This window comes from Halichoeres trimaculatus, unplaced genomic scaffold, assembly GCF_033239565.1.
Source record: "Halichoeres trimaculatus isolate MK-OKI-2021-1 unplaced genomic scaffold, fHalTri1.1 fHalTri1_scaffold_17, whole genome shotgun sequence".
Lineage (NCBI taxonomy): Eukaryota > Metazoa > Chordata > Actinopteri > Labriformes > Labridae > Halichoeres > Halichoeres trimaculatus.
In genome coordinates this window covers 5,890,187-5,960,804 of record NW_027437195.1, presented here as the reverse complement: position 1 = coordinate 5,960,804, position 70,618 = coordinate 5,890,187, and the positions used below count along the sequence as shown (strand labels likewise).

At 41.1% G+C, this 70,618-nt stretch overlaps 4 protein-coding genes across 4 annotated transcripts; 3 read left to right on the top strand and 1 right to left on the bottom strand.

The window, feature by feature from the left end:
- Positions 1-14,495: 14,495 nt before the first annotated feature.
- On the top strand, positions 14,496-31,287 carry fbxo33 (F-box protein 33). The gene is made up of 6 exons (XM_074691544.1): positions 14,496-15,301; positions 18,864-18,974; positions 20,709-20,869; positions 20,965-21,173; positions 21,374-21,671; positions 22,687-31,287. Exons 1-6 carry the CDS (start codon positions 14,859-14,861, stop codon positions 22,950-22,952), a joined length of 1,488 nt encoding a protein of 495 aa, XP_074547645.1. The 5' UTR covers positions 14,496-14,858; the 3' UTR covers positions 22,953-31,287.
- A 7,932-nt stretch (positions 31,288-39,219) lies between these two features.
- pnn (pinin, desmosome associated protein) lies at positions 39,220-45,360 on the top strand. The gene is made up of 9 exons (XM_074692689.1): positions 39,220-39,385; positions 39,819-39,896; positions 40,957-41,028; positions 41,457-41,532; positions 41,900-41,994; positions 42,086-42,161; positions 42,493-42,648; positions 43,260-43,398; positions 43,488-45,360. The coding sequence occupies exons 1-9, from the start codon at positions 39,273-39,275 to the stop codon at positions 44,720-44,722; spliced, it is 2,040 nt and encodes a 679-aa protein (XP_074548790.1). The 5' UTR covers positions 39,220-39,272; the 3' UTR covers positions 44,723-45,360.
- Positions 45,361-47,054: 1,694 nt separating this feature from the next.
- gemin2 (gem (nuclear organelle) associated protein 2) lies at positions 47,055-51,067 on the bottom strand. Its single transcript, XM_074692119.1, has 10 exons — positions 50,747-51,067; positions 50,313-50,397; positions 49,988-50,077; positions 48,886-48,945; positions 48,583-48,699; positions 48,329-48,373; positions 48,188-48,256; positions 47,947-48,057; positions 47,602-47,660; positions 47,055-47,498 (listed from the first exon to the last, which is right to left on the bottom strand). Exons 1-10 carry the CDS (start codon positions 50,866-50,868, stop codon positions 47,459-47,461), a joined length of 798 nt encoding a protein of 265 aa, XP_074548220.1. The 5' UTR covers positions 50,869-51,067; the 3' UTR covers positions 47,055-47,458.
- Positions 51,068-51,446: 379 nt separating this feature from the next.
- On the top strand, positions 51,447-70,292 carry mia2 (MIA SH3 domain ER export factor 2). The gene is made up of 28 exons (XM_074692403.1): positions 51,447-51,567; positions 51,670-51,803; positions 52,856-52,942; positions 53,090-56,945; positions 57,071-57,301; positions 57,489-57,589; positions 59,797-59,928; positions 60,144-60,165; positions 60,284-60,372; positions 60,564-60,635; positions 61,790-61,900; positions 62,013-62,084; positions 62,211-62,315; positions 62,450-62,572; positions 62,772-62,957; positions 63,114-63,204; positions 63,359-63,426; positions 63,510-63,580; positions 63,673-63,774; positions 63,881-63,977; positions 64,134-64,201; positions 66,694-66,779; positions 66,901-67,014; positions 67,559-67,717; positions 68,336-68,488; positions 68,615-68,667; positions 68,764-68,941; positions 69,043-70,292. Exons 1-28 carry the CDS (start codon positions 51,447-51,449, stop codon positions 69,264-69,266), a joined length of 6,906 nt encoding a protein of 2,301 aa, XP_074548504.1. The 3' UTR covers positions 69,267-70,292.
- Positions 70,293-70,618: the final 326 nt, after the last annotated feature.

Genomic DNA, 70,618 nt, shown 5'->3' with positions numbered 1-70,618 from the left:
ATCTATCTATCTATCTATCTATCTATCTATCTATCTATCTATCTATCTATCTATCTATCTATCTATCTATCTATCTATCTATGGTCTGGCTGCAGCAGCTCTCTGGCGAGCAGAATGAGTCATGGAGCTATAGCACCACCCTGTGGCCATCAGTGATACTACAGCAGACTCTCCGGTTAAACAGCACAGAGAATGGAGATATTTGCCTACAGGGCCTAGCTTCATAAAATCTGTTTTTAAAAACACTGAGAGCTTTCCCAGTGGCTTAAACACATCACATTCATTTTCTAAGACAGAAGCTGATCTAAGAATCATAACAGTCTCATGTCTGATTCATCTCATTGTCTTTGGAAGTGGCAGGTTCTTGACTTAACGGTACGGCAGCCTAAAAATAGTTTCAGTCAGCACAGTGACAGGGAGTGCAGAAGAACAGCCCAGAAGCTGATGAGTATTCAGAGGACACCATCACATCTGAAAGCAATCAGAGCACCCAGATAGAGTTTGAAAGGAAGTCATTGATTAGCAGACTGCAACAAAAGAGGCAGACTAGTAAAGGCTTTCATTAAAGGAAACCACAACTGAAATGTTTACACCGGAAAAGCCTGATAAACAGTTCTTGCTTTGTCTCTGCAGCCTCTCAATTTTCACCACTTACACTTGGCTGCAACCGACTGTCCTTTGTTCCTTTTCACAGACAGGAATTCATCATCACACTTATCTGTACCGCAGCGAAATGTGTGAAGCATCATTAAGGTATCAACATGAGAGCTGTAGCAGCTGCAATCAGGCTCTGCAGGTGAAAATAAAACAGATTAGCTCACAATTGGGGAGAAGATTTTGAGAGTTTTGGCACGTCGCTCCAGCACATTAGTATTCAACAACATCACGCCTTATTTGATGTGATGTACTTTAATTTCTGAAGAGGGAGAGTGTGTTTTGCCCTCTGGTGAGGGTGCAGGATCAGCTAGCAAGTGGGATTAAGTATCTTGTTCAAGGACCCTTCAGTAGGGAGCCAAAACTTCTGCTAAACAGATGATCTGATAACCAGGAGGAAAATCTGCAGCCTGATTAAAAAGACACATGTAGTTAATACATGGACTGACCACAAGAAGACCAATTTTTCTCTTCATCCAGTTATTTTCCTCCCTCTCACACTTCCCCATATTCACAGAGTAATGATTTTTTTCCCTCTAGAATAAATTAAGGAATTTTAGGAGAATGATTAATGATATTAAGCTGCATGTCATGGTTCAACCACTCGACCAGAGCAACGTGTAACCGGCCCAAACACCATGGACATAAAAGGGGCTGTGAGGAGTTTCAAAGTGATCTTGAAAAAGTCTCCCTCCTAGATACATGCCTGATCATAGACCACACTTTAAAATGAGATTATCAGTACTAATATAGGTCATTTTGAAATGCTTCTTCTTAGCGTCCCAGCAAGACCAATATGATTTATGGCACCTAGAGGTATCTATGACAACTCCACGCTGACTGACAAAGTTGAGAAGTGAGAAGATAGATCTGAGTTTTTTCAGCTGAAAACCATTTCTGTGATTAATTTTGTAGTGATGGTGGACACTGGAGCCTAACTATCAGACAGAAAAAGGACAGAAGAGCAGAAGAAAGAGGGGCTTATCTGTTTGTGCTAATGTTGATTCCAACCCACAGTCAGCAGTTATTCTGCAGTGGTCTGTTCAAACTTGAGAGTTAATCAATAAAATCCAATCCAATCCACTTTATATATATAGCACATTTTTAAAAACATTTAAGTTCACCAAAGTGCTGCACAGTTAAAATAACATAAAAGAAATAAAATCAATTTACATAACACATAAAAACAAATAAGAGTCCTAAAAAAAAATAAAAATAAAAATGAAAAGTGAGGTTACGTTAGCTCTGATTGGTAGAACATAACCAGGATTTATTAACGTTACACATTACAGACATGTCTCATAGCACCAAGCTAGCCAAATGACAGTTAGCTTGTTGTCATATTAGCCTACAGATACGTTGTAGCACCAAGCTGCTTGTAGTGCTACGAGGGAGGGCTGAAAAGTTCATAGCCTGACAAGGAAGAAGTTATGCCATAGTGATGAAACTTGGCATACATTAAATTCAACATTTTCTGACACTTCCGTCATTTAGCCGGCTACCAATGTACCGTAAAACTTACGTATGCTTGTTTTTACATTTCAAACAACAGCGCTACGTAACTGTACTGATATATACCTTAGCCCATGGCATTGTATCCAGTAAAAAAAAGTTGACTTAAAGGAGATTTGTTCCGAACAAACACATGCCTGGTTAAAAGCGACATCTTCACAACAGTGTGCATGAGACTCTGGGCCAGAAGGTGACGAGGCAGTCTAATTAAAACCGATCCTCCTCGGTAACATCTTTAAACTGTCAGCCACACTCAGACGCTAATATGACATTGTTTGCCAGCAGTGTTAAGCTGTGTGAAAAAGACAGGGGCCTCATTTAAATGCTTTCTAAATGCTTTCTTAACTTCAGATCAGTAAATCAGTCAGACTTGAAAATACGAGAACACTGACACTTGGGATCATTGGTTTCAATGCAGTAGCTGTAGAGACTTAAATCAATCACTCATTACTGCTTTCTATATCCTGGTGTAGGGTGGTCTTTTTTGTTAACACACAGACCAGAGCATTGGTATATTTCCATGTATAAGTGTTAGGTCTGCTTCCCTCTCATTTCCCCACCTACATTGAACAGAAAACACAGAAACTCATAATCTTTGTTCCTAAGATCTTCTGTTACTGTCGGTCATGACTGAACTTCGGAAAAAAGCTTTGAAGTTTGCTGTTCCCTTGAGCTGGAACGATTTACAAAAAGACTTGAATTTTTGTTAACTGTGCTCGTTGGATGATTTTAAACAGGACCTGAACAATTTGGAGGCAGATGCATCTGTCTGCAGATGTTTTGTCTAATGTATGATTTGAAGGCCTTATTATTATACAATCAAAATAAATGAATAAGGGCTGTCATTTTAACGTGTTAATCAGATTAATTAATTACACTGCAAATTAACGCATTGTAAAAAAATAACGCAGATTAATCTGGATCCAAAACCCGCGGGGCATTCAAAGACGCACTTATTTTCAAATGTCTGGCATTTACAAACCGTTTGTCCTACTTGGAAAAGTGGTGTTCTCGTCAGATTTTCAAATATCCAACAGTCCCTGAATGTATCACACCTGACTTCAGCACATGCTTTAGACCGTGGGGAAGCGAGAGTGGGTCCACATCTCGTTTATTCACACATCCTTTTCGAAAATCTGCAGAAAATCAACCGTTTGCTCTAGCTCAATTCTGTAAAAGACAGATAATTCAACACTCTTTACTGCATTAAACAATCCCTGAATGATCGATATATGTTCTGTATTTAAATCAAAAGAATTCTTTGAAAATTTCCTTCCATCTTCCTGGTGTCTTGTTTCAGCTTGGGGCTGCTCTGCACCAATGAGCAACAGTTTGTGTGTTCAGAGCATGTAAAACTGAAAATACTTCACTTTTCTTTGAAAAACTTTTTACATGGGTTCCTTATGCATCAGGGTACCTAAAAATGTGTTGTATATATTCCCACCTTAATTTTAAATGTTTTTTTAATGTCTTTTAATGTAATTTTAATGTCCTGGAATTCAAATTCTTTATTTTGGGACCTTAAGCAGATATGAAATTAAAATGCGATTAATTAGATTAATTAATTACAAATCCTGTAATTAATTAGATTAATTTTTTAATCGCCTGACAGCACTAAAATGAATACATTCTAGTATTATGTATTTTGATGTGATAGCAACAACCCAGATGCTTTATTCTGTATATTTAAGAATACAGATACAACACTGACTAACACTAAAAGGTGACAATAGTGTTTTGTTGCTGTTGTTGGTGGTGGTCTTTTCCTTTTGTTTGAGGCATGATGTCAAAAAAAAACCAGCGACCACCCCCACTCCAAAAACATGAAGCTCATACAGAAGTGTTACAAACTGCAGTTGTCCAAGATTACACTTGAGGCTGGCTGCAGAAACACTGGAAACCAGATCTACATCAAGATAAAAAGCTGATTCTTGCAGCAGAAATAAATCAAGTCTACAGCCTGGTTCAACAAACGGTTTTGGTCTGAGTACCTCATTTCTCTATCAGCACATACACATGTACAGGGGATGATTTTTTTTTTTTATTGCACTTTATTCTTAAAGTTAATCAGTTTTGCCAGCATGGTTGAAGTAACTGTAGGTATCTGCAAAGAAGGTAAATAAAGAAAGGTGTTTTTCTTCTTTAACACAACCTGAAGACTGAAAGATGGAGGCCAGCTGGAAGCTTGATTCAAGTGATCTGGCTGAGGTGGTCGGGTACGGCTGAAGGAGAAGAAACTCCAAACAGGCAGCTGAGGGCTGAAGCGAGGTAGGATGAAGCTTGAATGGTGGTGAAGCAGGTGTGGAGGACAGAGAAAAATGGTAAAGTGATGTCCAAGTAAAGCACCAAAAACACAAGGGTAGAAAAAGCCAAAGTATTTCGGAGGAAGAAGGCCTAGATGTCTAGCAGAGCCTAGGGCCATGTCCATGTGTACCCAGGTGTTTTCAAAAACTAATATCCCCCCCTTTGGTTTTTAAACATACTTTCTTCCACACGGTCCGGGCATGCCAAACCCATATTTGGTTGTGCTTTTTAGACATAAAACCCGTGTCATCCAATGACAGTAAAACTCAAATGTTTTTTTAGGTACAGAGTTTGAGACTAGAATACAAAAAATAAATAAAAGTTCTCCCAACAAAGAATTCTTATAAAAATTTCAAACTTCTTTTTTTAAGTAAAATTGTTTATTGAAACAAAACAAAAATCAAGGAATAGTTTTCTCCTCTTGTGCACCTCTGTTTTTCTTAGATAAACTAAGTGAAATAATATCACTTGAGAAGAAATACAAAAAAATAGTTTTTGAGGTAGAGAGTTAAGAAACTAAAATACAAAAAACAAAAAAGAAACCTCGGTCAGTGCATCCATGAGAAAAAATTTAACTAGAGGATCTTTTTACACTGGTATCATTCGATATCAATACCAACGTTGGTATCAATATTATTGATATTTGGCTCCATCCTCCCACCTCTACACGAAACCGTGAAACTGGAGTTTTCCAAAATCTTCACTTTGGCCGGAGTTTTCAGAAAATCTCATTTTTAGTGATGTAAAACTGCGGTTTTGCGTGGACGACAGGTCTAAATGTAAAAAAAATATATAATGGTTTCCCAAATGCCCAGCTACATGTGGGCATGGCCTGAGACAAAGGTGACACTCTGGGAAGGGAAAACAGGAAACACAAGGAAAGAGAGAGGCTAAGCCTAAACCCTAGCAGTAAATGAGCATGATGAGTGTTCAATCATGAACACTTCTTTCATAATGGCTTATTTATTTAATACTTAACCCCTCAGGGTTCCATAAATAACATCAACCACAGGCTGAATATGTAAATAAAAAAGATGGACTATCATCACTTCATTTGTAATTACCTCTAATTATCTCCCAACAGATCAGTTCAAAACACAGACACCACTGGGACAGAGGTAATCAATCCTTCATGTAGCCCACTGTACATCACGGAAAGAGAGGGTAAAGGGTCAGCAGCGTGATTGGAGCTGTGCTCAGAGTCTCTCCCTGAGCAGCTGATGGCAGCATGTTTCCAGTAACACTGATAAAATGGAGGTTACTTTGGACTCGGTGTATGTGTAAAAGCCCACTTTGAACATGGGAAGCCAATTCCACCAAATGTAAGGACTGCTGAGGTATGAGGATCCCTGAGAAAGACCTGTCACTCACTTAAAGCTGAGACTGTGCTGTTAATTGGTTTGGAGAACAGACTTGGACCTTCAATGTGTAGGAAATCCTGAGCGGAAACAAGCTACATAAGTTTTATCATGGGATTTGACAGCCAGTAAAATTCCCCTTTATCTGAGCCGCGTGCTGTCTGGGACGTTAATTCTGACACTTTCAAGGACATGTGCAGCACGTGACCACGTAAACTTCATACTTTCTTTCTCACACTTTGAAACAAGCTAATATTATCTAAAGCCTTTAGCCTTTTGATGTATTCATATGCTGCACAATCTGTGAGCCATTCATCTCTGCCCCAAGAAAGGTAAAATATCACATTTTATAGTGAGTGAGGGTGTGTGGATCTGTGTGTAGAGGGAGGGCTCTCCTGCTTTTATGGTCATGGAGAAGGTCATCCTTGAGTAAAACAATAAAAATACTAATGATAGTATTCTAATGGGTTTTTAATCTCAAACTGTGGAGCAGTAGTGTTTAAATATAGCATTTGATCTCTGATCTCAGACTTAATGAGGCTGTTTCAAAGTGTAACTTGGAGATTTATCGTGATTTTTGTGTGTTAAGGAATCTAGGTTTTGTGTTTAAGGTCTGTTCTTTATTTTTTGTTCTTTTTTTTATTTCTTGCTAGGCACTGCCCAAGTAGCTGCCTGTTGCAGCAGCTCTCTCGTCTTTGTCCGTTTTTTGTAATTTTTTACGTCTTTTCTTCGTCATCTTTGTATTTGGAGTGGATCATCACTTTGTATGGTTCATTGTCGGTCACGGACACCAAACTTTTTGTAGCTTCGGCGATATTTTTAACTACTTTTCTCCTGTGTTTGTCTGGAGATCCTACATGTAACCATGGCTGCATTGTTTACATGTGAAATTAGCTGTTAGCAGCCTGCAGCATGTCAATGCTAACTAGTGTAGGGCTTGATGATTTCCCTCGAGCTGAGGAGGAGGAGGTGAGGACGACGTGCTGGTTCTTGGGTGTGAGCTGGGAGGTGACGACGTGGACCTGTCCTTCCATCCATCGTTGTTTGGAACGTGGGATCTAGCTCCGGGGGATGGACGAGCTAGCCGTGCTGACCCAGTGGCATCGTGCTGTTCACGGACGTGGCTGACAGAGCTGACATCGGATGCCGCGACACATTGGAGGAGCTTCGCCTGCTGTGAGCAGACAGGATCCAGGAGACAGAGACTGAACAGACTGCTGGGGAGGCTCAGTCCTGGACCCTGTGGAGGTGGAGGCTGGCTGGGCTGGAGAGTGGTGGACGAGTGGTGGACGGGATGTTGTCATCTAATTTCTTCTGGACCTTTTTGCACTTTCTATACTCTTTCTTCTTTTGTTTTCTTAAATGCTGCGGTGACTCCTGAATTTCCCCTCGGGGATGAATAAAGTATTTTCTATTTGTGTTTCTATTTCTATTTAATACTTATCATTCTACGTATAGACAGTTGTCATTTGGGGAGTAAATCCACGAACCAAGGCCTTAGATTTGAGACCGTAAGCATTATGAATATTTGTCAGATTTTATATTTCATTACTGGGTGCAACATTATGTTTGTCATAATATAAGATAGAAGACTTTACTATTATCAAGACCAAAAAAATACATTTTAACCTATTATCCAATCAGGCAAAATATTCTCAACACAGGCAAACTAACAAAGAATAAGAGACTGTAACTGAAAAGGACCTTTTTTTTCTTCATCTGTCATCTCTTCCGATGTGAGCGTTTTCTACAACAGAAGTCACACACAGCTGTAGAGGCTAGCTAGCAAGCTAATGACTTGATCTTCTCCTGCTCCTCGTGCTTCCTCTTTTTTCCCTTCATTTTATGGTTGGTGGCACCAGAGTAAAGAGCTACAACTTCCCCTAACTATGAACAAATGAGTTACACAGAATCACCATATTCCTAATTTAAGCAAACTACCAACATTTCATTAAAAAGAAAAAATACTCTTATGATCAGTACACACATTTCAACTTCCCTAATAAGCCCATTGTATGGATATCAAAGCTACCATGAGGAACATTCATTCTGTGTTGACAGCAACTCTTTCTATCATTTAATTACCAGCCATATTCTATATATGCATCAGCTGTTCTGGCATACATTCATTAATCATTCATTCACATATTTACTAAACCGTTTATCCTGTTCAGGGTCGCCGGTGGCTGGTGCCTATCCCAGTTGTCATTGGGTGAGAGGCGGGGTTCACCCTGGACTGGTCTCCAGTCAATCACGGGGCTGACACAGAGACAGACAACCACATCTAGGGACAATTTACACGACAACATTTAGGTTAAAAAGCAAAGTGAAAAAAATCTGAGTTTACACGGAAACACTGGACTGAAAACTCTGTAGTAAGCATGCCAGGCCTGTGGGTGGTGCTATTACTGCCTTGTCCAGAAGCAGCTTCTGGGAGATTTCCACCGAAGTAGAGTTGAGCCGGTCATCTGGGCTGTTTCCCAAAGCCAAGGTACCTTGCCTTGCCTTGCCTTGGAAGGCAGTGCCTCCGAAGCCACTTCCTTCCAATCCAAGGCAAGTGTCCTGCCTCTGCTCAAAAGGAGATGCTAATGGAACAGCCTACAAAGACATATTTTGGGAGGAGCTCAGACGGCTTCAAATATTGTCATAACTTGCCACTTTTTTTTACACTTTCTGCTTTTTGTCACATCATTGACACTCTGCAGGTGCAGCTTCTCAGTAATTATAGTTACATGAGTGACACACATAAGAGTTAAGTGGTGGACATGGTATAAGTTGTTATTTTCAGAGGTGTATTTTGTTACTTACATTTAATTTGGAATTTACCACGCGCCTCCGCTGGTGCGTCTTTTCCTTCCATTTTTTTCCTTTTTTGTAGATTCACGCGTTGCATGTTGGGTATTTATAGCCATGGCAAGGCAGCGAAGGATACACCCGTGTATCCTTGGTCAATTAGCCACATGCTAACCAAACGGAGGACATATGCCTCCGGAGGACATGAACATTGGAACAGCACTTGGGCAGCGACTGATGATGTGGATGCCTGCCCACGCCCACCCCATGCCCACATCAGACCAAGGCAAGGCAAGGTACCTTGGCTTTGGGAAACAGCCATAGTATATTGGTGAATACTAAGTTAAAAAGTGGAGCAACAGATGCTCATTTTGTTGAAAGACAGTCAGCAGAAACAGCAGATTGAGCAGCACAAGCACAACACGGTAGTTCACAACAATCGTAAGAACTGTACTATTGTACTGTTGTAAGCGGTCCCGCGAGGCAGAGTGTGACGTCAGCGTTTCCACTGAAAACGCAGACTTACTGTTTACACAGCAACTGTGTCGGCAGCGTTTCAGAAAAATCCCACTCTGGATTTTCGTTTTCGTTTTCAAAAGTATGGGTTTTAGGTCGGCTTAAATGCTGTTTCTGTGTAAATGCGAGGCTGAAACGCAACAAAACCTTTTGCGTTTTACCCTAAAACCGTTGCCGTGTAAACAGCCCCTTAGAGTGCTCAATTAACCTGGTGAGCATGTTTTTGGACTGTGGGAGGAAGCTGGCCGGGAGAGAACATGCAAACTCCGCACAGAAAGGCCCAGGGGCCAAGCTGGGAATCAAACCCGTGACCTTCTTAATCATAACGACTGGGGAAGAAAGTATGAGAAAGTTAGCATCTGGGAAAGTAAGTTATGACAGAGCCTAGCAATGTTCCTGAGGCAGTAGAAGAAAGATTTTTTTATGTGGATCTAAAAGGTCAGATGAGGGCCAACCTCAGTGTCCAGGCTGGTGAATATTGGCCAGAAAAAATAAGTGTTAATCATGTTTTGTGACTGAACTTGATGAGGAAGGCAAGCTTGTTAAAACAGCTTTAGTTTTGGACCTCTTGAATTGCAGCAAGTTTTGTTTCATACACACCTTACCCCTTTCAGGCAGTTGGAGACAATGTCAGCAGTGATGTGTCAGTTTTCAGGTATGGTTGAGTGTCAACAATGGAGTCCGTGCTGTAAGAGAGCCTGAGAGTGAAGAGAACTGGGTCGAGGACGGATCTTTGAGGGACCCCTCAGGGGACAGGGTGTGTCATGAAAGTTAAATCTCCTAAAGCAAAATACTCTGACCTTCTTTAAGATGAGATTGAAACCAGCTCAAGGCAGAGTCCAAGAGTCTGGTGGTGCACTGCAGGCGACACAGTAAGATGACCTGCTTGACAGTATCACATGGAGCAATAAGGTCAAGGAGGATGGGTCGAGATAAAGAGCCACCATCAGCTGTCAACAGCAGGTCATTTGTGACTTTTTCAGTGCTGCTGGCAGAGCAGAAACCAGATCTCTCATCTCATCCTGCTTTCTTTTAGCAGATTAACATATTTCTCCTTCTTGCCAAGGATCTGATTTGTATCTGTGGGTCTTATAGAAGCATCAGTGTACATGTCAGTCAGTTCTATGACTCACTGAGGCTGTGATGATGATTGTATCTCTATTTATAGCATTTATTTAAATTTATCACATCCTAGTAGCCCATCTATATATTGCCAAATTATTGCACTCCTGATGAGATGCCAAGCCTTAATTCTTACTCAATAATTGTGTATGTGTAATGACAATAAAGTTGATTCTCATCTCATCTCATCTCTGATTAAACTGTTTATGGGTCCCATGCTGTCTGTGTTGTCACTGATCACATGTTTGTCTCCTATCATACCTGTGAGCTCCCTTTCCTGTCTTTTTTAATATTATAAATGGTTCAGACTCCTGCTTTTGATGTTTTATTTTTGAATTTCCTCCATATCAAGTTCTTACCCAGGCCGTTTCATCCTCACTTTAAAGAGAATAAATCTGATATGAAATAAATTAATCAGGAGTAACTTTAACTAATCCAACGAGGATAAAAGGATTCCTGGCTCTGACTCATCAGACATACTGTAACATTTTTTATGAGATTACTGCAGTCAGTCATTAGAGATGAAAGACTCAAACTCCTTTTTTCATTTTTTGAACCAGATACTCTCTAAGCACTCTGACCTAAACAGAGGATTTTCATCTCTTTTTCTCTTTGTGTGTCATCTTCTCAGAGTCAGTAATTTAGCAATTGTGACTAAAGAAGGTCAAAAAACATAGAGAGCGAAAGTGATGAAGAGTTTAAAGAAGGATTTGGTTCACTGCTGGTGCTGTGCTGTGTCACCATACTGCTATCTTGTGGAGATAAGTGGAACTGAATGATTATCCTGCTCCAGGACACAATCCAGTTTCTGCCATGAGTTCACTTTAAGAAAGAGGTCTTCTTTTGTTGTTAGTCTGAGCTCTGTGCTTTATACTCTACAATTTAAGATTTGTTGTGTGTGTTATGTTCATGATTCACATCCTCACACCTAGCTGATGTACCTTCGTCTCATGTGTCCCCACACAGCCACTTTGTGTGTGTGTATGCGCTGGGCTTTTTACTTGCACAGCCAATGTTACAGTGGGTGCATACTCTGGACAAATTATCAGAATCTGGTACATGTACATAAAACCTCACTCTGCTATTCTGTTCTTTTTATTATTATTATTATTTTATTTATTTATTTTTTTTATATTTTTTTAGAATATATTTTTATATTATCTTATTCATCCTATTCTTTTATACTTACACACTGCCATAGAGGATGCCAAACAATGTTTCACTGTAAAAACCCTGTTGCCTAACAAGTGTTGATAGTGACAATAAAGATCTATTCTATTCTATTCTATTCTATTCTATTCTATTCTATTCTATTCTATTCTATTCTATTCTATTCTATTCTTAGCAGCTTTAGTGGAGAATCCAACAGACAATGGTTCTGCTCAAATGCACTGGAGTAGTACTTACTCTGTGGTACACACTTTTTTGTGTGCATGTGTTTGTTTGTGTGTGTGTTAGCCAGAATTTCAGGATTTAAGACTACTTATCATCTGGAGCTGCTGAGTGCTGCCAGAAAGTCTTTTAGTTATATTAAACCTCAGTAATGTTATTTTGCCACAAACTCCACAAACTGAAACAAGAGCTTCATCAGCTATAATTCTTCTGTCTACTAGTTTTGAGAGTTTGTTTGTATAGCATAAACCCCAAAGTTGGATTCCATATTTTGAACAGCCATTGCCTTTTGGAGCTGGATAGTACTAATAATGTTCAAAAATATTACGTGGACAATATAGTAAGTAATAGTAAGTCCCTCTGACCAGTGACAGTAACATCTTCATACAGCTTGAGGACAGGGGCGCATACAGACTTGTTCGCAGTTACATGTGAGCACTAATAAGCCAGTCCAAGAGCACATCAGAGCAACACATAAATTAAATACAATACAATAGAGAACATTGAAGAGAAGCAGAAAACAAGTAATTAACATATTATTACACAGTAGTAAGTGGACAGTACAACTGCATGAGATGACACATAATTTTCTTTGAGCAGACACACACACACAGACAGAGCAGAAGATGTTTCATTTAGCTGGACTACAACTTTCTTGTGCACATGCTGCAGTGTTACCTGTGCTGCTGTAAACTGATATGCGGCATTTGACACTCTCCTAAACCTCTAGTACTCATTTTTGAGGTCATGTGGCGACAGAAGAGAGCAGAATACTTATAGCTCATTATGAATTGAATGATTTATTCGAGGGCTGTCTGATGGTGCATATGTCAGCACAGTCACCTCCTGGTTATGAGTGGGTCTCTCCAAATATTCTGGCTTCCTCCTCCAGTCCACCAACATACCGGTGGTTTAATTGGCCACTCCTAATTGGTTGTAGTTGTGTCATTCTCACTTTCAGTCTATATACAGTATTGGCCCTGTGATGACGGATGGACAAATGTTACATTTTTATATTTTGAAAAGTGTGGATATAAGATGCAATTTTAAACTTGACATTTTTCTAGACAGCTTCTTGGGCCCAATGGTGCCCCACAAACCCTCAAGGGATCCTGATGACAACGTTTTGAGAACCACTGCTTTAAGACACTATTTGTCTATCATGGTGAGGGCTGCATAACCATTAACATCAGACAACTTCAAATGCCATAAGGGGGAAAAATACTCAAATTAGATCCTTCTCATCTCCTTTTTTTTCACTTTGAACTGTGTACAGCTCTTTTCTATTGTCAGTGCAGCCTGCAGTGAGCACAGTCATGTGGATGTTGTTTGTGCATGCTCCAGTGATGTGTCATATTTATGGAGATGGGTTGTTGCTGACATACGTTCAGACCCCTACTTAAATTAATAAGGTGATCCAAAAGTGTGTCTTATGTTTAAGCAGTGAGGTTATATTGATTCACAGTTATAAGCTTGTCAAAAGTGACACATATACAGTTAATTTAAGAGGTGCATTATTTTGTTAAAATTTGTTTTATTCTCATCTTCCTCATTTATAGCTTAACCATACTAGCCATACACTATAGATTACTACAGTTGATTTGGAACTTTGAAAACTATTGGAAACCACTCATTGATAATAATAAAAAAATGTATGAGTCAGATTCATTATAAGGTTTTAAAATGCATTATTCGGGTGCTCACTTGTCAGTCCTTGCATTGTAGAGAAAAGGCCCCTTATCTTTCACACTCAAGCTCTAAATAGTTAGAAACAGAACGACTGTTCTGAAAGTATTCCCTGTCTGGTCTTCTTGATAGCTCTTTTGTTGTTGAGGTGTCATATTTTAGTAACAGTTTCATAGCTGGAAACACCATAAAAGTCTAGAAGCAGATAAAAACACATATTTATGTTCCAAAAATTTATGTGGATGCTGCAGGTTTGCCAAAATCAGTTGTCACTACCAGTCCTTTAGGTAGCTGTAAAGCTGAATATTTATGGGCTGCTTTTTTCAGCCAATCTATGTTAGGAAGCATTCGCACAGTTTTATCATTCTAAACAAATGTGACCCAGTGGATAAAATAAAAAGATTTGGTCCTCTTAAACCTGAGGCAGTGAGAGCTTCAACAGGTATGGGCAGATGAGCCAAATGTGAAGTAACAAATAGAAGATGTGTTAAAGATGAATGTTTAAAGACTATACATGATTGTGTAATAAGTCTACAACAATATGTTACAGTTAAATTACATCATAGGCTTTGTACTTATCTAGGGTGGGGAAAATGCTCTGTTTCCCCTCCCTGTTTTAGATGCAAGTTTACAAGCAGTAATTTCAAACACTCATTCTGGTTATGTGGTGACTTGCATGGGAAAAGCATCTTTTGACATCTTCCTTTCTCACAATATGTGTATGGTTATAGAAAAATAAAATTGAGTTTTGAAGAGGGACTCTATTCTGTAATGAGGAGTGTGGTCAGGACATGATGCTAAAACTGCACATAGAATTTATGCTTAAGACAGAGGTCTGTAGCCCATCCTTCTTTCTTTCTTTCTTTCTTTCTTTCTTTCTTTCTTTCTTTCTTTCTTTCTTTCTTTCTTTCCATCTCTTACTTTTCTTTTCATACTATTGTGTTCACTATCCACACCGTTCATACAGTGCTGTTGTATGTGTGCTAAAGCCCTGCCCCTGTAATCTTTTGGAGAGGGGTGTGAGCTGAAGGGGGGAGTTGTGTCTTGCATGGGTGGGAGAAAAAATCCAAAATAAAGATCACGTGTTGGCTTGGCTGTATACAGCTGAGAGACACCGCCCTCTATCGGAGCACAGCAGCATGGCAAAAATAACAGCACCGAAGGGCTAAACCATTCCCTTTAAACCGAGGCGTTGCAATTGCAGACCATGGATAAATATCAGGGGAAATCAACAGAAAGCCTCATTTCGATTAAATAGTTACACTAATAAATGAAGAAAAGAGGAAATAACGACAGGTCACCGGCGACTGATGTTTTTGAATGATAGTGCGCAATGTTTGGTTCCCCGGGCAGTGGATATTAGTGGTTCGATCCAATAGTATTGAAGGGAAAGCTGAAAACGGTTTGTTTTTAACGAGGAGACGGGACGTTGCCGATACGGACCGCCGCAGCACCAATCTGTTGTCACGGTTGTAACATTCGTTTTGTATCCGGTTGGCTTCTTAGCTTTCTTAGCTCGCCATGGCTCTCTGTGGGGGTGTAGGAGCCATGGCTTTACCCAGCGAGCTTATCGTTCACATATTCTCCTTTCTGTCCGACCGAGACAAGCTCCGGGCCTCGGCCGTTTGTTCTCGGTGGAGGGAGTGTCTTTTTTACCCCGCGTTGTGGACCGAGCTCAAACTGCGGATAGGTGGCGGTTGTAACGGCGGCGGCTCCAGCTCCGAGGACGCCTCAAGGCTGGAGTTCCTCATGCGGAAGTTCGGTTTCTTCGTGCGAGAGCTGCAGCTAGAACTTGCACCGGTCGAAGGCTACCTTAGTCCCTTAAACAGCGACTCGTCGTCTACCAGGATGGACCAGCCCCCCGGACCCGATAACGACCCGCAGCTGTCCGAGCGATGGAGAGACGCCATGGCCAACTACTTGGACCAGGTGCTGTGTGTGTTCACCAGCATCCGCAACAACAGGTATCATAACATTCATTGCTCCAGAAGCACTATTTATACATATTCATTGTTAAATACAAGAATACTCCCATTAAATTTGTCCTCTGGTGTAAATTCACAGGATTTGTTGCGTCGCAGTAAGCTCGTAGCTGGCTAATGTTAGCTTGGTTAGCTATAAACAAACCCTGACATTAGCAGTTACGTAATCAGGTCATGTCTTTGCAGTAGTTGGTGACATCAGCCAACGCTATCCATGCAGAGTTTCATTGTTTATTTTTTTACACTCAGAGTCATAAATGTGTTTGCTGGCCAAATGTATAGCATGTGTGCATTTTTGTACTAATGCCAGTCTGCGTTTCCTTTGTTGCTAGTTCTGTTTTCTGGTCTGATACAATGCAGCATTGGTGCAGGCTGGAGAAGGCTTTGTTGGCTCTGACGTGCTGATATCAGCACTGACAGACACATGTACTGTGTTTGTGTAAACGTATAACTCTGCTACGCATTTGCTCGCGGGAGGATGTAATGTCATCTGTCTTTTATACACTGAAACCAAACCTTTACTTCATATCTACAGTAAGAATTTCCTGCTCTGTGACACTTTACTTCAAATGTTAGATTCCTGGTAAAGCTCAGCAGAAGTTCACCGTTATACCTTCTCCTACATTCTCTACTGTTCCAGCTGTGCGTTGTACTATGGCAAAAGCAGCCATCCAAAGCTGTGCTGGTCTTGTCTTGGTTCTGCTGAGGGGGCTAAAACCTTTTCTATTGTGTAGCTACCTCTAGGTATAGAGTTTCCAATATTCTCAATACACCTGGTGAACCTAAAGTGTGTCCCACATCTGTGTCACTCGATTTTAGTTACATTATGACAGAAACAAGGGACATGTGGACGTCCAGAAGTTAATGTGTCCTGGATTCACTTTGTGTCTGAACATGGTACAGTAAGCGGTTAAATCCAAAGGTTTTTGTACTTCTGTAGGTAGTTGTCACAGCCATATCACAGTTGCTTGGATTGGCAAAACAATAGAAACCATAGCTACCTCATGTATTCTCCTGCAACCAAAACTATGTTTTCATCCAGAAAACAGTGATCATGTCAATGAACCTGTATGATACTCAAAAAAAATGGGAATTGATTACTCATTGTTTCTCTATTAGGAGGTTTGCTCTGTAAGAAGTGGCACATGAGACCGCTGATGGTTTCACTGCATTGGTATTTAGCGAGGCTTACCTCTCAGCTGATTTACAGGAAGTAGGCTACAAGACATGAAGTGTTCCCTGTACCTAGGAGGTGGACCATTTTTCTGTGGCTGCCTGCTTTCTTGACTTCCTGCAACTATGTAGATTCTATAGACATCATTATCACAGTATTTATGGAGCACTGTAGGGCTGCAGCTATCAAGTATTTTAATATTCGAGTATTCTACTTAAAATCCCATCGATTAAGCGAGTAATCGGATAAAATACATTTTTGTTTAGTTAAAGAGCAGTTATTTTTCAAATGAAAATTTTTCTCTTTAAGAAATAGAATTTTCTGATACAGCATGTCAATAAGAACACTTGCTTTGGTAGCTCCAAAATCTGTAAACACACTTTGACACATTTTTTGTGCCTTGTACATCTCATCAAATGTTGTGGACCCAAATGGCACCCGTTTCGTAGAATGACCCATTAGTCTCCAAACTCCAGAAAAGAAGCTAGATTTGTTGCTAGTTGCTATTTTGTATAAGAAGTAGGTTGAGGGATCTGAAAACTCTCTTAATATGGCCTCAGCTCTATTTGAAATACCACTCTTTGATCTTTTTAAAAATTAAACGATTCATCAAGGCGGAGAAAATTACTCGAGTAATTTTAGTAATCGAGTACCTCAAATCATTCGAGGAATCGTTGCAGCTCTAGGGCACTGTTCAAAAGAATGTAATATTGAATACAGCTGGATGTCCTCAGATCTGATATATAAATTAGGGACCAGAAATATACTTATGTATAATTACAAATATGAAAAACTATATTGCTCTTAGACTTACACAGCAAATTGTGCTGTTAGTTCGCCACAAATGTATTATGGCTGACGACACCAAGAAAAAGTGATTTCAGGGAATTTATCATTGGTTGTATCAGTCTCATCAAAACTAAGATGCATTCCCCCTCAGCCTATCCTACAGTGTTGTTCAGCAGCCACTTGCTGCATTGCAGTGCAAAATCCCCCTGGAGCAAAATAAGCCTATGCCCCATAGACCACAACTATAAAAACATTGACAGCACAACTCTCAGCTGACAAAGTTTGTGTTTGAGAGCAGCAGCTTGGCCAGTTCAGCAGCTGTGGAGCTATGCTGTTAAACATGTGCATAATGTAGTCTGGTATCTTCTTGCTGTGCTATAATAAACAGTCTTCACTGAAAAAGATCAGTGCCTGAAAGGCAGTGTATGTTCTTAGAAAGCCTGTTTTTATGTTTCAGCATCAGTGGTGCCTCCCAAGATGTTTAAACTAGTCATGCAGTGGGTATTCATGCATACCCATACCACCAGGGAGGCTGGCTTTTGAAGTTTGTACTGATAAAAAAAAATGGTTATCTCAGCTTCTAGAGTTGTCCATGATTCCCAAAAGAGTGTCACATTTTATTTTCAAGATCACAGGAAAGTTTTCCACTTATTTCATCTTTAATAAGCTGTGTTATAGTCATGTTTTGTTTCCTTTATGGATTCAGAAACAAACTGTCTTCACAGACAGTCATTTTAACGCACAATTTGGAGTCAATGCAGTGATCTCCACTTAAGAGTCGTGTGTGTATTTAGTACAGTGCAACCTCAGGGCCCCAAGACCACATCCAGTCAGTATGATCAGCTGAGACTTTAACCCTTTTTTTTTTTTTTTTACAGACATTTCACCAGATTCTCTGAGCCTTTCATATTTTGGGGCACAGTGTGACCTCTGTGCTCACTTGTTCACTCTATAAATCTCCAACCTGGGGAAATGAGTCCACCTGTGATACCTGCTAGGTGTCAGATTTAATCCACACACACACAGGGAGATATAATGGCTGGGTGAAGATAATATGAAGGCAGATTCTTCTTAGGTAACCACAGGTGACAACCAAACAATACAGCTAGTTAGCAAAAGGTGGCTTCACTTTTTCCCAGGCAGGAAATTGTTGAACTCAACACTTTGGCTCACTAGTGTTTGTATACTTCCAGTAAATATATATTGTGACAACTTTAGATATAATTTATAAATGTGGACAAAGCAAACATATGAAATAAAACTTTTTTGTGGCAGTTGAATTATGTATAGTTCTGGAAACAATCAGTTCAGTTAGGAAAGTCAGTCATGAATTAAATTGAAATGAGGTTTTATTCATTTTTGTGATGTGTATGATTAATTCTAAGTTCACATATTCTCCTTTCTATCAGACAAAGCCTAAGTTAATCTAGGCAAATGTTTTGATGTAAATCTGACATCTGCAAAGCAAAACACATCTTTTAGTTGAGAGCTACCTGTCCATGCGCTCTAGTCCAGTATTGAATGTCTTTGATTCTTTTCTACATTTCTAACATTCCCCTCTCTCCCTCTCTTTCTCCTTAGAAACCTGCAGAAGCTCAGTCTCTACGGGGACACCTGTGTTCTCCAACAGGAGGGGTTGTTAGACAGCTCTAACCTGCACCAAATTCACCAAGGGGACAAAAAGATTAACGAGTAAGTTTGATCACATCAGTTTTAACACATCTTCTACCAGTTCACAAAACTGTTAAACTCGGTAAGAGTTCTGCTTCATAAATAACTCAAGATCTGCAACATGAAACCAGGAATGAACTATGCTAAGTATGAATGGTCACAAAGCAGTTCTCAAAGCGGTGTACTCAAAATGTATAATGAAATAACTCACTGTGTAACCGGCCGTCTGTCTGCTAACTACGTTGCCCTAATGCAATATAGACATGCATAGACATGGAGGCCTTTGGCTTTGCTTAGCTTAATGCTATGTCTGCTAACCTCACTCCAAAATATACAAAATGAAACAAAGGGTTTTTTAGAATTTAAAGTGAAGTTATCTTATTCTATGGCAATTTCTTTTTGATAATGGAAGTATTCTCAAAGAATTAATCTCTTTACCTTGTGAAAAAGATCAGGAACCAGACCCATGTGATTTACTCGTCTGAGCTTTAATGAGTCAGGTGAATTTAATTTCAAGGTTGACCCACTTATTTTTGAAGTTATTCCATTCCTTCACAAGTTTATCAGCTATGCTGCCTGCGGCTAACAACCCAACAACCAGCGCCTGTATACAGCTTTCCAAGGTTATGGGATAAAAGGATTTAGAAATATTCTCTCTCAAACGTAAGAGGTAGTTCATAAAAGTTAAAACCGAATAACTGAAATCAAGCCCAGCTCTGAGCAGTGTCTGATTTGAGGTGCAACAGAGTAACCCAAACCAGGTAATGGCTTTCTAAAAAAGTGAAGCAGATATTTGTCTTTGTGTTACACATCAACAGTGCAGAGCCCTTCAACGAGAGACACAGAGGCTTAACTCAGTACCTTGATACAAAAAAAGAAGTAGTTTCCATTTAGTATTAACCAGACCAGAGAAAAAAAAAGAGTGACATATCAATAAAGGCAACAGGAAGTACTGTGCAAGTAAAAAGAAAAGTAAATTCCAGCAAAAGGTTGAATATCAGGTTGCTTAAGACATGGTCATGATGAGCAAGCTTAACAAAACAAAGATCCGTTGCATCCAGTTATCAATTTTTCCATCCAGTGATGGAATAATAATTACGATCAGCTACAACAGCCCACAGACTCGTTCATTTCCAAATGGAAAAATCTTCAACATGCCGTTAATTTAAGAAGGCAGGAGAAGGTTTCAGGATGGAGCTGTTTTTTCTTGAAGAATAGAGAAATGTTCCAAAAGCAGAACTGGAAAGACCAGTAACTTGCTTCAGGAAATGCTCACATTGCTGTTGTATTTGCTTGAGGAGGAGTTACTGAGTGATTAATGAAAGTCCTCAGGAACTTCTTCACTGTTCTGTTTCGTTGAGGTACAACATAGGATCAAGAGAAGATCTGAAAAAGCCCAAAGTTATAAACTCAAATCATTCAGTAGCACAGAGGTAGCAGGGCTTCACATCACTGCAATCAGTGGGAGTGTTTTGGGGGATTTGGGGACAGCTAGGTGAAAGGCATGATGGGAAAATGTTTCATCAGTGAATCTTCCTAAGACTGCCTAATGAAAGTTTGAATGTAATAAGAGTAAATAGATAGAGTTTGTTATGTGGACTTAGACTTGGATTTGATCAGCAGATTTAGCAGACATCAACAGTTGCGTGTCTTAAATCTAATGTTAAGAAAACTCTAACCGTGCTAGTCAAGTTAAGTGTAGTGACTTGCAGCTAATCATTCTCTCCTCCACCTTTTCCCCTGTGCTCTCTGCAGAATCCAGCAGTTGTTCATGGAGATGTTATCCAACAGCAGGCAGCTGCGATGGTTGTCATGCAGCTTCATGCTTGGTCTGGTAACTCCTTGCTCCTTAGCCTGTCTCTCAAATCCGTCAGCTGAGACTCTGAAGCACCTCAGTTTATTGGACCACCAGCTGGGTATGTGTTAAACTTGTACCTTTTTCTGATTGATCGGATCATATCTGTTTTCACATTTATGAAGGTTTAATAATTATCATCTGAATTTTCCAAAGGTCCCCTCATCTCACCAGCAGAGCTGGATCGTCTGTCTAATCTTCATTCTCTGGCTCTGGATTTCTCTGATTTGACATCTGAGCTTTGTAGTCTATTGGCATCCCCTCGCCGAACACCGATACATCGCCTCTCCCTGCTGCTTAATGGCGCCGCCCTGGAGTTCAAACCATTAGAGGGGACAGCCACAGAGGATGACTGGAAGGCACTGGTAATGTAACAGCTGTCACTGTTTCCCAGTCCCACAGACAGGAAAGATAGACATGTCCAGTCTCTTGGTCCCTTTCACCACAGTATGTGGAGGATTGAGATGTTAGTTAAAGTTACATGTAACTGTTTTCTGATCTCAGCACTGCTGCCTCCTGCCTCAATTCTCCACACAGGTTTGTGAAGTGTTTTTTTCCTCCCCAGGTCCGGGTGAGTGGCAACCTGCGAGTGTACCTGATGGCCCTGGAAGTCGACAGCTCAGAGCTCCTGAGGGTCCTAAAGCCCAGCCTTCCACTGGAGCGCCTCCACCTTGACAGTTACAGCACACTGGTGTCAGACGCTACACTGGAGCTCATCTCTCAGCAGTACAACAAAACGCTGACTCACTTCATACTCCTGAGGGATGACCCCGACTTCCCCGACCTCAGTGTCAATCGGAACGAAGACCCATTGGTCCTCTTGGTGTGGAGATGTACTCAGCTGGCTGTGCTGGTGATACATGGTGAGTTGGGCTGAATGTTGCTCAAAGTGTTTTATGTTTGATGCTATCTGAACTCTCCATGAGGGAATACAGAATACTCCGATAACTAGAATAAGCAAGCCAAGCCAGATTCTGGACAGTTGCTGTTAAAGTAAGCTTTTTTTTTTGTTTATATGGGGAAGTGTAACTAACTGAAACTATAAAGGTAAAATGTCATTATGTTCTTAAAGGATAAGTTCGGTTTATACAGCTTTTACATTTTATATAGAATGAAGTAGAACAAAATACTCACCCAGAAGGCTTTCCTGATCCAAGCAGTGCTTCGGGAGATATTTAGATCCAAAATCGTGCAGCGGACGTCCGTATAATGGGATCCATAATATTCCATCATGGTCCGCTCCGGGTTAGTCCTCTGTTGCAGTCTGTGTCACTCCAGACAGCGCTGTGTGGCTGTAATGACCTCTGAACTCACGAAGACTTTTTTTACAATTGCCACTCCACGCATGCGCAGTGCGGCTCATTGTTTCAGGGGAAGACGGCAGGCTACATGACGACGCGCGGAGATGTACAGATGTACAGAGATATGACAAAAAGAATGTTTGTGTTAAAAGACAATGTAGCTCTGCGCTGCACTGAGTGAAAACACTGCTGTGTTGGTAAATATAGAAAGGAGAGATGGCTACAGGGCTTTGCTGCTTGCTGCAGGGTGAATAGGGAAATCTCGTGTTTGAGCTTCTTTTTTTGTGCACTTGATTACTCTATAAACAAGGTAGTGAGTTTAGAGAGAAGGGATTGTTGTTGTTGTTTTTAAGGTGGAGTTGTATGAGGTGCCTGTGAATGATGAGTGCTTAACATGCACAGTCCGTCTGAGGAAACAAACCAAAAATCCAATAAAAAGGATCAACTGTGTACAGCTCCCCACAGGGTCAAGAAGAATACATGATTTAAACCAGAAATAAAAACACATTCCAGTGTTAGCATACAGCATCTTTCAGTGTTTGCTTGAGCTCTTCCTAAAAGTGTGTAAATATTTCAGGTTACACCGTGTGGTCCCATAACCTGGTGGCCATCTCACGCCTGCGTGGTTCCAGTCTCCGTGTCTTGACCGTCTCTGAGGAGAGTATCGACTTCGATCCAGACCAGTCGGTGTGCATGGAAGGTGACCCGGTCCACAACCTAGTGAAGGAGGTGTCTCTCGGGCTGGGACGCGTCTGGCACCCTTGCCTGGATTCCAGCCTGGTTTTATCCGAACCCACCCAGCACTTCCACCGCGAGCTGCAGGCCTTCAGCATGGGCATGTAGGCAGGGATGGCAAATCCAATGCACCACTGTTTAAAGTGTGTCAAGACCAGGCCAGACCAAACATGTCCAGGTCAGCTCAGCAACAAGACCAAAAGCAGACCTTAGTGAGAAACCTGAACTGGATCTTCCAGCTATCTTTGAATTACATCTGTGTGAACTGAACGTGTTGTTTTTATTTTTATTTAATTTTCTGTGTTTTTCTCACAGGGTTTTAGCACACCACCATGTCCAACCACTCTCCAAATGATTCCCCTTTCTTTGCTTTGCCTCTTGATTATCTAGCCAGCCATATTTAACCTTTCTTTTTATGTTTGAATATTCAATTATAGCTTGATATGCTCGTTAAACTAGGGAAATTTATACACTTCCAAGTTGTATCAATCAGTGATAACTGACCCCAGAAAAGACTTGGGTCATGACCATTTTAGATCAGTCTGCTTCAGTAGGCTACTCCCCTCTCTGACATGGCCCTGTCTGGTCTGGTCTTGATCTCGTACTCAGAGCTCGATGTCTCTGCTTCACCTTAACAACCTCCAGAGCCTCTCTATGATTTGTTTCTTCTTTTTCTTTTCATTTGAAGGTTTCCTAATCTCTTCCTGCTCTGTGTATGATCTTGTTTTTTTCCTGTGTGGTGGTTCCCTTGCCTGTATAGGCTTTGTGTGTATTTAAAAACAAATATATTATTATCCTGCTCACACAGCTAGAACAGGGCAGGTAGGCGGGTAGAGTGATGGGCCTGTGGGTTGGGGACAAGTGTTCTGACACAAGCTTCTAGCTTTAGTTGTGAAAGCATTATTTTTTCTTTCCTTTTTTTTTTTACTTTGCTCCATGTTGTCCTTTTTGCTTCCACTCTGGCAACAGTTCTCCTTTGTAAACTAACTGATCAAACCTTTTCTGGTTGACAAAACTTCAGCTTCTTCTACAGTTGCTTTGAAGGAGCACCCTGTGAATTTGTCTGCTAGTTTGAGAGGCAGCAGGGTCTGAATCTTCTCAGTGATGTGGCTGATGGGGCATGTGTTACTTACAACAACGGCCATGTCAGAGCTTTGTCTCAGATTTATGATCATTGTAAAGTGAGTGGCATGTCAAAGCCAAATGGTTTTATTTATGAGGACCTTTCTGACAGTGTTATGGAGAATTTTGTTACATGCTTGCAGCCAACACTCTTCACACAGAGCTCACTCTGCAGGAAACCTCACTAGTTGATGAAAGAGGGAGCCTTTTCTTCCAACTGACATTCAGAGCCTCACTGAGTCAGCCCGTCACAGTGCTTGTTACATTTTCAATTGTAGTTAGCAGGTTGTAAATCTGCATGTTTCTTTTTTTCTATCGTCAGGATGAAAATAGCTGTCTTTGATTTCGTCTTGAGATCAGCACTTTTGAAAGAGCATCAGTGTGCAAAGAGTCTCATAGCTGAACAAAGCTAAGTCATCAAGTCGTAGAAAAGAACAGGGGCGAGTGCATTATTCAACGAAGGGCTCTGACTTCAGAAAATCTGTGTTATTTTCAAAACAACTGGCTCTGATTCCATAATGCTTCATGTACATCTGAGTTTGAAGTAACCTCTGTGAATATTTCCATATTCACACAGTGGCCATGCTAAAACAAACCCAGGTGTGGGCAAGGCCTCTGCCAGCAGTTTTGAAGGCATGAACCGGTTTTCCTCAGTTTTGGGGATGAAACATGTCATGACTCAGAACAGGGAAACGAAGAGGATGACCTGAATGTAACTTCAATCTCTCTCAGTCAGTCAGTCAGCCGTCAGTTTTTCCTTTTGTATTGAAGGCTTACTGTATAGCTATATTTGCCACAGAAATCTGGCAGACGCATATCTTGCCATGAGAGTCACAGCTGCTGATAAATGTGTTCTGACATTGTGGGGCCCACTGCCAGCAAGGACTGGTTATATTTTTAAAAGGTGGCACCTACTGCACAACAAGGTTTTCGATCACGTGGCGTATTTCTGCGGCGAATACTTTCTCTGTCAGTCTCAGGTAGGCTTCGAACATCACTATGACCAGGACCGTGGTGGTGGTGATGATTTTGAGTAGGTTGTGTGAAACAATCAGTTAGTGTGAGTCGTATTGTTGTTGTTTTTTTCCTCTTGAGTCACAGTTGCCTTTGAAACAGCCCTTGTTTTGAGGATATAGTTCTTGTTGTTGTTGTTGTTGTGAATGATGTTTGTCTTGCCATCTGATAAATCCTCACTCCGCCTTGGTTTTGGGGGGGGGTCAACAAACCTTATCATACATTTGTTTTTAAAGATTAAGGTTGATAATGACTTGGGTGTAAAGAGTGGCAAACCCAATCTGCTTGTTGCACATGTTTCAAATCTCCTGGAGATGTTGGGAGCACTGGAATGGAGGAAAATCAATGCTGGTAGAGGAGCTGAACCTGCTGGGCCTGAGAAGTGTCTGAACTGAATGTAGTCCACCACCTGAGCTGAAATGTTTGGCCCGGTGGATTCTGTCTGGCTTAGAAACTGGCCTGCTCCTCCTGATGAAGGCTTCACTTTGTTGGATCCTAGTTCCATTTTAGTCCGATACACGGGACACCTTTACCTACATTCCTGAAGGAATGTCTTTGACTTCATGTTATGAGTCTGTCTGGAGGTACACGCATGTCATGCTCAGAAGCCAAACCAGCATTGCCCACTAAATATATTTTTCTCTAACCTTATTGTGGGTATAACCTTCGGATTTGTGCCGCAGCTGATTTTCTGAGCTCAGCTGAGATTCAACGGGAAGAATCAAAGTTTGATTCAGCTGTAGAGCATCTGTCCTTCATATTTAGATCTCTTGGGAAAGTAGTTCTCTAAAATGGCTTTGGTTCTGTTGCTGTGCGTGACAGCGGCACTCAGCAGGTCAGAGTAGAAGCTTTGCAGACTGTGAAGGTCCGTATCAGGTTTTAGTTTACAAAGCGAACCAGCAGTGGGCTGAAATGGACCCAGAGTGAGTTGGTCTTGGTTGTGTGTGCCTATGGTTATCAGAAGTTTGCTCCTCTTAATGGTTCAGCCTGGATAATCTAGTCCTTGGTCCATATCTCAGGATAAATGCACTTTGGCACCAAGTGTTTCCTTCTAAGGCTGTCTGTGGCTGTAAGTGGAACTGTGCACTCAGAGGGGACGGCAATACCAACTGAACACATTCAGACCAAAATGTGTCGGCTTTTATCTTACCTTTCTCCTCCTCCCCTTTACATCTCCTGTTTTTTTTTAAGAGCTCAGCTTTTGCTTCTGTGTGGGAGAATAAGATGTTACCATGAGTTAGCAGCATCTGTTACAGAGAGAAAATTCACAGCGATTCATGAGAGAATGTAATTTCAAAGCTTCCCAAACGGATTTTTACACAGATTTTAACGCGCTGATTTTACAAACTCCTCTCACTCTTTATTTGTGCTTCCTCTGCCACTTCCTGTTTCCTCTTCACCCCTTGTCATGGGCTCTACTGCTCAACCACGTGAAAAGAGAGTCTTTAATTTCTCTCCAAGTTTAGCTTGAGTGAAACAATATCCGCATTTAATTATAGTATTCCCTTTTTCCTTCCTATTGAGATCTTCCTGTGTTTGTGTGTGTGTGTGGTTATGAAAAACTCTTGTTTTTATCATATGTGAGAAATAGAATTGTGTTTTCTTTCCATGAAGAGGAAAACAGACAATATTCCAGAGTTCTGTCTTCACTAAAACTCGTCAGAATCTGAGAAAAGACAGTCGAGGAAGCAGAAGTTTCTGCCAGTGAAACCATGCTGGGAAATGCAAACTGTGTAAATGGACATGGTCACTGTAGGCATAGCATGTTATCAGTGGAACAACAACCTGATCCCTTTGTGTCAGCACCAATAGCTACATTTTGAGCCATCTCGTGCCTGAAAGCTTCTGAGGTCTCACTGCTTGTCAAGCCTCTGCTCTCCCGAGGTGTTAGCTTTGTGTTGTCCGTAGCTGTTGCTGTGTTTGTTAGTTTACTCTTTAGGAAGGCAGCATCAGAAGTCACAGATGCTTCCGCACATTTTTAGCACACACACACTTTTTAATTTCTCTTTGAGCGTGCCTGTACTTTCTGTGCAAGTTTCACATTAGCTGTCATAAATATATATCCAGTAAAAACGAACAAGATAGTCTGAATGTGTGTGCAAACAAGATCTCAGCAGTTTTATCCATCATATATTTTCTGAATGCTTGTGTGCGCGTGTGTGTGTGTGTGTGTTGGAAGGGGTGGGGCGGGGGGTTTGCTCATGTTCAGCAGTGTAGTCTTATTATTCTACTGCAGCAGGAAACAGGAACTGAAACCGTTCGTTCTCAGGGTACAATCGGAGGGAAAGTTACAATAGCTCAGGCCTCAAGCTCACTCGTACGAGTGTCAGGAGTCACTGGATCTGCTCTCCTCCCTCGATGTGTTTATAAGCTGCCAAAGACCACAGTGGAACAAACTGAACCCAGACACAAGTCTATCTGAAGTGCCCATGGACACACACACTGGCAGGAGGCTGGTCCAGTGTTCTCTCCTACTCCACACCTCCTTACTTTCTCTCCTCTAAACTCTCTGCTCGTTGTTTCTTCCATTCTCTGAGGACTCTGTTTTGTGTTCTAACTCTTCCTTTGTTATACTACAGACCACTCTGTGCTGGACCAACTCGATGAGCAGGGACCTGTGTGAGGCCGGAGTTCAGCAAGTGGTTGAAATTTAAGATTTCAACAAGCTGTATGGACCACTTGTAAAATGTGTCTGAACCCTCACAGTAAATGGAGAGAAAAGGCTTTTTAGTCCAGTGCCGAGTGCGTCTGCAGTGTGACAGAGGCTTCAGCAGGGAGTGAGTTGGACAGGGGCAAATTCCTCCTCCTTTCTCTTCCTCTCATCACCTGTTTCACTGTGAGGAGTGAATGAATGTACAACTAAAAGATGAGGAGGAGGACGAGGAGTTCAAACTCAGAACACAAAGTCAGGGACGAAACACTCCCACAGATGCTTCCAGGAGCTGCACGTTGTCGCTCCACAGTGAGGTCAGTGTGCCTGATCTGACACGTTGTATTTCAAGCCTGCGGCCGAGGTCAGACATGACAGGAAGTGTTTTGTCCCGGGCTTTTGAGCTCAAGAGAGATCGGCTGCTAGAGAACAGGACATTCCACACGGGGGGTCGCTCAGGCTGTCTGAGGTGAACAGTTTACTACAAATGTCTGCATGGAAACTAGACTCAATAAGAATATATACTCTTTTTTTTTTTTTTTTTTTACTTTGGTGAGTCAGTCTGTTGTTGAAGGGAACAGGAATGCAGCTAGTGCTGACAAGTCGCACCAAATTACCAGCTGGTCTGCAGAACGGAGGTGTGATACCATTTTAGAAGTGTGAGTTCAAATGTGTCACTGCATCAGAGGTCGACTGTTTCAAACGACCGTCACAACTTTTGCTTTCAGTAGATTTTTTTTTAACATTCAAAGGTCATTCTGAGGGGGTTTGTACCCACTTACACTAGAGGCCACATGTTAACCAGTGCTGGATGTGAGGTCAAACTACTCTTGATTCACTCTTTCTGTCAGTCTCACAGGTTGGAGATCATCTCAGTGCAATGACAGGAAGTCAGTCTGTAGTTCTCATACACAAACTCCCAGTACATATGGGAACAGGGGCATCTGAAGTCTGGACTGGGCTTGTATGTAAGCTATCTGAGACAGATGTTGGTGTGATGAAGCTGTGCTGTGTGTGCACAGGGACAAGTTCAGTCATCACGATGAAAGCCTGAGAGCTCCACAGGGAGGATGTGGTGTCAGGTTAACACCACCTGGAGTAACTTTACCATGATGTGATGCGGCCAGCTCAGTCCGCTCTTTGACCTGTCACATGTTACGTTTATGTATTTGTGCACTTTTTACACACACATGGAGAAATCCTGGAGGACAACAGGACCGAGCCCCTGTGGCCTGATGGACTGAACTCCCAGAGCTGGCCTCTAACGCCATCTTTCTGAGACAGTTGGCTTTGGCAGATTATTGGACTGTTGTGGTTGCAGAACTGTAGAGGCAGGCGAACCAAGGATGGAGCGCCACACCTCTTCACTTATTGCCAATACTAAAACCATAGACGTGACATGAGTGATAAACATGTGTTATTTTAGTACCAAAGCAGCAGACTGTGACAGATCTGCATTAGTCTGAACCCAGGCTCAGAGCCATAGGCAGAGAGACTTTCATATCCACCCTGACATCTGCTCAGACTCGATGCCGTCTAAGAGTTCGTACTGTCACCTCTCAGGATGTTAGCAACGGAAGCTAAACGCTGCAGCACAGACAAAGTGAGACGGATCTGGGCCTGTACGCTTCCTTAACCAGTTTTAGGGGAGTCACATGTTTCTGAAGGGACTACCATGAAGAGACAGGGTTTCCTCATCACAATGTGACATTTTAAACACTTCCTGTTTGTTTTATTTTGTATCTTAATGCTAAGACCATAGACTACTACCAGAACATGCAAGACTCTGAATAGGCACACACAGGGCTGGACTCGTGCATCATCATGAAGAGTTTGATTCAACATCCTGGTTTATATCACGTCTGTTACTGGGGGAAATACACTGGAGGTGCAGTACACTGGTATGAAAATCAATCCTGTGTAACAGATGTAGAGGATGTGCATAAGGCTCGGTATAATCTCAGTGAAGGGGATGTTCACACAGAGCAGGGCCTTTGGTGTTGATCCCACCAAGAGCTTTACAGAAGGTTTGGATTCTCCAGTTTTTAATTTCGGCTCAGCTGACACTAAAGCTAGTTTTGCAGCCAGTTCAGGGTCCTGACCCCACCATGACGGGGACACAGGGGTTACTGTTGTGAGCTTGCTGTGTTATATTTCAGCAGGAGAAACAGCAAAATGGCGCTGATGGCATGACCTGGCCAAACTGTCAGTAGCTTTCGAGGGTGGGTGTGGCGCCTTGCTATACCAAGGAACTGATAGATATTCATGCTCAGTGTCAGCCAACTATCTTCCTTTAGGTCTCATAGACTGTGGCTCTGATGTTTCTGGCTGTGAGACAAAGTCTTTCTTGTCAAGTCTGGAGAGCCAAACCTCCTAATTAGCCAGGCAGGCAGGCCTGCTGCCCAGTCCAGCCTCACAACTATGCAAGAAGAATGCATATAATCCACCCTTTTCTTTTTTTTTCTGTTTTTATAGTTTCTTTTTCTCGCTGCCACGCAGTAGAAATGAAGTCGTAAACTAATAAGAACTTGCAATGACAATACTTGGCCTTATGATGATTTCTGAAATCTGTATCATTTTGTTTGAAGATCTTTTGATTCTGGTAAGCCAGCCAAGCAACAGCAGCGGTGACGGCAGGCTCACTCTTGGTCTCTGTGAGACTGGCTAGACGGCCCCTAGTTTTATCGTGGTACGAATGTTGTGCATTTGTTTAAAATCAGGACAGTTTGCAATAACAGCAGTCTTACTCGTGGCCACAAAGGGGCACAAGCAGTGCTGACAGCGCCCGGCTGCGTCTTTAGAAAACCATAGAGGAAGAGATATAAAATATATAAATAGATATATAAACACACACAGTGCAGACTTGTATAGGTATCAACAATGCATTTCCGTGGTATACTCTTATGCAACACATGTCCGGGTTCAATTTATGAACATGAAGTATATTATAAAATCACAGACTTTGTAAATCAGAAGCTATGTTGTTGTGTGTTTTCTGCGAAAATGGTTTTACCATCCTTAATGTTGAATATTCTGAGCGTTATGTTCCCGTGTGACTGTGTTTGTTAAAATGAGCACATAGCAGTGGGTTTTACCTTCTTCCTGTAAGCAAGGGAGCAGATGTGACCAAAAACACAGCTGGAGAGATTTCACCCAATGAGGAGGCGTTTTAAATTCAGCACAGGTAACGGGTATCTTAAAAACATTGTTTTACAAATGAATCTCTGACTGAACATTACTTAAACAGCTCTGTAGCGCTTCAAACACATCCATAGTACTGTTTTACACTTGAATCATAAACAAAATGACTGATGGGCCCTTACCAGTAAAGAGAAGCTTCCACCCTTAACACATCCTCCAGAAAGACGCTGTGGTTAATAACTGACAGAGATCTTATCTCACCCTTTCCTGAAACTCTTCCAGCTGCTTTTTTGGTTCAGTCTGCAGGGAAAGAGTCCTCTCCAGCTGAGAGGACAGGTTTTATCTGAGGACAGTGTTGATCCAGGGTTCTGTTAATGAGAAAAGGGAGGAGACATGACAAACCTCCATGTACAACCTCCTTATTGACTGATGGCATACACTTTAGGGGTCAACCTGCTGAATGCTGATTTGAATTAATGTTGAATGAATGCCTCTCTTCTTTTAGTCAGTGAATAAAAGCATTAAAAAGTCTGTTTCTTTGTTTTGTCTCTTCTGTCTCACCTGTATTCAACTTCAGCACCTGAGATACACACTGATAACGCCAGACGATTAAAGAGGTATGGTTCAAGTATTTTTCCCTTCTTCTTCAATCGAGTGACAGGAGGGCTAAAGTGACCCAGACTTCCTGTAAATAAGAAGCTGAAACCTCTTGTGAGAAATGAAGCCCATGTGGACGTGTTAAGAACTGCAGTTCCTAGAGATTCTGCTGGAGGCGGGCAGCAGAGACACCAGGAACCACATACACAACAGGCTAAAAAAAAAACAATTTTACAACAAAAATCAACAATCACAAGGGTTTAGAGTCACAGGTTTTTAAATGTAGTTACCCAGCCTACACCTGTGACGAATGACCTGGCTGATTAACCGTGTACTGCAGATAGAAAGCCTGTGGGACAGCATGCAGCTGGGTGCCCACATGTCCTGCTGGAGAAGGAGCTGCAGGTTACGTAAGAGAATCTGCCTCCTCAACATCGTGACCAAACATTTTCTGTGTGGGGAAAAAGTTTTAATGCCTTGAAGGTGTTAGTGCTTGTGACTCATTTAACCTGATAACAACAAATTCGACAAAGATTTATGAGAATCACAGCAGCTGACAACCCCTGTGTAATGAGCAGAGACAACAGCTGCTTATTATTGCTTACAGTAGGGAAAATAAGTATTGAACGTGTCAACTTTTTTCTCATCAAGTTTATTTCCAAAGATGCAATTCAAATGAAATTTCTACCAGACATTGGTATTAACTCAAATAATCCACACATGAAAAGAAATCATGACGTTCAGGTCCATAAATAATGATTATGTGGAATTAAGTACGATAACACAGGAAAAAAGTATTGAACACGCTAACTGAGACTCATCTAATGTGTGCTTTGGATCGTTGTCCTGCTGGAAGGTCCAGCCACGTCTCATCTTCATCATCCTGGTGGATGGCAGCAGATTCATATCTAGAATTTCCCCATACATGGCTCCATTCATTGCTCCGTTAATTATATGAAGTTTGCCGATACCATGAGATGAGAAACAACCCCATGCCATGATGCTTCCACCTCCAAACTTCACTGTTTGTGTAGTGTTTTTTGGGTGATGTGCAGTGCCATTTCTCCTCCAAACATGGTCTGTAGTATGACAGCCCAAAAGTTCAATCACAGACAACATTCTCCCAGTATTGTACAGGCTTGTCAAGATGCTGTTTAGCAAACTCTAAACCAGCTTCAACATGCCTTTTCTTGAGGAATGGAGTCTTGTGTGAGTGTCCATAGAGGCCATGGCAGTAGAGTACATTGCCTATTGTTTTCTCTGTAACAATCGTACCTGCTGCCTCCAAGTCTTTCTGGAGCACTTTCAGGGTGGTCCTTGGCTCGTTGAGTACTCTTCTGACTATCTTTCTGACTCCCTGGTCAGAAATCTTACAAGGAGCTCCTGTGCGTGGCCTGTTGATGGTAAGGTGGTGCTTCTTCCACTTGTGAATAATGGCCCCAACAGTGCTGACTGGAATATTCAGGGTGCTTTGATAAAAGTCTGTAACCAGTTCCATTCTGATGCTGAGCAACAATCAGGTTGTGAATGTCTTCAGAGAGCTCTTTGCCTTTACCCATCATGAGGTGTGTCGTATTTAACTGCTTGGTGAAAAAAAAAACGACCTTTTTTATAGGACCATCAATTTGCTCTAGCCCAGCTGATGTTGGTTTGCACTAATTGGAAGTTCAAGTAATAATTACTGACAGGATTTAGGTGGTATGGTGCATTTTCTTGCCAAAGTTTACAGCCTTTCCATGGTGTGTTCAATACTATTTTCCTGTGTTATTGTTCTTAATTCCACATAATCATTATTTATGGACCTGGACATTGTGATTTCTTTTCATGTGTGGATTATTTGAGTTAATACCTATGTCTGGTAGAAATTTCATTCAAATTGCAGCTCTGGAAATAAATGTGATGAGAAAAAAGTTGACGCATTAAATACTTGTTTTCCCCACTGTAGTTAATGCTTAATAATTAATGATGGAGTAGCTGGAGCACAGTCTTCTTGACTTTAATAATAATGCAGCCGTGACTACACCTGAAACAGTGAAACACATTTGTAACTAGTTATTACTTCTGCTTCGGCTCCATGGGGACATTTGTCTGTAATTTATTTCGTAACCGGCCAACACCTTCATGATCTTTGTTTTCAGTTTGATGAGTCACAAACCGTTGCTTCCTAACACAGAGAGGGACATCAACATATGTGATAATTACTCAGTCAATATGAATTTATGTGAGTTCAAACAGAGCTACAAAACCCACATCATGATTGTTGTGCAGATCTTTTAATACCAACAATTGTAATTACAGTACTTGGAATAATTACACTGTTTTGTTTCTACACACCCAGGACAGCAGACACAACAAAGCTCAAACTTGTCTCAGTGTGTTTACGGCTTTGTTCAGGGCTCAGACAGAACAAAAGCTTTGTCACATCTGGATTATCAGACTATAAGATTATTGTTGAGCAATTGTACAAAAACTTCAACAACAGGTTTTTGTGTTCCTCAGTTTCCATTGGAGTGGTTGGATGAGGTTCACTTATCCCACACTCTGACGCCAAAGACTGGTTTTACCTCTTTTAAAGCCTGAACAGGAATTAATACTTTAATTTCTGAGCTGCTGCAGCTCCTTCTTGTCTCAGAGTAATTTAAACATACATTTGATTCATCACGCTCTGGAGTCAGGAGGGTTTTATTAATCTTTACATCAGTGAAGGCTTGTCCAGCAGGATGTTTAAGTCATCACTGAGACATTTTAAAAGTGAAATGCTTTAAAGGCATTATTTGATCTGTGTTGGCATTTCCTAAATTGATAATCAGATAAGAAATGGTTGAAGTAGAGTTTCAATTTTTGTTCAAATCTATCTTAAAAAAGAAAACACAAGAGTCATGATGACTTCACAATATTTGCTAAAACTGCGTCAACACAAAAACTCCCAACTGGTTCATGACACATTTGAAACATACGCCTTGACACCTGATCTTGTGTTTACAAAGCTGCTTAGAGTCCGCTCAGAAAGTTCCTAACTTAGCCTCAAAATTCCTAGCAAGAAATCTCAAAGGGGATGGGAAGGCCCAATCTCCATGTCCTCAGAGCGTTCAGTGCTGTCCCACTGTCAAACTGTAAAGTGTGTGAGGGCGCTAACTTTTTGAGCTCTTGATGCACCCTTTCTGTAAGTAGGCATCTTTGCAGACTTAGCCTGAGGAAATTACCCACAGTTCATTGTAATTTGACATGAAACCATAGAAACACAGAGCTCCCAGGGTAAGCCCCAAAACACAGCAGGATAAGCCTTTTTTTTTTTTCAGACCCACATTTAACCCAATACTCCTGCTTTAGGTCAATGGACACAAAGGAGTTCCTATGTCCGACATCCTCACCCCTTGATGCATCAGCATCATCATCATCACCATGGTAACCACACAGCTGTGTATACTGACTGACTTGTTTACCTGCCTTAACAGCCAGCACGCGTGCGCACACACACACACACACACACACATCTCAACCGTAGACTGTATAAAACATGGACGTAGTCTCTATGAACTTACTTGTCTGTTCCTGGTACCGTGAAATGAAGCCAATCCAGGGACACTGCCACATTTTATAAGACTTCAGCTGTGAGTTTCCTCACAGGGCAGCTGGCAGTCACATGATCTGAGCTTTGTCTCTAATTGGACAATCAAACAACTAATAACTAAAACTAACTAAAAACTAATAACTTCTAAACCTCTGAGTTGAAAAAAAAATTACCCTAAGTACAGTGTGTGCCGATAATCATATCAAGGTTTCAGGCCCTAGCTGTCTTGTGAACTAGGCTGTAAATATGCTTTGTAATGCTGTAAAAGTCTGTTTTTATGGCTGGGTGTGTGCATGACTTCCAGTCTTTCTGCAGCCTCATGCGGATCCTCAATGAACAGCAGCTTTTCGCACTTCCACATCATACTTCTAAACTGGATGATGCCCCTTGGGCTTGAGGCATGCTAAACCCATATTTGTCAGTTTAAAAGCCATAGCAGCCAATCAGAATGAGCCCCAGACATTCAGCTGTGACATTTGAGAAAAACTGTTTTCTGGCGTCAACACAAATCCATGAAACTATAGTTTTCCAGAATCTTCACTTTGACTGGATTTTTCAGAAAGGTACCCAAACATGGTACCGTTTGATCTCTTGTGACTCGGTACTCAATACTACAGACTGAATTTAGTCAGTACCTATAAAAGTACCTAATTCAGTACCCAGCCCTCCCTAAGGGTGGGGTTTTTTAGGCAGCAAGCAAACTTTTTGTCCTAGAAGTTGCTTGGTGGAATAAAAGGAGTAAGAGCTAATTTCAAGGTCTTTGTTTTTAGCGCAATGACTCAGTTCAGAGCTGGTGTCCTTAGCTCACTGCCGTCTGTGATACAGTTCAAAACAAACAGAATCTGCAGCCGAGAGAGGAACAGCAACTGTGTGGTGTGGAGATAAAACAAATTGAGGAACAGTTTGTTCTCTACAGCTCCAGATGAAGACTAAACAAAAAAAGAAATGGCACATGCCCTTTCTTTGAATGAGTCCCTAAAGTGTAGCGTTACCTGAACCTGTCTGTCAGCAGTAGCAGACTGATGTAGATGAGTTTATACAGTCACAAATTATGGCTGAGTTCATTCATAACACGTTCATCCTCACACTGAAAGAAAGTTTTTCAGCTGCAGGCATCATCCTCCTGTTGAGTCATCAGAAACTATAAGGTGACTGATGGTTTTTTGTTTTTTTTTCCATATAGCTCTACACTTGGTTCCCATCTCCATACTCAAGGACTGGGTCTGAAATTGGTGTTTCATGCTGCTTGGAGCGTTTTGTTTTGGCTCTGTTAGCCTTTAATTAGTTTCACAGGATAATACTAAACAAAAGACTGCCCTTTGAAATAATTAATGCTTATTCTAAAAGCAAGTGATAGTTCTTGGATGGGTGGCTAATGTGGGTTGTGAAAGAAATTTTGATGCATGATTTCATGTAATCGTTATGTAACAGTAATATGTCATGTTAGCATACCTGTATAACTGCATAACTGTTCTGTTACAGAGCACGTGTCCTCTTATCTGTGCCAGGCTCAGACGTTTGTTTAACTGGGTGTTTTCTCACAGTGAAACTGACTGGAACAGTAACACACAGACATGGCCTTGAAGAAGCTCTTAGGGAGTGTAAATGAAACCTTTTATTCCTCCCTCATCCTTTTGAGAGGAGAATCTGCACCTCCAGTCTCATTAACTTAACAAAGAGCTCCCAGAGTCTGAACTGTATCAACATTTTTTAGTATCTTACATTATTGTGTCAAACCCAGAATCACAGACTCCTGGAATGAGACTCACAATGAAAATTTATTGCAAGGTTGTTTTTACATTACCATGAATTTTTCTTTGTCTTTTGATGCATTTTTTTTAAATAGCATAAATAAAAAATATTTAGAATATAAAAAACAAAGTGTTTGCAATGCACAATTGAAAAAAAACAAAAACAAAACATATACAAATATATGCTCACCGAGAGAAGATGTTATTATAATGTGTACAAAATAACTATTAAATTGGGAGTTGTGCATGACAGTGCAAATAAGCAATTCTGCTTGATATAAACATGACAAGTGTCTCTAGGGGGTCAGTGGGGGTCAGGGCCTAGCTCCAGATGGGAAGACACTGTTTTTGTTGCATGAGGTTTTGGTCTTGATAGATGGCAACTTTCTGCCAGAGGACGTGATTCAAAGAGTTTGTATTCAGGGTCAGAGGGGTCAGCCACATTTCTCCCGCTCGCTTCAGGGTTCTGGAGATGTCCAGGTCCAGGAGGGACGGAAGACTGCAGCCAATCATCTTCTCTGTTGGAAGAATGCTACTGCCCCTGTCCTTGACCGTGGCAGCAGCAGATGATGATGGAGGAGGTGAGGATGGGCTCAATAAAGGAGATGTAAAAGTGCACCATCATAGTGTTTGCCAGGTTACATCCTCTGCTGGGCGTTCTTTGTGATGGAGTTGATGTTCAGCTCTCACTTGAGTTTCTGGGTGATGATGGTCCCCAGGAAGCAGAGAGACTCAACAATGTCAACCAGGGAGTCAAACAGGGTGATGAGCATGGGTAGTGCTGCGTTCTTTCTTAAGTCCGCCACCATCTCCACGTCTTGATTTTACTCTGAAACAAATCGCTGAACCATTTTCAGACACATTTTTGAGTTTCGACTCACTCTAGATTCTCCACCACTGTTCATTCCTTCATTTAAATTTTGAATTTTTATCAATGGGTTCATGGAAAGAAATTAAAGGAAATGAAAAAGTGAACTGTGACCAAATCTCAAAAGTTGCATCCTCGCTTCCTCCACCAGAGATGCATGAGATGAAGGAAATTAAGAGAGGAGAGAGGAAGCAAGGAGATTTCTATTACGAGAAATGAGGCGTCTTGCACTTTTTGTGAAAAAGATATTGTGAATTTGGATCATTTATTCTTTGAATGTGAAGTTTCCCATGTGTTATGGACGAATATATGGAGCTGGTTGTAGTCTAAGGAGATTAAAATTTTGCCATTGTTAGTAAAACTTGGATATTTTTGTTGGAAACTTGGAACTAGTCATTAATAATTTGATCTTACTTTGAAAATTCTTCACTTACAAATGCAGGTACTTCAAAACTTAGCCCACTTAAATAGAGTAAGGGTAAGAGTTGTTGGTAGAATGATTTAAAACTCTTAAGCAAATCCTTAAAACGAGTTAAAGAGAAGTCACTTCTGAACATTTTTTAACTTGCTTTAAGTTAGTTCTAGGTTGTTGTTTTGTCTATGTCTATTTATGTTGTGTATATGGCCTGTTTTTACTTTATATTAATGCTGCTATTCACTCAAACTTATGGCTGAAAATTTCCTTTTTTCATGTTTTAATTTTCTCAAGCTGAGTTTTATTTTTATTACTTTATGTTTACACATGCTTTTTTTTGTATTGATATGAAGTTTGATTAAAAAAATAAGACATCCTTTCCACTGGGGCGTCACATGAAGTGATGTCATTTAGTAATTACGGCGTCAGCTGATCACCTTTGGATCATCTGTCATTCAGCTCTAACAGCTGTTTGTGTGTCTGCACACGTGCACTGAAATCACACTAATAAAATATAAACAGCAACAGTGCTTTGTGCTTTTTAACCTTTTGAACAATTAAACAAATAATATCACTGGAACACTGGATATAAGTTATTACGTCCACTGGACATTATTCCCAGGATTTTTTGGAGTGGACAAAGAGTCCCCCGCTGCCCTCTTGTGGTGAAAACTGGGTCCTGTCAAGCATAGAAAAGTTTTAATATTTCTCTAGTTTGGTTCTACTGGATGATTATCAACTAAGTCCAACCCAAATTCCAAAAGAAAAAAAAAAAAAAAAAAAAAACATCATGACATTATGCAAAATGTTATTCGAACAAATTTGATAAAGAAGGCAAGAACACAAAAAATAAAAGATAATAAAGTTTATTTATAGTTTTTATCATTGTTTTCTGTCTCCTCAGCTTGTTTCTAGTTAGTTTTAACCTAGAAGTTTAAATGATTTTTAAAATTCGAATAACATTTTGCATGATGTCCCAAGTTTCCTTTTTTGGAAGCTGAGTTGTACTCGGTTGGCCCATTAATTATAATCCAGACGAACCAAACTATGTAAAATTATTTATTTATTTATTTATTTATTTATTTATTTATTTATTTATTTATTATTTGTGAGGAAGCGAGGGTGACACTTTGAAGTTTTGAAACAACGTCGAAAAATAGCGGGAATTAAAGCTAGCCAACAGATGGCGACATTGGCCAACAACGTCAAATACCGACTGCCTGGTCGCCGAAAGAGGAGGCTCAAAGCAAACGTAGAAGAAGACGCGGAGCACGTGATTCGCGCTAACTGGAAAGCAAGATGGCGGTGGCTGTGCGGAGCTTGCAGGACCAGCTGGAAAAAGCCAAAGAAAGCCTGAAAAATGTGGACGATAATATCCGTAAACTGACTGGACGAGATCCAAATGAATCAAGGTACAAAGCACGAGTGGTTGTGTGTTTCTTTAGATAGTGTAACTGATGGGCCAACCAAGTTGTTAGCACTCACGCGACTGGCGTTGATTGCTAACGTTAGTCGCTTTGCTAATAGCAAACATTTCTAGACCACTTTTTAGATTTAGTTCAATCTGAATCCACTAAAGCTCGTCAGAGCTGCATTAAACGTGTGGGCTGTTTTATTTCAGACTAAATTATAATATATCGTGTAACTTCTGCCCCGCTCTGCAGACAAGTGTTCTGCTCATTAGGCCAACTGTGCCTTGGCCTGCCACGCTTGTCGACTGACATATATCCCTCGCTCTACCAAACGCTAATAAAAAGACACGTAAAGAAGAAATCTATCGTGCATAAACCATCTGTAAAATATCCATTGTCCTGGAATTAACTTGTTCTCCTGCTGTGCTTACAGGCCGGGTCAGATCCGTCGGCTCGGCGGCCCAATGGCAGGCCCTGGTGGAGGTAGAGGCAGAGGAATCAACCTGCTCAGGTAAAACTGCTGTGTGGGAAGCTGAATAGAACGTGATACATGTCTTCAGATATGGCTGGACTCACCAGATGCCTCCGTCTGGCAAATCAATTCACCAGGATCACGTCACAATTAACCAAATAATCCAAACTTACATGTCGTGATTTTTTTACATTTGAATTTATAGTTCATTGTCAGTTGAAGTTTGATAAGCTAGGGGTTGATTGAAAATAATAAAGGAATAAATACAAAAAAATCATTAGACTTATTTTGCAATGGTTTATACTCAATAAGGTTAATTAAAAGACTGCATGTAGTGTAAGTCATAAATATTTAATTTATCCCTGAGGGATATTTGGTAAAACTAGCATGTAGCCTTTTTAGATGATTAGTCTGTTGGAACATGATAGTAAATTTAAAAAAAAAAGATAACTGAGTTTAATTGAACATGGACAGTTAGTATGCAGGAGAAGTTAGTTCCTGTGGGCAGAAAGATTTGCTTTCCCCTTTTGTATATCAAGTTTATCACAAGCACCATAACAGAACGACAATTACACACTTGCACATTTAAAAGACACTTTTTATGACATTGGAGCAAGTTGTAAAAGCCTTTATTCATTTTGTTCAGTGAATGACCCTTTCTAATGTTTTTAGAGTGATAGTCTCAGAGATGCTGACTGGAAATGTTTATGCGGGACATTCTTCAGACTTTCATTCACCAAATTTATAACTTGTTTACACATTTACAGGTTGTTACACCCTGACTTTTAGGTTGCTCGCAGTGGTCTCAGTGTTTACTGTGTGCTGCGTTTTAAGATTACAAAAGAAAATCTATTGGAGGCAATTTTTTATTGTGATATTTGGAAGTTTTTTAAACACGGAGGCATGATACAGGGTAATAGCAACATGACATATGTTTCAAAAATTTGCTAAATTCAGTGCAGTTCTTAAAGATGCAGAAGCAGTGATTTGCTGTAATTTTATTAAATTGGCACTGAGATCCAGTATCAGTATTTTGACAATGTCCACTGTTGGCTGTTTACATATTGAAATTCCTTTGACTTTTGTCTACTTTTCACAGGCGTAGTCTCTCAGACATTGGAGGCGGCGGCCCTCCTGCCAAGCAGAGGGACATCGAAGGAGCCTTACTGAGGTGAGATTCAAGCTTCAGCCCAGTGCACTGACTTTAGCTCAGACGATGGAGCAGTGTGTTTGTTGAGGAGGCAACAGTTTTTGACTGTGAAATGAGTTTGGTTTGACCTGAGCTGATAATTTGTTTACAACCCTTATTTTAGTCAATCCATATGAAAATAAGCCACTCCACATCACATGTGTCTTATGTTCTGTAGCTGTATGTTGGAGTGTTGTTTAGACACAGTTGGCTGTTCTTATTTTGATCAACTCGTCCCCAATCAAACAGTTAAATCACTGAAATCTCCAATTTTCTTAAACCAATATATGACCTTAAGAATCTTATCTAGCTTCAAAGTTATTACAATCACAGTTTCTGAATATCAGTCTATAAATTTCAATGCACCTGTCACTTATTAACCTCTTATCTTTTTGGATGTGTGCTTGCAGGCTGGCAGGAGACCAGAGGGCCAGGAGAGACGCACGCCACGACAGCGACGCTGAGGATGATGACGATGTCAAAAAGGTAGGAATGTGCAGCCTCCCAGAGGAAGTGAGGGAGAGGATTTTGTTTGCTTATACAGCGTCTTCTTGTCCTCAGAGTTTGGCATTGATTTATAAGCTGTTTAAAGATACCAACAGAAATTAGAAAGCTAAATCTGATTGGATTAAGACGTTGGTTGGCTGTGGTTAATGGAGTCCTAAAATCAGTGTGTTTGATCCTTTCCTTTGTAACAGCTGTAAACACCATAAAAGTTGTGTATTTCCTTAGTGGTGTGTAGAACAAAATTATTTAAACCTCCATCAAACTCCATTATCAATGTGCATTGTTCATAATGTTTGAAAACTCAGCTGCTCTGACTCATGCTGTCCTTTATCATTCCTTCACACAGCCAGCGTTGCAGTCGTCTGTAGTGGCTACCTCCAAGGAGAGAACTCGCCGAGACCTCATTCAAGATCAAACCATGGATGAGAAGGGAAAGCAGAGGCAAGTAAAGATGAGCTGCACCAACTGTTTGATTAATCGTCACAGAAAACAAAAATCATTATGAGGTTGTAACTTTTGTTTTCTCGGTCAGGAATCGGCGCATGTTCGGCCTGCTGATGGGCACCTTGCAGAAATTCAAACAGGAGTCCAACGTCTCCACTGACAGAGTAAGGAAGTCAGATTTTAAGGGACTTTATTTGTTTTGGAGGAGGGTGGGCACCGCAAGGAGAAGCATCTCCTGAATACAGAACAGAGCTTCCTAACAACAAGGAAAATAAAATAAAATGGCCCAAAAATATTTCAAGTCTTACTTTCCTCAAGTTCTTAGAGTTTTCTCTGCTCTGCCTTTGTGATTTGAAAACAAATTAAATTGTTGTGGTATATATCATGATGTTGTCATTTTTTATGTTGGGGAAACTGCAGAATACTTTTTCCTCTGTATTTGTAGATTCTCCTTGTTGCTGCTTCTCGTAAACTCCTGTTTTTTGTCCTCCACAGCAAAAGAGACGTACAGAGATCGAGCAGAAGCTTGAGGTTCAGGCTGAAGCTGAGAAGAAGAAGGTGGAGAGTGAAAAGAGGGAGCTGTTTGAAGAGAGGAGAGCAAAACAGACTGAGCTGAGACTGCTGGAGCAGAAAGTGGAATTAGCTCAGCTGGTAAGAAAGTGACTCTGAACAACTTTGGCTTTAAATCTTCAAATTACATAACAGAGCTCTGAATGAGTAAGTCAAAGACATTAAGGTTCTGATGTTACGTGGGGTCCTTTACACTTAGGATTGTAGCTGATGATTGGCTAAGTCCAGCTACAGGTCATGTTATATGGCATTTACAGGTCTGCTGGGTCTGCAGGAGGGAGCACTGACTTTATGGGGCCTATTTTGGTGCTTCTGCCTGCTGCATGTAACATGAGTAAGGCCCAGCAGACATGAGCAGATAACATGTGACGTGTTTCGCTGGTAGAGCAGCTTATAGCAGACCCATCAACATGCCATCAACATGTGCTTCCTGTGAATTCTTCAGACAGCGTCCAGCTTCCTTCTCACATCAGTTTGTTTAGTCTTGTGATGACAGTCAACAAACTGTGAAAGTGAAAGCTCTGTTCATTTTTATTTTTGATCACTTCAAATAGTGTCATGTAAAAATGAGACACCACGACTCATCTGTTAAGAATGTTAATGGGGAGAAATTAAGAAATCATGTTTTTCTTTTTTTATTAAGAAATGCAAAACTTAATTTCTGTATTCATCTTTTTTTCCCTCTTCAACAGCAAGAGGAGTGGACCAGCCACAACAACCGTCTGGTGAAATACATTCGAACCAAAACTAAGCCTCATATCTTCTACGTGCCTGGAAAAATGTGCTCCGCCACCCAGAAACTCCTCGATGACTCCACAAAGAAACTCAACGGTCAGTACAGTTCAAAGCTTCTCACAGCACAGCTGTGTAACAGATGTGTGTGTGTTTCTACTTTTTAACATCCGTGTTTCTTCAAACAGCTGTGTTTGAAGAGAGGCGTGAGGCTTTTGCCGAACACCTCAGCAAGATGGAATCCCGCCCCCGGCGACAGCCAAACCGCGACCAGGACAGCAACGCAGCAGCAACAGGGAAGGACCACTCGGCGGAGGGTAAGCCCACAGGTCAGGTAGTCAAGGTGACAGGTAACAAGGGGTTAGCAGAGCTGGATGAAGAGGAGGAGGAAGAGGAGGAGGATGAAGAGAAGGGGAAGGAGGGAGATAGAAAGGTAGCAGAAAAGGAAGAGGAGAAAGAGAAGGAGGAGGTGGTGAAGAAGGAAGATGAAGAAGAGGGGATGGAGGTGAGTGAGCAGGGCAGGGAGCAGACAGGAGGAGGAGAAGAGGATGGTAAAGATAGGGAGGAAAGGGAGGAACAGGTAGAGAAGGAGGCAAGTCCACAGTCAGAGGAGATGGAGGTAGAGGGCAGGGCAGAGCAGGAGAGCAAGAGTAATGGAGAAGGGGGAGAAACAGACAGCAAGGAGGAGGCCAAAGACCCTCAGAACGAATACATCCAGGAGAGCCAGTCCTCTGAGGCGACCTTAACCAGCCAGGAAGTCCCAAACATCAGCCTGCCACTGATCAGCCTCCCCGCGGAGGAACCAGCTCCTCAGTCCTTTGAGATTCCAGGGCTGGAGAGCATCCCTGTTCCTCAGACAGCTCCTACAGTGCCTGAGCAGGACCCCGTCCTCCCTGTCCAAGACACAGCCGTGGGGCACCAGGCTGTGGACGAAAAAACAGAGGACGAAGCGCCTCAAAAACAGCCTGACACCCAGGAGGTCCCCAACATCACCCCTGCACCCGCTCAGGAAGCAGACGGTGGGAGAGGGAGGAAGAAGGAAAAGGAGTCCAAGAAGGGACGCAGTCACAGCAACAGCTCCTCCTCTTCCTCTTCCGGGTCCTCCTCCAGCGGGAGCTCCTCCTCCTCCTCTGGATCTAGCCGCTCTTCTTCCTCGTCATCCTCTTCCTCATCCTCCTCGTCAAACAGTAGCAGCCGCAGTCGCAGCCGAGACGGCGGTAAGCGCAAGAGGAGGCCGTCAGACAGGGGCAGGAAGAAGGGCGAGGAGAGGAGTCACCGCAAGAGAGGAGGGAGCAGCGGAGGAGGGAGGGACTCGAAGGGGTCGAAGGAGAGGAGGAAGAGGAGGAGCGAGGAGGGGAGGGGCAGGTCATCCCGGGGAGATAGGGAGCATAAAGATAGAGACAGGAAGGACAAGAGACGCTGATTTGGCTAAACTTAGCAGACGAGGCTCAACGGGGGAAAGGATAATAAAGCATTGACCTGATGACATGAAATGATTTTTAACTGGTGTCCCCCTGAAGGTGCCACTGATTTTGGTGTAGAAGTAAACGTGGACGGGTTTTAGTCAGTTTCTGATTCAGTCTAAACTCCAGGGATTGCCCTTTACTCGGCAGAAGCAGCGTAGATTTTTAAACGTGGGTCAGAAAGGTGCTCCTGACTGAGAGAAGTCCTTTCTACCATCAGACACTGAACGCCTCACCAACACATTTGAGACGTTATTTTAAACTCGTCATTTAATCCACAGATGATTTGTCTTCAGCCTGGCTTAGATTAAAGAAATCTTTGTGGCAGTAAGATGAGAAGTTTCTGTTGACTGATCAGTTTGTCATCATAACGCCATCAGCCCTGTGTTCATGGCAGCCTCTGTTGTAAAGTAGTCGTGTTTTCAAGTTGATGTGACGACGCAGTAAAATCTCATTTATCTCCACTGTACGGTCGCTGTCAAGGCTGTCCACAGCATGTGGGTTCATGTGTGATTTGCCCAAATTTTGGATTTTGAAGATGTTTTTGTTTCATTTTTGTATAACTGATTATCTGCTTCATATTAAAGGTGAGGTCTCAGAGGAAACGTGTGTGCACTGTTCTTTCTTTCACATGATAACACTGCTATTGATTGAAATTAAGTTCTTTACTTTTTAATTTCTAAAGATCACAAGAAACTTATTGCGTCTCCTCATGTCTGGGATTATTTCTTCAAAACTGTTATGACAGAAAAGAAACAATCTAAAATCAGAAGAACTGAAAACAAAATGATTGAAATCCTTCCTAAAACTGCTACAGCTGAAAAAAACTGACTCAGACTGCTAAGGTAGATTTTATCCAATGCATCATTCTGATCAGGCTCTGCTGTTTTACAGGTCAGCAAAATTCAGTTCCATGTTTAGAAGCTGCAGCTGTAAACACCCTCTTTATGTTGTCAGTAGTGTACATCTGTTGCTTTGTCTTTAATCCTATGTGAATCTACCATGTCTGTAATTTGTTTAGTAAAAATTCCTGGGTAATCGTCGACTCTATTCCGAGACACCAAAGTCCTCTGATAATACTAGTCCAATCCAAATCAGCACCTTTGTAATTTCGGGTAATAACGGTCTCTACAGTTGTCAAATCGTTTTCTGATCCAAAGGCAGCGTTGGATATTCCAAACAAGGTTATAACAGCACTTTGGACAGACAAGGGATGGAAGGAGACCTGTTATCTACCCCATGTGCCATCAATAATTAGGCTTTAAATAGTCTGATTTATGGATATAAACATAACAATGAAAAAATGTACGTCTCTGGTTTAATGCCACTCACAGGGCATTGGGCTGACATCACCATGATAACAGACTAGAAAAGCACTCAAGAGAGCGCATACGTCCACCAAGCATATTGTGATCGTCACCAACACTTTAGTCCTACTTTAATGTTATACTCCCTTTCAGCAGACTGTCTGCTACAATTTGGTGTTAGTTGCAGGTTTGTACGATGGTTTGTTTCCTGACAGTGTTGAAAATTATGATGACCCAGAACATATTTCATATTCCAGATCTTAGTATCCAGAATATTGTCAGGATCTGGATCGTACTTTAACATCTGTCAGAAATCATGGTGACCTTGTCTTTTATTGTTTTGTAAAGCAATCCAACCATTTATGGTGGAGTTATATACACATATGGTGAAAACGGCCCTATCTCACAATGATACAGAATCCTTAAAAAAAAATCCTGGATCCAGACGGTGATCCAGATCACCTCCAAAATTTAATCACTTCTTCCTTATCCCATTTCGAACATTTCCTGAAAATTTCATCAAGATCAATTTGTTACTTTTTGAGTTTTGTTGTTCACAGACAGACAAACTCTCCCAAAAGCATAACCTCCTTGGTGGTAACTAAACACAGAACAGCCAAATATTTAGACAGCTCCACAACCCAAGAGGTCTAACAACTCAGAGCCTCTCTGTGCACATGTGCTGTCAATGCGCATCATCACATTACTAATTAAAATCTATGTTGGGAAGGACTCAAAAAGGACTGATCTTTTGCTCAGTACCTTAAAAGTTTTGTCATACTTAAATTAAATTCATATCGTCAACTTTAGCTGGAAGCCTTCTTTTATCATAATGTACAGCTGGCTGTGGGCTGCAGAGTGAGGTGCTGCTGCTAAAGCTTGGTGGGTCTGCAGCGTTTTCAATCAAAAATATAAGAAACATCAAGTTTAATCAGGCTGTAATGTGCCATAACAAAAACTGACATCAGGGTTATTCTGAAACTACCAGAGGTCCCCACGTAATTCTAATCCCATGTGAATAGTACTTCTGATGTGACTGGCTTTTGTTTTCTACAATGATGTCCACACAAGCAGTTGTAGAAATCATAACAGTTTAATACATAAAATAATCAGAGTCACACTACTTTGGCTACTTCCATGTTTCATCCCCCGAACACCAAAATGCCCAGTTCCCAGAAATGAAGGGTCAAAGTCCAGTCCCCATAAACATGTCCTCAGCGAAAAAGCAGCGTATGCAGAATCCCTCGAGTGCCTTCAAGCAGCTGTTTCCACCTCTTTAGAAACACTCATTCCCCAAAGTTTCTTGTTCGTGGACTGCAGAGAATCCAGTCAGCAAGGAGAAAACACATCTTGTGTTGTTGATAATAGTCACAGCACCGCACACAGTGTTTACTCCGGCTGGTCTGCCAGGTCATTCTGCTCAAAGTATCTGCGGGGGAAGAAGAGAGGAATTCAAAGTTTGGTGAAATCAATACTTTACATTTAAAAAAGTCAAACTAAAAACTTAGTGTATTTCCATTCATGTTGGATACCTGGCAACAAGACAGATGAGCAGATTAAGGGGAGGCAGTTTCTCATCATCCTCACTCTCCTGTGGGATCACAAATACAGAAAAATAAACCAGCCCTTCAACACTTTAAATTAAGATTACAATCCTACACCCTGTGCAAATATTCCTGCAGTGAAGTTAAAGCCCCTGGAAGACAAATGACAGATCTATCTCTCTGGTGTAGCTCATAGAAAAGCATCAGTAGTCATCTAAGTTAGTTTCAAAACTCTGCCCTCAGGATAAAATCAAAGACACACTGTAGTAACACATCAGTGCAGAGGACAGCTGAGGAACAGTCTGTTAGATACTGGGATAAAGGGAGTTTTACCAGTTCACTGCGGAGCTGAGCGCTTCTCCTGGCCAGCTGTCTGATGGAGGAGTGAGCTTCAGGCAGCAGAGGCTTCTCCAGACAGGCCAACAGAGCATAGAGCCAGCGACCCTGAGACAAACATGACATGCAGAACGTACAGTAAAAAACACAAATCAAACTATGATCCAGCAACAGAAGCAACAAGTGACTGAAAAACCACCAGTCGTAGTTTAAAGTCACAGACACAGACAGGACTCACCAGTTGAGGAGTAAACTCATGTTCTTCAAACCAGCTGATGAGAACTTCTAACACCATGAGCACTGTGGACTGAGAGGAGAAAAATCAGACACTAACGCTGGTTTACAGTGTGAGTTCATGTCTGTATGTGCGTTTGTTTACCTGATTCAGTCTGCTGACGATGCTGAGAAAAGGAGGGAAGCCGATCTGTTGAGACACATTCAGTCGAAAGAAAAGAAAATTAATGTAACAAAATACAATAAAAGTGTCATCTTATCATCTCATCCGCTTATTGGCTGATGAACATCTCTGTGTGAGGCCTGCCTTCTAATAATCTCTTAATTATTCATGAAGGTTGAGTGATCGATTGATTAGCAAACGCTGGTTAAAGAAAGGTGAACTCTTTTCTTTCATACCTTGCTGTAGTCCAGGCCCAGTTCTGGTTCAGTATCTGTGTGGTCTGATGAAGCACCCAGATAGATTTTCTCTCCTAAACAGAATTTCTTCCATCCTTCATCATCTGTAAGCTTTGGCTTAAACACAAATTAAAAAGCAATCATATCAGTAAATCACATGATAAATTAAACATCTTACTTTTGCCTCTCAACCGTTTCATTATCATACACTTTATATGATTTCTTTAAAAAGATCTTGAAGTAATTTTTTTGTGCTTTGTTTGGACTTAAGGATGAATTTTGTTACGAAGTTGTTGTCCTCACCATAATCACATTGTCATCCAGACTCTGGCTGCTCCAGTGCTTCCTGTTCTTTGCAATGCTCTGAAAACAAAAACAAACCTTAAAACTGATGAACTGGTAAAAACAGGAAAAGTGAGTTTTATAGAGTTAGCATTCCTTTACAAAACCAGACACCTAAGGAACCTCCTGCTACTAAGTTATTATCAGAAAGCAGAGCATGAGACCTACTGCTAAAAGGAGTGAGAATAAAAGTATTTTTTTTCTGGAATTATATCTGTGTCTCCAGAACGGGCTGATCTGTAAATCTTGTGTACAGAATTCTACCTGACAGATAACTAGCAGCTATAACTGCTGTTGCTGCACATGATCTAAAATGTGAAAATGTTTCAAGTCAGAAAGTTTTCCTATGTAACAACACCTCCATGTGTCAAAAAGCATAATAGCATAGGAACTTTCTTTATCTCTAACCAGTTTACTTATGGCACAATAACAAAATCATGGATTCTGTTTCATGTAATCTCTACACATTTTATTTGACTTTCATCGGAAAATAAAATACTTTGTCTGATGATTAATTATGTATAATTAACAAAGTATGATATATAGGGATGGGTACCTTTCACATTTGAAGCGATGTGGTACTGATGCTCGGACATGGCAATCAGTATTGATACTCAGCAGTAGCAATTTTTGGCACTTTTGTGTGTTAAGTGGCAATAAATGTTAATTTGTTTAAAAAAATCTCAAAGTTTTTCCAATTAATCATATTTATTTTGTTAGTATATAATCTTGCAATGCTGTGTTGCAAGACCCTCACAGTCACAAGGATTCTGATTAAACCACTGGAAGTTTTTCATCCTCAAGTTTTTATATTTGTTATTAATTTGTTAGCAGACAAATGAGTCAGACTCCTTTTGATGTCATAATCAAAGCTTAATTGGTGACATCTAGATGACACCGGAAGTAAAACAGTCCAAGCGAAACTCCTTTTATTGTCCCGTGACATGAATTCTCATTTTCGGGTTGTTGATTTATTCAAATCAAGGTTTTGAGGTTTATGAATTGTTGTGCTTGGTGAACTTTGATGCAATTTAGAGGTTTTTCTGAGTGTGTTTGTTCTTACCTGTCTGACGTCTGAGAAGTTACCGACTTGCTGCTGCTGCCAACTGAGGCTGGGGGAGAAACCTGCAGGAGCCGCGTGGCAACCTGCCACCTGAAGCACAGAGGCAAAGCTCTTAACACACAATCTATAATCTTTACATCCAGTTTATCCCTTACAAGCCAATGTTATCTATGTGCCCCTTGTAGATCAAACACTTCATGATGGTTGAACTTTAAAAAGTTATTTAAAGCATAACTGATGTAAACCTTTATTTAAACCGACATTATACAGAATGCATTATTCACAAACATAGAGGTGGCATGTTCAAAGGTGTAAATCAACTCACAGAAGCATTGACTGTTTGTTTTTTCTTCAGCTTCCTGGGGTCGATCTGTGCCACCACCACCTCTGGACAAAGTGATGCCTCCAGTCTGATAAAAAAGAAAGGGACAGACTGAAGCACACAACAGGTGACTTTATCCAACAATGAGTGCAATTTACCATAATTCAGAATGCAGGACATTAAGTGTTGGTGCTCAACATTTTCTGCCCAAAACAAATTTAGAAGCCTCTGAACTAGAACTAAGCCTGCTTTTCTATCCCATGGTAGCAGAGAGGCAAGGAGAGCATAAAAAGTAAGGAGTTTTTAAAATAGTCCTTCAACTGTTGCTTAAGGCAGGTCGTGCTGAGCACAGCGTTTATGTACTAATGCCCCAAAGCACACAGGTGGTGCTCTCATCTGCCTCTAACTAAAAGAAAATATGTTGTATGACGACGTACTGTACTTGTCGGAGGTATTCCCTGGGGTTTCTCGGTGGTCCATTCAGGTCCAGCTGCTCTGTGCTGCCCTCAAACTCTACGGGCAGAAGCCGAGGCATCAGTTCTTCCACGTCCGACTTCATTTTCGTATTTTATGACACACTTTTTATTTTAAAAATGTGATGTACTATAATCCCGGGGTTAAATACAGGCTCGACGTACAACACAAACCTCTCCCGGAGTAGAAAACCAGACTTTTTTACGCACAATTTCACAACCAAAGCGTTTAGGAAGCCATGTTGTTTTCAAACGCAGGATGATGACGCCATCTTTCTGCGCGGAGTTAGTTGCCATGGTAATGAATTTCTCTCGTTTCAGTCTTTAAAAGAGCAAAGTCCATTTTAATCTAGATTAAAAATGTAAAAAAAAAAATGAGTCTGAATCAGACTTTTTGTCAATCACATGCATTAACTAAGAATTTTAAAGATTTTAATCTCACTTTGTGTTTTGTGACCTCTCACCAGGTTAAGTTTTTTCTAAACTGATGAGCATGTTAATGATTATGGGAAAGCAAGCCCCATATCTTATCTCAGCTCTCCCATTTACCATTGAGTCTTCATGACAGCACAGAGGCAACGTCCACTCGCCAGCACGACTAACTGGAGATATTTTCTTTAATTATGGACATTTTCTCTTGACACACTCCTGAAAAACTTCCAACATGGCTGATTCACAAGCCTACAGATTCCTATGGAGTGTGGGCATAGTTGCTGTTCTTTTGCCTCATTTATGTTCAGGATTGTTGTCTGACTATAAAATCTGTGGAGATTCAGAGTGTGAGAGTAAGTGCTAAGCTACTCAAACTGAGTTTGATGGTACACACTGTTTTTGATGATGTTAATCTTTCTTTTTTTCTTTTTTCATTTGTGTTTGTCTGTCTGTAGGCTTGATGAGCAGAGTACAGGCCATCAGGGATCACCAGGGTAAAGACTGTCGTTACCTTAACTTCAGGCGAGGTGACACCATCTTTGTTTACCATAAACTGACCGGAAAGAGGGAGGACCTCTGGGCAGGCACTGTAAGTCTAATGTTTCATGTTTATGTCTCTTTTCTCACCTTTTTGTCTTAACCTGTAACAGTAAGTGGTCTCACCCAGAGAAAAGGGTTTGTCGTGTAAGGTTCTAGGTGAAAGAGGATAGTCCTGATTACCATACAGATAGATCAGCTGGGTTGAAACACTGACTGTCCCTGATGAACTCAGATTTCCTTGGTACACTTCAGTTTACTTAATACTGACAATTTTTTTTTATTTTATACCTTAACATTTAATAAAGTAATATAAAGAAAAAGTTCTGCTGAGTAGGATAATTTCTTCTCCTGGAATAATTATCCAAATAATGTTGACCTTGCCCGAAGACTAAATTGATGTCATTGTACCTCACTCCTACTTGACTATACAACATACAAAGACTGGATTGTATTGTATTAAATTTGACTTAAAGAGGGGGTACAGTGGGTATTATTTTACTTTTAGATGTCATACTATTGTCCTTCTTTTACCCCTGTAGTAGCTTTACATGATTTACATATTTAAAAAAAGCATGTTTCCCTGCTCGATCAGCCCCCTTCCCTCTGATTGGCCAGTTGTTGGGGCAAAGATATAGGCTGACCTTAGGGTTTGCAGCCTACCACTCCAACCAGGGGTGTTAGAAGATCAGACCAGTTATGGTATTCTTATGTGATGACCTCATCATTTTAGTGTCATGTAGATTTAATGTTTTTGTTGTTGTTGTTGTTGTTGTTGTTGTTGTTGTCTTGTTTTCAACAAACCATTTTGAGTAGTTTACAGACAGATTCAGGAATTTTCTGCAACATATGAATAGAAGGCGGTTTGTAAATCTGTACACAGTTAGTGGTGGACATTCCTCATTGTTACTTTATATAAATGCTTAGAGTGTGGGACAGCATAATACTCCTCTTTAAACAGCATCATAACAACCTTTGCAATCATTAAAAGTGAAATCAAACCATGTGCCATCTGTGTGTGTCTCTATTTGATTTCTTCTTTTCTTCTGCAGTGCTGTGGCTCTACAGAACTAAACCTGCTGCCTTCTTCCCTCTTTCTTTCAGATTGACAAACAGTTTGGTTACTTCCCAAAGGATGCTGTGCGAGAGGAGCATCTTTATGCAACTGTGAACAGAGTTTTAGAGACACAGGTAAACAGGCCCTAACTGAAGTTTCTTTTCAGCTTAGAGGCCTCAAACACAACAGAATATGTATCACATCAGCTGATTGTCTGTGAATTAGTTCAGAAAAGACAGCAGCCTTTTAACTTGAGTGCCTTTATTTCTTGCGTCATCCAGAAATCTGATTTCTTCTGTATGGACGAGCATGGTTATCCTATTGACTCCAGCCATCTAGACAGTGATGAAGACGAGGATGATAATGGAGTCCAAAACCAGGAGCCAGAAACAAAAGAAACTGCCCCTTATGTAGATGATAAAAACACTGAAAGTCCATCAACACCAGAAGTCGTCTCAACAGGACCTCAAGGTTCAGCTGATGCCGCACAGGAAGAGCCGAACAAAAACTCAAATGCTGATGATGATGCTGCTGGGACTCAGGAGGAAGCACAACAGGATCCTGCATCTTCAGAGGAACAAGGTGGGTCTGCATCCTCTCCTTGGCTGGGTTCTACAGTGACAGGATGGTTAGGTCTGGCTACAGAGGAAGAGTCTGCAAACGTGGCTGAAGCAGAGAAAAAAGATGAGGGAGGAGAGACTCAGGCTGAAGCTTCTTCTTTAGCTGCTTCTCTGACGGGATGGCTGGGGATGGGAGAGGGTGGAGATGATGGCGTGGAGAGAAGTAAAGAAGAAGAGGCTGAATCCTTCTCTTCATCCATGACTGGATGGCTTGGATTTGGAGGAGAGGAAAAAACTGAAAATCCAGCAGACAAAGAAGATGTTAAAGAAGAGGAGGAAGAGCAGGAACCAACAGAGACATTCAGGAGTCGAAGGATGTCTTTGGATCTCGAGGGCAGCCAAGTACACAAGGAGGAAACTGGAACACTGGGTTGGCTTGGAAATGGATTATCAAGCACTCTGGGTTTTGGACAGAGCAATCAGGAGGCAGAGACAACTGAAAGAAAAGCAGAGGAGACAGTCAAAGAGGAGGAGTCTGGTTCTTGGTACGATATGGGGGTGGGAACCATTTTTGGCTTCAATAAGGACACAAGTGAAGAGAGCACAGAAAGTGGTTTCCAGGAGACAGACGCTGATAAAACAGTTGATGAGCAGACAGGAACAGAGAGTGTAGCTGCTGATCAGTCACAACCTGCACAAACAGATGATTTAATTATAAAAACAAATGAGGAATCAAATGTGGAGGTGATTCTTGATGATGAAAATATCCCAGCAGAGGCAGAGACAGTGCCCAACACTGCAGAGCCAGTGATTAGTGAGAGTGCTGATGAAGGTGCTTCAGAGAGTAGAGAAGAGTCAGCCGAGGCTGGAGAGGGAATGTTTTTACAACCTGATAACTTTGTTCAAACTGAGGATAGAGAAGTGGATAAAGAAAATATTTTAGATGATGAAGAGAAAAAGAAAGAAGAACCTGATTTAGGAACAGCAGATTTAGAGGGTAAAGATAATCTGACATCACAAGCAATCGAAAATGAGGGTGATGATGACGACAATGATGAGTCTGATCAGGATACCATAAAACATCCGGACACCAAAAACCTGTCTGATCTCAGTTCTTTAGATTTTGTTTCAGACTCAGAAAGACGTTCTGTTACTGGTGAGAATAACATATCAGAGAGCCTGGTCCAGGAAAGTGCCAAGCTCCAGAGTCAGACTCATGATGGTGACGGTGATAGTCATGAAGGGGATATGCGTAACCAAGAGACAGACTCACTTCAGAGAGAAAAATCTGAGTCTGAGACTGATGGGTTAGCAGAACAGAGTCAGATATCTGCAGGAAAAATCAGCGCAGAGACTCAAGATCCAGACTCCAGTGAGCCTGAGACTTTTTCACAGTTAGAAAACAATGCACATCAGGACTCTGTGTCATCAGAAGAGCAAGAGAGGGCGAACCAAAGTGATGAAGATGCACACGAGCAAAGAAAAGCTGTTAAAAACTCTGAAAGAGACGCAGAAAACAACCTTGGTACCTCAACTGTACACTCCGACTTAGAGACTGAGGAGGACGAAGAGTCAGGGACTGAAGAGGACGAGAAGGAGATGGAAGACTTAAAAGCAGAGGAGAAACTGTTGAAGATGACAGAGATAGAGTCACAAGAAAAGCAGCAGGAAGTGGAGGAGGAAGAGCAGAATGAAGTGAGGGAGGTGGAGGAAGAGAAGAAGCAGAAAACAGAGAATGAGATAACAGAGAAGAGGGAACTGTTAGAGTTAGAAGAGTTAAAGGAGGAGGAAACGGTGATAGTAGGGGACCAAAAACCTTTAGAGACAGAGGAGTCAAAGGAGGAAACGACACAAGACTTGGGGAAGTCGGAGGAAGAAGTGGAGCTGAGCAAAGTGGAGGAAGAACAGCATGTTGGAGGAGAAGAGGAAGTAAAGCAGGTGGAGGTAGAAGAGTTAGAAGAAGACAAACACGTTGAGATCAAGAAGCTGAAGGAAGAGGATGAAAAAGACAAGAATGATCAAATTCCATCACTGAATGTTGAACAAGAAGTGGAAAGCAATGACAGGCCGGAGTCAGAAAACACAGAGATGGAGAAACAAGATCAGCTTGAAAACGTCCAGATAGGAGGAAACAAAGAAACAGAGCAGATAGATGAGAGAGAGGATGTTGAGGAGAAAGCTGAGGTGGAGAGGAGAGACAGTGAAGATACAAAAGACAGAGAGGAGGAGGGGTCAGCAGAAGAGGCAATATTTGAGACAGAAAAGCTACATTTAGTATCTGATATGTTGGAAGGAAGTCAGACTGTATTATCTGAAAACAAGAGGGATGACGTTAAAACACAGGATGAGAGCGTTAAGGAAGTAGTTAGGCATGATGATGCTGAGACTGATGAGAGAAACGAAGAGAAAGAAGACGCCAAAAGTGTCCAAGCTAACGAAATTTATGAAGCTGTGGGAGTTGAAGAAAGTGTATACACAAACAATGATCAGCCACTTTTAGCTGAAGACATCCAAGGTGGACTTCCTAGGGAAGTCTCACCCGGCCAGGCATCTGAAGTCGAAGGAAACAATCAGGTAAAAACCACTAAGCTTGTTGATGACAAAGAGAACTACCAGGGAGATGAAGCTGGTGTTGAAAATAGAAGCAAAGAGATTTTCACTGAGGAGAAAACAGAGCAGACAAATGGTTATATATGGGAAGAGGGGGAGTTAAACATGAAGCATGCTGATGAAAGAGTGAATGAGGAAGCTGATCTGATGACGATGAGTTATCAAAATACAAGCAGGACTGAGATCACGACAGAGGGTGAAGTTTTTACGAACGAAATCTTTGAAAGTCAGGCTGTGGTGTCTGACCAAACTCTTCCACAACACTCAGCTGCTTCATCACTGCCACCCCAGAGTCCTGATAATGAGGAAACCAAAACTGAAGGTGGTAGTGCATTCGGCCTTTTCAAAAACACCTTCAACTTTTTTGGCCAAACACCTGCCACAGAAACAGAAGAATCCACCGTGTCTCCTGAAAGTTTGGATTCTAATACACAAGAAACACCTGGTGTGCAAACTTCTATGACTCCTAAACAACAACCAAACGTACACTCAGACACTCCAGTCCCTTTGTCAGAGCAGCAGCTACACCCATCTCTGTCTCCACCCCAGACCCCCGAACCTTATCCCACTGCTGCGTCCCTGAACAGAGAGAGTCCCCTCCACACCAAAACTTTCTCCAAACAATACAAGAACCTCCACACCTTCTTAAGCACAGATGACACAGTGATGCTGGGGGACCTGTTCGGGCGCCACAAGCTGCAGTTCTTGGATGACAGTTTAGAAAGTCAAGAAACAATGACTGGGGATCCTGACACTAATGAATCTATACTGTCAGATGTGGAAATACTCCTGCATCATCACAGAGAGATGCTGACAACTCCGCATGTGAAGCTGTCAGATGCCCCGCAGGAGGACAAAAACAAGACCAAGATGCTCATCGCTCTCCAGAAGCTAGAAATGCTGCTCGCTAAAGTGCGAGAGACTTTCAGCACAGGAAAACCAGACAGCAGTTACACAAACCATCAAGGTATTCCTGGCTACAAAAGAGAATAGCTGAAATGATTGATGTTTGGAGTTTGTGTCATAATTTGATTTTCAGTTTGAATCAGTTTGCCAGAGTGCATGTTTTGTTGTTTTTTCTGTTAAATACAGCTGAGAGCAGCTGTGTGGGTGACTCCTGCTTAACTCCCAGTAAAGATAAAGAGATGGCTGCTGAAGGAGAGTCTCATAAGGTGGATTCCTCACTGGGCATGGAAAACAACACACCAAAAGATGAATGGATGGGGCTGGATGAAGGAAATGAAGGAAAACTGAGAGGAGATACAGATAAACAAAGTGTCACCAAGGATAACTTTCAGCCACAACCATCACAGGCGCTGGAAGGTATGGATGACTCAGACGTTGGCCAATCATGAGGGATTAAAGATTATTAGAACGAAGGGACGACTGCAACAACCTGCCTGTGTTTAAATTTAATAAAAAGAAAAAATTCGGATCATTTTCAATCAAAAAAGAGAAATGTATGAAATATTTCATTCACAATTTCTTTTGTTTGCTATTCTAACTCCAGGGCTACCGCAGCAAATCCTGGACTTTGTTTATACAACGGCAGAGGAATCAAGTATTCATGTTCATGCAGCAAGGGAGCTCCTTGTGTGGCTGACTGTACAGGTAAGAGTTAAGAGTAGTTTTTAACCCAGTAAAGGCTAAATGAGGTTTGACTATTACTCAGTGATAGGATCGATAACTTTTGGCACTATGTCTAAATGGGATTAAAAAAACTACTACATTGATATTTCTTCAATCTGCATCATTCAGCTTCCCAGCTGCAGCAGCATAGGTAGAAATATAACAGGTGTGTGTCTGTGAGGGCTTCATCATACAAATAATAAGCTGCAGAGACTGTATGGAAGAATTAACTTTTACAGTTCATGACCTAAACACTGGCCTATCTACATTGAATAAGTATTTTAAACTAGACTGCATGCTTTTGGCCTGTCTTGGTCTTCACATGTTCATCCAACAGTGTCACCAGTTCTTTAAGACACTGGAGTGACTGGACTGATCTACTTCTCACCAAGCATTCAGCTTTGCCTGCCCCTCAGCTGTCAAACAAGCTTAGCCCCCGCCACCATCACTCACATTCCCTAGTGCTGCTGGCTCTATTACATGACACACACGGTCAGAGCCAGCTGGCTATCACACTACTTTAAAGGAAAATTGTTATAAATGTCTGAGGATTGTAGTGATTCACTAGTTTCAAATGGATGGACAAAAGGGAGGTTCGGTGAGTAACTTTTTTGAATAAAGACATAAATCTGTCAAAGTGAAGTCTTTACCTGTGCCCTACTTAGACCAGCATGTTATTAGCATACAGCCGTAACTTAACACGTGGCACGTGGTTAAAACTCGCCCGAAATACGCGAGGTATGAGTCAGCGTATTTTCTAAGAATGACTGCTCTTTGATACGTCAGATAGTCTTAATACACCTGTTTCATTTGTTGTGATGTCTCTTTGAAACTCCTCCGTTGTGCCAGTGTGGCATTTTACAATTGGTGACGTTGAGAGTGAACCATTCAAACAGGAGGGTGTGTGCTAATACTGCTACAATTTTGCGGAGGCTAAAATCAATGCATACAATCAAAAAAATATTAAAATAATATTACTGTGTTTGTATTATTACATTGACTAATAAATAGACTCCATAGGAATCTTTAAAACAGGGGCTGTGCAAAAGTCCAGCGTTTAGTCCCCCCCGCGACGTGCAGTTGACGTCGCCCAACCCAAGCGTCGTTGTTGTGAATAGGGATGTGAAACCGCCGCAAACCCGGTTGATGGCTTCAGTTTCTTCTCCTTATGCTGTTTAAATGAGTGTTACCGGTTCATTAACGACCAAATGAAGTAATAAAGACATGGAGGACAGCACGGCAAGTGACCAGTTGGCCAGCAAAGCGGCCGACTTTCAGACGACGGCAGAAGCTTACTACAGCATCGCTGTGGAGAAAGTGAAGGATGTAGGTTATGTGGCAGGTTTCGTTAGCATTTCCTAACTAGCAGTCACAGCTGACATAACCTAGCGGACTCGTAAGAGGTGCTCAGTATTACTACTAAGTCTATTTTTTATTCTTTACAACCATTGTTTGTTTACATAGGAGTTCTGCCAGTGCTCTCAACCAACTGTCAAGGCTGCTGAAAGTTTTGTTGCTGTATAATTTGGTTGCTTACACTTAGCTAACATTCAGCCAGCTAATTGATAGGGGCATGATCAAGGTTTGTGCTCTCCTGCAGTTTCCTGTCTTTTTATCTGAATTAAAACGGTGTTTGTCAAGTGTACTTCAGGCAGACAAACGGATAATTTATCTATTCACATCTTGTGCCTGTAATAATTGAGTAGTTAACTGGTAATTAGTACTACTCAAAGCTAAGTACTATAAATGCCAGCTTACTATCACATTTCTAAATAGTTCATCTTTGCTGTAAATATTACGAATTTCAAAGCAGATGGAAAAGGTCAGAGGCTTTTGTTCTTCACTATGGCAAAGTAAGAAGTGGAACCCAGCTTGCTCAAGAAACAGCTGTTGTGTTGCCACAGTGTCCGCTGGGCTACATGGAAAAATCACTCATGTTAAATTGGTTAAGCTATATCTGTATTTAAAAGCTTTCAAGGTCCCAAAGCTTTCTGTTGCTTGCATAGGGACTTGTTTGCAGCTGAGCTGTGTCAACAAGCTCAGCCAATGGCAAACAATAATTAAAATATTGAGTTTTCTATTATTGACAATCCACTTTTCACTCTGAAGCCTAATAACCCATGCAACTGTCCTATAAGATAATCAGTAAAACCTCCTGTTGATTTGAAAGCTATCCTCACTTTGTTTAGGTTGTATCAGCGTTGCCCGATGACATCAGGCCTGGACCAGACCTGTACGGGGTGCCATGGGAACCAGTCATCTTCTCCAGCCTGTTGGGGCTGGTTATAATGCTGATGTTCACCTGTAGATGCTACAGCTCTGTGAGTATTTCATATAAACACAGTGATATGAAGCCTAATGTCAATATCTGAGTCAACACCGGAAATATTTTAATGTTTATAATATGTTACTTTAAAATAATCTTTTCTCAAAACAGTACTAATACCAGAGATCACATTTTTGTCTTTGTAATCTGATGGATTAACAACTGATCGTGCTTTAACTCACTTGTCATCGATATTTTATTTCCTTGCAGGTGAAAAGCAGATTATATTGCAGTAAGTTCTTGCTGGATATTCCCTCATATGTTGTTAATAACCTTTGATGATAATAATATTACTGTTATGAACCCTTTGTAACAGAAATGTTTTTAAGTGTGTTATTCTCTGTTTTCAGGTAAAGAGCGGTGGATGGCGGGGCAGGTTGCACAGCTACTGGACGAGAAATGTAAAGTCCTTGAGACTCTCAGCAAATGTCAACAAGAGGTTGGTTTGTGTGCTAATTGTCTTGATGGCTGCTTAAAGACATCTGTTATAAAAAAAAAAAAAACATTGAGCTGCAGCCAGATTTGCGTATTATGTTTTGATTTGTGTCTAATTTGTGATGAACACCATTTAAACCCTGGTGGTTTTTATCCACTCACAGATTAATATTTTCTGTTATCTGTCATTTGCAGTACGATGACCTGGAGACCTCGCTGACAGATCGGGGTATTTTGGCTCAAACTCAGAAGACAGAACAATTGGAGGTAAGGCAGAAAAAAATAGAGTACAAGTGCTTGTAATTGACGTCACACTACACCAAACTTTTCATATTTTGAGTCATTAGATATTTTTTCATGTGTGCATTCACCTACATTTTTGTCACCAGTCTTAAAACTGCACCTGATCATTTTTTGTCTACTTGTGGGCAACTGGAAAAGGCCCAGTACTGACGCATCATTGTGACCAGTTAGTTCGATATGAAGAGCTTGGGAGCAGCTCATTTATGCATCCAGCAGTTATGATGGGAGAGAACAGTGATATTCAGTCAGGGTCTTCTTTCTGGACACCTGACAGATATTCATTTATATGAAGTTATCTTTGGTCTTGCAAACTTAGGAGATGAATGTTTTACTCTTTATCCACTTTACTTATTACTTATTAGAGCCCGACCGATATGGGATTTTTGGGGCTAATGCCGATACCGATACTGGGGGCAAAAAGAAGCAGATATCTGATATAGCGACTGATATCTAATATATCGGCTGATATATAATAAATTAATTGATATACACAGGATGAATACTGTATATGAACACAAATTATTACTAGCTATTGAAAAGTTCCATCCTTCATTTAATGCATGGGCCTAAAGCAGATTTTAAGTAACAATGTAGCTGCTTTCAAAACATGCAATAAATACAATTACAACAAAATACATTGAAACATTTTCAAAAATGATTTCAACGAAGACAATAACTTGTGAATTTATAAGCCCAGGTTAATCCTGCATGGCATTATGAAGTGAGAAGCCCTGTAGTAGCCTTATATTAATTAACACACAGGAGCAGGAGCGACAGAATCTCCGGAGCGATGTTGATTAATCGATGACAGGCTATAATCAGCCCGATTAATCGGCCAGCCCAATTAATTGGCCAGGCTCTACTACTTATTTACTTTTCTCTGTAAGCAGCTTTTTGTTGACTCTGAAAATAAAACCCTAAGAGCAGCATTAAAAAGTAAAGTGGCACACTGCAGGGGTAAACTATCAGCCAAACTAGCTACAACTGCTATTCCATTTTTATGATAAAAGTATTAATCATAGATACTCAAACCTAAAGATCTATAATGCACTGTGATCTGACCTTTTCTCATTTTTTTTTGAGAGTTTGCTAAACACGTTTTATTTTCTTCCCCTAAGGTCAAAGCCAGGCAGTTGGGCCAGGATAAGAAAGAGCTGGAGAGGGATCTTAAACAACTGAAGGATCAAGTGGACCAGCAGAGAGAACACAGGAAAGAGCAAGAAAGGAGGGTAAGAGAGAAAGACACAGATTGTTAAAAATCTAGCCAACTATAAAATACAAGTATTAATCAGGAAGGAACATGAGTCTGAAAAAAAGTTGTTGTTTTTTTTATTTATCCAGATAGCGTTGCTTGAAGAGAGCATGAAAACATGTGAAGAAGAAACAAAAGACCTCCAGTCACAAGAAGAACAGGTGCCGATCCCCTTTATGAAAATATTATAAAATAACATCCCTCACATTTTTATTTTCTTTACTCCTTCTTTTCTGCTCTGTCACATTGTGTAGCATATCACAATAATGCTTCCTGTTCATCTCTAGGCACAAACTACCCTCAAAGTGTACAATATGAACAGTGAGAGACTGCAGAGGAATCTGGAAACTGCCGGAGAGGAAAACAATCTGTTACAGGACAGTAATGCACAGGTATGACACTGTCCACACACAAACAGTGATCTAAATTTCAATTGTGAAATGTCACATTTTCAAAATGTGATCAAAAATATGATCTCAATTTTATTCTAATATTTTTTTTGCATCTCGTCCTGACGTTTCTGCAGCTGAGGCAGCAGGTGGAGGGATGGGCGGAAAGAGTCAGCGAGTTGGAGGCAGAGATAAGCAGGTGTGAAGCCTCCCACAGCGGGATGCTGCAGGATGTGGCCAACAAAGATGAAAGAATCTGGGTAACAACAACTGTTTATGAGCTGAACACTTTGTGTCATACTCAACCATGGGTTGTACATGTAATTAGTTTTTAAAACATTGGATTTTTCTCAAGAATTTTTAAAATAAGACCGCACACTGCTGTAAAAGGTCATCTCAAGTTAAAAGTAGTCAGTCAAACATACATTGGATTGGTTCTGATTATTTGTATCCCCATAGTCTTTGACAGATCGGCTGCTCAGGATGAAAGCTTGGGATTCAGACCTGAAGGAAGAGGGAGGAGAGGAAGAAGAAAAAGAGACGTCAAATGGCACAGCAATGAAAGGAGAAGAAAATGGGAGAGGAGATAAAACAGACTCACAAGGCCACCTCCAGAAAGTCCAGAAACTTATCTATGCTGCTAAGGTGTGCAACTTAAACTCTACCAAGCAAACAGTTGCTGCACTTATGCAGAAACTTGAATCAGATTGTATTAAATGTGAAGTTTTGACTTATTCAGATGAAACCTAAGTTTGAACTTCTGTGTGTTTACTCATCCACTGTGTTTGTTTTCATGTGTAGCTGAACGCAGACCTCAAATCAGTAGATGAAGACAAGGACAGAGCCTTTGCTAAACTTAACGATGAAATCAAAGCTAAAGAAGACCTGCAAGGTGAGTCAACTGATTTTATGATAACTCATTTTACCGAGGCTGTCATTGGGGAGTCTATTCAATCTGTTAATTGAATTAATGAAATAAGTAAATGCTAAACATTCAAGACTTTACGTGTCACTTTAGATTGATTGGTTTATTTGTTTGCTTCTAGTGAGTATAAAGGAAATGGAGAATGAGAAATTATCTCTGCAGTCAGAAACTGATAACTTCACAGAACAGGTACGTGACCTCAGCTACAGTTCATGATCTATTGTCCCATGTCCATTTTGGCATAGAATAACATCTTTTATTTGTGTTTACAGGCTCAAAAACTTCAGCAGAAACTCCACATTATGACAGAAATGTACCAGGATAATGAGCTCAAGCTGCACAGGTAAAGACGGATGAATGTACCAAGAAGCTTGAGCTATAATTATTCGTCCAGGATGTTGATTCCAGGATGTTGATTTATGTTTGTTTTCTCAGGCTGCTGACGGTGGAGGAGAAGGATCGTATGCAGAAGGAAGAGAGGTTAAACAAAGCAGACAAAAACATCGCTTTGGCCTTAGAAGAACTCAACAACTATAGGTAGCTGCTTCAACAAAACCATTACTGAGCACATTTTTAAAATCACTGATCCGCCCATGCACAGAGTCAAAATAAGCAGCTTACCTGTATTTCTCTGTCCATGCAGACAACGAGCAGCAGAGATGGAGGAAGAGCTGGAGAAAACCAAACAGTCTTATCAGACTCAAATATCTGCACACGAGAAGAAGGCGCACAATAACTGGGTTAGACATACTGACTTCAAAATTATTTAGAAAACGCATTCAACGTACCAGTTTAACTTCAACTGATCTATTTACTCATATTATGCTGTATCATATTACATCAAGGCATGCTGTGAGTTGGTAATTCATGTTACTTACCTTGGTTTGGTTTTCCAGCTGGCCGCCCGAGCAGCAGAGAGAGATCTTTCAGACATCAGGAGAGAAAACGCCCTCCTGAGACAAAAGTGAGCATACAGTTTTTCAGATTCAGAATATTTATTGTACCCTTGGGTAAATTCAGTGTACAGTGAGTGAGTACTCTCGTATTATAGACACACAAAACAACACGAGACAAAGTGAAAGTGACGACAGTGCTTAGGCTAAAAGAACAAGGAGTACAGCCCTGAGACAAAAAGCAAGATAAGTTAAAACATCAGTGGGTAAAAGAAGGCCTAATATGTGTCAAACCAAGCTGAAAGATAATTATGTGCCATTCAGAAAAACAATATGAAAGAAACAGTACAAGGAATAAATAAATTTGTGAGGTAAAGTTGCAATTTCTCTCATTTGTTAATAGCACGGATGGCTGCTGGTCTAAAGCTGTTTTTATATCGTCTGGTTTTACAAGCAGGAACCATGAACCTCCGCCCTGATGGAAGCAGCTGAAACTCTCCATTGAGAGGGTGAGAGTCATTTCTGACAATAGAGTTACCAATCCTCTGTAGCTGTTTGGCATACAGGGATTCTGGGTAAAGCTGAGACTCTCCTATCAGTTTACAAGACCATTTCACGATTTGGTTTGAACAGTTTTTGTTTTTCAATGGCACATTTCCAAACCATGAAACAAGACAGAAAGTCAAAACAGCTTCACAGTTTTCCTCAAAGTTTAGTTTGTGTTCAATGATAGTGCCAAGTTATTTGTATGTGTTGACATTCTCCACTATCTGACCGTTTAACACTCTAGCCTCATGATTAGAGTCCCTGTCTCTGCGAAAGTCGATGATCATATCTTTTGTTTTTGAAATGTTCATTCAAATGTTCATCACTGTGTCATTTTCACTTGTTCAGACCCTTTCTTGGTACAGAATTGCAGAATCATGCAGGCACATTTCCTCTGAAAGATATTTCAGCCATTACAGTGCATTTTGTTACTGCCGCGTAGTCATTAAGGTCCAAAGACGCGTGGAACGAAATGCTGCAGCCATCTTCAAATAAATGCTAAAAGGCTAAATTTGTAAAGTAAAAAAAAGATGGTCAAAATAAACTCTTTTTGTTAGGAAATGCAAGATTTAAACTGCATTTTTAATACCACAGTGTTTTTCCTGTTTCTTAGTGTAATGTTATTTTCAGTGTTGGGAAATACAGTGTTAAAACTAACAGCATTAAAACTAACAGCACCACTAACGGCGTTAGTTTTTCCAGTAACGGGTAATCTAATAAATTATTATTTCAAACATTATAACGCTGTTACAACCACCAACAGTGAAATGAGGGGTGTTACTATGTGTCTGACCTGCTGTAAATAAAATATGGGGAAAAGCAGCTGTAAATAAAATTTGGGGAAAAGCAGCAGACACACAAGCTATGATAAGTAAAATAATATTAACACATTTTAACAAAGAGCTGATGTTAAAATAAAGTTTTCATCAGCAAATCTCACACAGCTACCTGTGTGTGTCTGTGTGACCTGCAGTCAGAGAGGATCTCCTGCAGTGTCTTTGGATCAAACCAACTTGAGAGAGGGGTGGATGCTTTTTGATGTTTGAATGTAAGGCACAAGTAGCCAACTTGTTTTGTCTCGAAAAAAAATATATAAGAGATGACAGGACCAGACTTAAAAATAAGGGGTTAATCAGGAGAAATTACAAGTCAGGAGTGGAGTGACAGACAGGATTAACAAGTGTGAGACTCCCTCCTAAATCAGAGAGTTGGCAGGTCTAGCAGACACAGGACAGGAGCAGTAAATTTGATGTGTGCAAGTGCCGAGCGATCTGTTGGACTAAAACTGGCATTTTCAGGATGAAACTTAACAGACACCACGTCGTCATTGATGTACACTGCAAAAAAAATGAAATCTTATCAAGTGTTTTTGTCTTTTTTTTAAGCAAAAATTGTCTTATAATACTCGATATGAGCCACTTTCAACTTATCAATCCAGAAAAACGTCTTGTTTCAAGTTATCAGAGTACAAAAATGAGGTTTGAATCGCTTGTAACCAGTTAAAAAATCTGCCAATGGAACAAGAAAAAATTGCTTGAAAATTTCCTTGAGACTAGAACAATGTCTTAATACAAGTAACTTTTCCCTTGTTCCATTGGCGGATTTTTGTACTGGTTACAAGCAATTCAGACCTCATTTTTGTCCTTAAATAACTTTAAACAAGACATTTTTCTGGATTGTTCATGTGAATTTGGCTCATATTGAGTCTACAAAGGAATTTTCTACTGAAAATAAGACAAAAACACTTGATAAGATTTCAGTTTTTGCAGTGTAAAAGGCAAGAACAGACGTGAACATTATGCCAGAGACCAAAACCTGCTCAAATGCGACTTCTTTTGCAGAATTACAGTTTAAAAAAAAAAATTAATGTCATTACTACTTTCTCTGCTAACTTATTACTTGTATGAAGAAGTAATTAAGTTACTAATTCAATCATTTTTTCACATTATATACTCCCTACATAACATGTCAAGGACCTGACATTTTATTTGAACCTTGATCTTATGTTTGCTTACAGGCTTACCGACACACAATTCAAACTTGACACCCTGGACAAAGATCCCTACGCTTTGGACAGCTTGGCAAGACCACTACCCTTCAGAGGTTAGCTTGCAAGCAAGAATCAAATGTGCATTTAGCTCTGTGGCTAAAAGACCATCATCTAAAAACATCCAAACAGAGATTCCTGTATCTTTGTATCACCTGAACTATTCTCTCCCTCCAGCTGAAAGGTCTCCATATGGGCCGTCTCCTCTCGGCAGACCTGCATCAGAAACTAGACCTTTCCTATCTCCACCAACACTGATGGACGGTCCACCTGCTAGACTGTCTCCTAGAGGTACGCACACACACGCACACGCATCATAATCTGCATGTACAGAGATTTAGTGTCATGTTTATTTAGTTTATCTGAAGGTTAAGGGATTTCAGACCAGCCTCATCCTTTCTTTTTAAACTGAGCGTTGCCTGTTTCTCCAAGGTTTTGTAAACCTCATCAGCCAAAACCTTAATGTTATTTTACGTACAGTAAATAAGTTAAAGTAGTGAGACTGAATGCTTGCAGCATGTGGGAGATTAACAGCTGGCTGTAGCATGGTCACTCCTCTGTCGGTTGGTGTGTATGCTGGCATGCTGTTGGTAGAAAGTGTAGAACTGTTTGCTGATTTGTCTTTAACGTTTTGATCAGGTTTGTATTCATTTTATCCTTTCACTCTTTCTCTTTGTCCCTCTCTTACTGTCTCACTGGTTCTGATGTAACTCTCTGATATCTCGCACGTCTCGTTTTGTTACCTCTTTGTCCCCCTCTCCTCTCCTTGTCGTTTTTCTTCTTTCCTCCTTCTCTCCCTCTTTTGGGTCCTATCCTTGGATCCTTTCCTCTGCAGTGCCAAGAGGTCCAATGGATCACCTAGGTGGACCAGGGGAGATGGAGCGGACTGGAGGCCCTCATTCAGACAGCGGCTCAATCTCTCCTTCATGGGAGAGGGATCGCAGGGGCCCCCCACCTGGACCTCCTGGGCCTCCTGGGCCCCCGGGACCTCCAGGTTTGTGTGTGATTGTGTATGTTTGAAAGAGGGAGACAAAGAGAAAGTAAAGAGGGGATTCAGTAACGACATGGTGATGGTCACAGCCTGAACACCCTCAACTGCCACTGAAAACAAGAAGGTTCAATATTCAGATCATTAAAGAACCACTTTGCTCTGTTTAAACTGAAACTAAAGAGGTGAGTAGTCAAGGGTTAAAACCGTCAGAGTGTTTCCAGCAAACAGATCATCCTGACTCTATGGTGAGCTGTCTACACCTTGATGCATCCATCAAAGGCATTTTCTATCTGTGCACTAATACTTTGACATAACAAAGCTAAAGCAGAGGTGTTACTTCTCACACTTATCGTGGTCTTGTGTCCCTGATAAAGCACGGTACAGGTCCCACAGCTATGGGTAAGGTCATAAGTTGCACCTGTGCTCTTCAAATCTGTAGAAGTCATATAGGTGCATGTATATGCATGCTAGGTGCATTTTGACCGTGCATGTGACTCAAGTATTCTGCTACTTTGATCACAGGGAACCTGGTCTGCTGATGCTCAGTGATGGTTTCCCAGGAGCTGCTGACACAGCTTCACGTGTCTTTGTGTTGTTTACTAGTGTTACTGTGTGTTTCAGGCTATATGTTTCCTGAACCAGGAGGTCCAATCTACAGGAGACCTCTGCCACCTCCAGGAGCTATGGGACCTTTACCCCCTGGGCCTTTCCCTCCAGGCCCTCTCCCTCCAAGGGGTCTACCCCCAGGACCCTTCCACCCTGCAGACATGGCGGGTGAGACGCTGAAATTTCTAAAAACAACCAAATGTTGGTGAACATATGTTTACATTCTTCAGTAGAAAATGAGATGGCAGACATCAGAGAGTTCAGTTCCTCAGTATGTTCATCATGTTCATGCAGATGGTTCATTCAGAGAGAACAGCTTTGGGCCTGGTGAACAGGATCACAGAGAGGTCAGAGACGACATGTTGAAAAAAGTCTTTATTTTTGTTGGTTGTAGTAGCACTGCTTTGATGTGTTTGTGTCTTAACTGTATTCTGTGTCAACAGCCTGGTCCTCCTGACCGAAGGACTTCTCCTGATGCTGATCCCAGGATTGGGGGCCCACCCCCTCCAGGACCTCCCATGGGCCCAATGGATGGTCCCTTTCCACGCAGAGCTCCCTTTGGACCACCACCTCCAGATTTCTACCCTCCCAGGGGTCCTGGGGGCCTTCCCGTCAGACCTAGTGAGCACTTCCATCTATGCTGGCCTCTTGTTGATCTTGTTCTCTCTTTACACACTGTCATGGTTGGTGTTACACTCTTCCTCTCCACCTTTTTCCTCCAGTGTGGGCTCCTCCTCCACCAGGGATGATGTTACCTCCACGCTTCCCTCCTGGTGGACCTCTCCTTCCTCATCCACACCAAGCTCCTCCCATGAGGCATCCTTTTCCAGATGGCCTTCCTCCTCCCTCAATGATGGGTCCTCTTCCTCCTCGGCAGCCCCTCCCCTCTCCACCCCACAGCCAGTCACCAGAGGAGCACACACCCTCACCTGAAGATGCCATTTGAACTTGATCAGGTCACTTTGAGCTGGAAGATGAAGCATTTCTGGATGAAACTAACCGCTGTTAGATGTTTGCTTGGGCAGGTTTCTGTTTTCTGTTTTTATGTTTCCTTTAACAGCTAACTGTTAGCCAGGGTTATGTCTTTAATGAAGCACAGAGAAGCTGTCAGACTGCTTAGTTTCTCTTTTAGTGCTGCTTAGTTGTCATCCTCTATTTTCAGCCTTTATTCTTCCTGTCTTCTGCCTTTACTCCTGCCTTTTTTCTGTTTTCTCTCCGGCCCTGTTGTCACAGATTTTCACTTCTTGCGGAAAACTATGGCCGAGCCTGAACCTGAGTGTGTGTGAATGTAGCCATGTGAACCAGAAACAGCTGCTTGTTTGCCTGATAGTTGTACGATGGTTTTCACCAGCACTGCAGGTAGATATGAGGTGTGTAGAAATGCTCTACAGTCTGTGGCATGGAATTGAAGCTTGACTTTAAACATTTCGTCCTGATGGCACAGAAAGAGGAATCTTAATAATAAATGAGAAGGCCTTTTTAGGCATTAAACTCCACCTCGTTTCACATCATCAGTTTTACTGTTATCACAGGAAATTTAGATGAGTAATTTAGAACACATTAGACATGAATTTTAATACACACAAAACATCACAACATTTTTGTTTTTCTTAAACTAAAATTATTTTTGTGGAAAAAATCTGCAAAGGTCAATTAAGAAAGTCTTATAATATATATATTTTAAGAGGTAAAGCTAAATTTCTGTGGCCTCTGTGTGGGAATCACAGGTTTTCTTTCAAACAGCAGGTGTTAAACTCTGCTTCTCATCACATTTCGTTAACTTTCATCCAGCCAAGGCTTGAAAAATGGCTGCTTGTAGCAGCTGTTTTTATTTTTTGGAAATAACTGTGATTCACTGTGGTGGTCACAGTGCAGTGAACTCAAAGGACTGACTGGAAGAGAAACTTCTTATAAAGTTGGATGATAACCATGTGAATTTTGTAAAAAGTGATGATAAATAGGAGAATAAAGACTGTCAAATTGTCATTGACTCTGTATCTTACTCATTCACACACAATCACTGGAAATGTAAAAGCATTCATATGTTGTTATGAGAGGAGACTGGTTGTAGTTTTTAATGTAGTAATAATCATCTAATGGTTTTTTAACCATGGGGTATCTGATGCAAATATGTAAATATATACTTCGCCAACACGACACTGACTTCCCATCACAACTGGTGTATGAAGACCTCCAACTGTGTGAGCACACTCTCTTATGATGGACCATTTAATCACTCACAGGTGGTTTATTTCAAGCTGAATGACAAATGAAATTCAATCCAATGAAAACTGATTT

Excerpts from the sequence above, each read along its gene's own strand:
- pnn (XM_074692689.1), top strand. The coding sequence starts at position 39,273 with ATGGCGGTGGCTGTGCGGAGCTTGCAGGACCAGCTGGAAAAAGCCAAA. Across the intron at positions 41,029-41,456 it reads ATCGAAGGAGCCTTACTGAG|GCTGGCAGGAGACCAGAGGG; the intron begins GTGAGATTCAAG and ends GTGTGCTTGCAG. Across the intron at positions 41,995-42,085 it reads GATGAGAAGGGAAAGCAGAG|GAATCGGCGCATGTTCGGCC; the intron begins GCAAGTAAAGAT and ends TTTCTCGGTCAG.
- mia2 (XM_074692403.1), top strand. The coding sequence starts at position 51,447 with ATGGCTGATTCACAAGCCTACAGATTCCTATGGAGTGTGGGCATAGTT. Across the intron at positions 51,568-51,669 it reads TGGAGATTCAGAGTGTGAGA|GCTTGATGAGCAGAGTACAG; the intron begins GTAAGTGCTAAG and ends GTCTGTCTGTAG. Across the intron at positions 66,780-66,900 it reads AAGACCACTACCCTTCAGAG|CTGAAAGGTCTCCATATGGG; the intron begins GTTAGCTTGCAA and ends CTCTCCCTCCAG.
- gemin2 (XM_074692119.1), bottom strand. The coding sequence starts at position 50,868 with ATGAAGTCGGACGTGGAAGAACTGATGCCTCGGCTTCTGCCCGTAGAG. Across the intron at positions 50,078-50,312 it reads AACAAACAGTCAATGCTTCT|GTGGCAGGTTGCCACGCGGC; the intron begins GTGAGTTGATTT and ends TCTGTGCTTCAG. Across the intron at positions 47,499-47,601 it reads CTCATCTGTCTTGTTGCCAG|ATACTTTGAGCAGAATGACC; the intron begins GTATCCAACATG and ends CTTCCCCCGCAG.
- fbxo33 (XM_074691544.1), top strand. The coding sequence starts at position 14,859 with ATGGCTCTCTGTGGGGGTGTAGGAGCCATGGCTTTACCCAGCGAGCTT. Across the intron at positions 18,975-20,708 it reads GGGGACAAAAAGATTAACGA|AATCCAGCAGTTGTTCATGG; the intron begins GTAAGTTTGATC and ends TGCTCTCTGCAG. Across the intron at positions 21,174-21,373 it reads AGGATGACTGGAAGGCACTG|GTCCGGGTGAGTGGCAACCT; the intron begins GTAATGTAACAG and ends TTTCCTCCCCAG.